The sequence below is a fragment of the Rutidosis leptorrhynchoides genome, chromosome 9, assembly GCF_046630445.1.
Source record: "Rutidosis leptorrhynchoides isolate AG116_Rl617_1_P2 chromosome 9, CSIRO_AGI_Rlap_v1, whole genome shotgun sequence".
NCBI classification, from domain to species: Eukaryota; Viridiplantae; Streptophyta; class Magnoliopsida; order Asterales; family Asteraceae; genus Rutidosis; species Rutidosis leptorrhynchoides.
Window position 1 is genome coordinate 221,034,400 of NC_092341.1, and position 72,089 is coordinate 221,106,488.

Below are 72,089 nucleotides of genomic sequence, written 5' to 3' on the forward strand. Positions count from 1 at the left end.
GCATAAAACACATATTTACCTAAGGATCGTTTCGGCGGACTTAGAAGATTCATAATGTGCATGATGCACGCGCATACAGGTTGTTTCGCATAAAGTAATTGCTTATTATGTGCACAATAATAAGTAATGAAATTACAAAGGGCAACGTTAGTAATTGTGAATATTAATAAAGTACTTAAGCGTTATAAAAGTAAACAGTTGCAACTGATATAAAAAAATTTCTATTGATAAAACCGCGTAAGAGTGCGGTTATGTGTTACAAAATAAAATACAAACTTAATTGCGGAATGACTACAAATTTACAGTTTCAATTCTGCAACATCCTTAAAGCTGATATTTTCTTGTTGTCTAAACGCGATAAGATCCGGAATGTCAATATGTTCTATTGCTTTGCTGGTTTCTGTGCAAACGTCATTGGCAATCTCTATGTCGCATACCTCCTTTTCAATAACTTCTGGGTATGGGGCGCCAATACCATAAGCAGTTGAGATTAACGTTAAAAACTCACAGCGTTCGCGGAGTCTAACCGCGTTAAGATATGCTTGGAACTTTTCAGAAACTAGTTTGGAGTCCATAATCTTATGGTCAAGGTCAGGCAGATATGCAATAAGTTGCTTGAATTGATCGCCTGTGGTTGCGAGTTGCTGTTGAGACTCTGCGGTGATAATAAGCGTAGTTACTTGAGCTTCGGCTGATTTAAGCGCGGTTTTCGCAGTTTCAAGCTCTTTCTTTAGCTTCGCATTCTCTTTTTCAAGACGAGAGGTTTTCTTCTTAGCTTGTTCGGCCGCGTTAGTTTGACTTTCAAGTTCAGCAACTAAGCTATCTCTGCGTTGAATATCATCGACTAAGAAGCAAACTGCAGAGTATAAGTTCTGCACCCTAGCACTCTCCATTGTTTCATCATCAACTTTCTGCAGCTCAGCACGAATATCTTCAGGAACCGCGTGACCAAGCTGTTTAATCTGGTATGCGGCTGTCTCTCGATCGATATTCACGTGTTCGAGGAGATGATCAAATTTAACAGATGTAATTGGACTCGCTGGGGCAAAATTTTTGTCAAAAATGCCCTCAGGTATGTCTTGCTAAATGTTGAAATGTGGACCCTCTTGAGAACTCTTGGTGAGATCGATAGGCTCTGCATGCAAATATTTGATAAAATTATTATTAAGAAAACGCAGTATGAATGCGAAGAATACACAACAAAGTATGTATAAATAGTTCGCATACCTTCTTCAGACTCTTCATGAGTAGATCGTTTAGCGCGTTTCTTTGATGTTGTTGCTGGAATAGGTGCAGTGCTTTTGCGTTTCGCTTTATCATGAATCCCAGGAATTATGTTCTCATTTATTAATGGCTCTTCAATGTCGGTGGCTTCATTACCATCTTCTAGCGAGCGACGGTATGAAGTGAATCCTCTAATATCCTTCTCGCGCATAAGATTTGCAAGAGAAATCTCTGCGAAAATAAAAACAAGTGTTAACAGTAATGAATATGTGTAAATACGTGTTAATTGTAAGTAAATTGTAAAGCAATAAATGCATACCATCACCATCTGCATCTTTGAAGATGCCTATTTGGTTGGACCATGGCCAATGCGTGAAAATCCTGCCTACATGAAGAGGCACAATCCCATACGGGCGAATCTGTAGGCGTGCGTTTGTGATTAACTACAATGTTTCTGTTTGATACTCATCAAGATCAACACGGTTTTTGCTGTTTTTTGAGTATGCGGTAACCCAGGTATCAACATTGCGATACTTGCGAAGGGCGGTAGTTTTAACAAAGAAGAAAGATTGTTGCCAATTGCCAACGTTTTCTTTGGGAGTATCCATTACTCCATTGCGGCATTTGAGCTTGAACCAGCTGGCGTCATGTGTCAGAATGGTAGAAAACTTGCGGAAGACATCTAGTGAGACGGGCCTGTTGAGCGCGTTGCAGTACATCTCAAACAGAATGAGTTTCGCAACCGCATTAGGGTGAAATTGGCTGGGGCTCACTGCGTAGAATTGACACGCACTTAAAAAGAAATCAGTAAAAGGGAACCTAAGGTTGCCTAAATATATTGAAGTTTCGTATACAACAAAATAATCCTTTGGTGGTAGGGGTGTTCATCGGTTCGGTTTTCGGTTTGTTCGGTGTATTCGGTTCGGTGTACTCGGTTTTGAATTTTTTTTGGGCAAAACCGAAAATCGAACCGAAAACCGAATTCAAAGTTGAAACCGAACCGAACCGAAAACCGAATTCGAATTCGGATTCGGTTCGGTTTCCGGTTAAAACCAAATATTATGAAAAATTTAAGAACGATGGTAGTTTAATTTTGGCATTACTAATGTCTTAGTTATTTACAACCTAAAACAATGACATACTAATAAATTATCAAGAATTCGATGATTTATTAAAATTTACAGCTTAATTATGACATTTAATGCTTCTGTTATTAAGAAGAACATAATAATTTGAGTAACATAATTATAATATGAGTTACCACATCGTCATATTGGTGAGAAACTATTTTATTAATTGGATCCCAAATTATAATGACATAAAAACATAAATATACAAATTAAATATATAAAAATTTTGAATTCGGTTTTCGGTTAAACCGAATTTAGAATTTTCAAAACCGAAAACCGAACCGAAAACCGAATTCAAATTCGGTTTCGGTTTTGACTCGATCCGAAAACCGTTTTTCAAATTCGGTTTGGTTTTTTCCGGTTTGGTTTCGGTTTGGTGTTTGGGTTAAACGGTTTCAAACCAAATACTGACCACCCCTATTTGGTGGATTATTTGCAGTGGTGCCCGCTGTAGGTGCAATAGGCTCAAATAACTCAAGCATTGGGTAGTTGAGTTTGATTTGTGTAAGCCTTTCATCCGTAATAAGCGACTCAAAGTCGTTAACTGATGGACCAGCAGCAGAGGGAGAAGGTGTCGCAGACATATTGAAGGTATAAGATAAAGGCTTTTGTGTAAGCACGCAAAGTAGCGTAAACGCAGGAAGTTAGAAAATTATGTTGAAGATTATAAGTGTAAGTTTTTGAGAGAGAAAATGGCAAGGGTAAGTGAACTTTCAAATATGCGGTTATATCTTCTATTTATACTATCAAGATCGCAAAGTGCCGTTTAAATGAAATCATCACAAAGCAACGGCTATTAAAATGCGAAGGGATTTCAACGGATGGAAATATAGCCGTTGGAATAAATAATACGATGCAGATGGATCATTTGAAAGATGTGCGGTGCTGCATATCAAAATATACCTATGCGAATATTTTTTTAAAAAGGATCATGTACACTACAATTTTTATTTTTAAGAGTTTATTGTATTGCATTTTCTGCGAAAATGTAACACAATAAACTGGGGGACTTGATCATATACATACATATGTATATGTATAATTTTAAGTGCGAAATGTTGCTTAAAGGCAAAGACGCGAAACTGATGAACCTCGGTGAATGTTAATGTATGCAGTGAGATTACGCGGAATATTAGAGTGCGTAGGATTCTCGCACTACTTGTGCGGAATGCCTAAGTGCGCGCACATCTTACTTCCGCGCAGATCTCAAACCTATAAATAGGGAGCTTGGCCTCTCATTTTAGGTTGTTGATTCTGGAAGAATTGTTTTAGCCATATTGATCTCTCTCGTGAGTTTGCCCGAGACTTGATCTTTGTTGATTAAAGTAATTTACGAAGATCGATTGTTGATCGTTTAGCACTTAACGAAATATGACAATAAGGTCCCAAAATCCTAATCGACATCCATTATATCCCTCATTGCACTCGAACCTTGATTAGCCTTTATAGGATAATGTAGGATTGATCACACACTACCTCTCTAGTATTCTCTTTGTAAACCAAGAGTCCGCACTTCTACATTTATTTACATCAAGCTTAATAGATTGAGCTGTTAATGCAACTTGTTCCTCTACAACCTTTAAATGAGTAAAAAATGGCTTCACTAAACCCGATGCAAGCTTCTCGCTATTTCCATTAATGGAAACAAACAATTCACATCTATAGAAAAAATTATTATATTAAATCAAAATCATTATGTGCAACATATGCAATATTAAGTACATTGGCTCGATAGTAACATTAGAAAAGTCCTCAAACAGAATCTTTCCAAATGAAAGTCTTCAAACAGAATCTTTCCAAATGAAGAGAACATTTTAATCTAAGCAGCCCTGTTAATAATAAAAGTCGCAAGATGAGCTGGTTTAGGTGTGTTAGTTAACAGGTCAAAATGGGTGGGTTGAAATGGGCCATTTTATGAATGAGTCTGCATGGTTCCCATAGAATTATTATTGTATCATAATGTGTTGAATTGTTGATTAGGATCACAAAAACAATATGATCATAAGAACAATAATCTAAATTTGTGAATACAGATCATGAGGTTACACATTTGTATGATTTGAAAATTAAAATAGACTTTGGGTGACTTTTAGACTGGTTACCCCATTCATCCTGTTCCGTTATAGCCAGGGTTTTGATTTGACAAGCTTAAGATAAAACATAGCACAAATCAGTGAATTCATATCTACATGTGCAGAAATTGGCATCTGTGGAGTTTCGATAAAGGTTGCTACGGAAGGGTATGTCTTTGCTTACTCCGTTATTCTCTATTCAAGGTTACCAACATAGAGTCGACTTTCACTATTTTCATCCAAATTGGCATTGTTATCTTTGTCCTGCATTAGTTAAATACATTAGTTCAATAGTAACATTAGGAAAAAAGAAAAGATGTTACCTTGAATGTCTAGGTGAGAGCTGAAATCCTGCATAATCAATAGGTGTATCTAATTCCATATTTCACCAGTCCACCTTAAAGATCCCTAAAAACGCCCAAAATCACAATGTCAATAATTGATATATGTATGACAAAAACAATACAAAGTATAGCACAATACATTATTAGTTCACCATTATGTGATTATAAAGATCCCAGTGAGCTAATCAACCTAAAATCAAATAATCTGTCCTAATTTAAGCTAACTAAAAGACGATAGTTCTAGCACGAAGAAATCTGCCCTAATTTAAGCTAACTAAAAGACGATAGTTCTAGCACGAAGACAACGATGATCCATATTTTGAGATAAGTTTTTCAGTTGAAGAATATAAAAATTGGTTACAAAAGCATAACCTACAAAAAATGAAACAAAAACTATCTGATGCTTAAAAAACAAAACAAACGTAAACCCTAAAATTTCAAGTCACAAAATAATCAAAATCAATTTGGGTAGCTTCTATTTATACCTGCGTTTTTGTTCCCATAAATGTTGCCGGAATTCCAACTCCCTAAACGGCTGAAGCTCATGGCCTTTTCATCGAAAATCAACACTAAACAACAACAAAAAGTCAGTAAATTAGTGACTTTGAACACAGACACGGTAAATTCAATCATGTATTTACCTGTATTTTTTAATGGAAAAAAAAAACCTACTAATCGATCGTCTTCTTCGGAAAAGCTTACCCCCAGAAGTTTCCCTTGCCATTGTTACTATTGACCTCATATCAGCTTCAAGTATAGAAAACTGTGAATATCATCTCTTATTATTGTTTTAAAAAAATATTCGTGATTCAAATCTAATTACCATAAATACTTTTGTAACCATGTAAGACTATATTATTGTTTCAATTTGTTGTTCGTTACATTTTCCCAAAAACACTGCTTGACCAAAAATCTAAGGTTCTATTATAATAAAAGATGAGTACTAAGGTTATTAAACGAAAAGGATCAAAATAATACAAAAGATTGCCATACCATGAATTACAAAGCGTTGACGAAATTCTACAAGTTATTTTATTTTATTTTTTTCTGAAAGTTGGGAAAAAATACAGAGCTGATTTGTGGAGACATTAAAAATTAAAAATGCAGAATCAAAAATAGCAATCCTTATTAAACCTAAAGACATTTACAAACCCAAAACTTAGGGTTTATACAAAGAACTCTAAGCATCAAATTAAGATCTTTAAGTATGCAGATCGCTTATACAAAAGAAAATAAAGTATATTATTATTGCTACTCATTAAATACAAACATTATCATTAGACATTTTAACCTGCAGATCCAAGATTACTAATTTCACATGGATCGAAGAACAATAGTTAATTCAATAAAAACAAACAAATAGGAACATTTCCCATGTGGGTTTTCTAAGAGATCAGCTAAAAAATAATCTAAACATAACAAATATAATAAAGATTAAAACTTTCGAATCTGGGAATAAAATCAAATGCATACCCTTGAACATTTCTGAGTGTTTGATTAAATCTTGAATCAAGGGTGGTTGTTGAGTTGTTTATTGGAGATGCTTCAGATCTTCTTCTTGTTATTTGCTATAATTATGAGTGTTGTTCTCTTCATATTTTGATGCCAACAACAATGACCATGGTGGTGATTCCTTTCTTACTTAGGCCTTTTTAGATCGAAAGATACCAAAAAACAATTCAAGTTCATCATGTTCTATTATATTTAAACCTTGAAACAAACTAATAATTGAAATGCAAAACAAAACATAAATGAGATGTATTAAAAGAGTTGTGATAAAATAAAGTGAGAAGGAAACATTACTTACAGATTTTGATGTAAGAAATCAATTGATGAAGAATCTGATCAGATCGGAGATGGATAACACAAGCAATAATCTGGAAAAAATTATTACAAAAATTGATTAACATCAAGCATAAAGTCTCGATTATTCACCCTGTATATATGGAGTACCATCATTAAAGTTTTAAATCGTCGATTCAAACGAATTGAAGAACATATTTGGTAAAAGTAAATAAATGAAAGAAATCGTATATATCCTTCTTGAAAGCTAATAGTCTATTACACAAAATAAATATATTAACAAAGCAATTTTGACTTTACCATCTTGAAAGCTTTTCATGGAGATATAACGAAACTCAAATACAAACATAAGGAAACTCAAACTGAAAGATAAAGAAACTGAAATTGAAATCTAAACCCACCCAAATATGGAGCCATGAAGGCGAATGGTGTTGATGATGTTTTTCAACAGAATATTATTTGGATGGAATATGATTTAAGCAATCAACATGAATTAAAACCTAAAATTACCTGGTAAAAAAAAAAAAAAAATATGGTGGTGGCACAAACTGAAACATAAAGGAAAAGACAATCAGCCAGTTAAACAGACAAATTAAAAGAAAAATATAAACCCTAACCTCTTTAATCACAACAAATTGGCTACTTAGAAATCGACGATTGTATGAAGATGTGAACGATTTTGATTTTGGGGAAGAACAAAAAGTATTAATGTTTTTTTTTTGAAAAGCAGCAAGTTTTATTCATCACAAAATCACAAATACAGATCGTTCTCGAGCAACATATTACACGAAAAATATAATACAATCAAGCTTGGCTATGATGACAAGGTGGCATCTTAACCATACAACACACTAAATCTATAAGAAAGTATGTGGATGATGTATCCCATTGTGCCACTGGATAGTTTTGTCTTTGCTCCTCTTCGCGATCCACTCAAAGCTTTTAACTTGAATCTCGTTTAAGGCAACCGGTGCATTCCAAGTTTTATTAGCAAAAACCTTTTGATTGCGGTTTTTTCATATTAAGTAGCAACTTGACCATAACACCGCTTGCCATATAAGCTTCCCAAGATCCGAGCTTGCATTTCCCACATCTTTTAGAAGCTCATTTATGTTATGCAAATTGAAGTTCCCACGTCCCCACCAATCAAACACCTTTCTCCACACAACAATGGCATGATTGCAAAAAAGAAGAGAATGCTCAACCGATTCAATGTCGTCATCACATAGAGGGCATCGCACCGAGTTGAAATCAATCCCTCCTTTATCCAATTCTACCATTGTAGGAAGTCTTTTCCTTCTCGCACGCCACACAAATACCTCTATCTTTTTTGGAACCAAAATGTTACGAAGAGTCTCGCCGTTGTTATTACCTCTAGGAATTATCCTCTCCACAAGAAGATCCGTTAATGACTTTGATGAAAAACACCCATTGTTGCCGCCTCTCCATCTCCAAGAGTCTTGATTAAGAGGGTCCATAACCGCGCCTACAAGTAGCTCATTAAGGTCATGAAGTTCGCTACTTGTACGCCCGGAAGGACTTCTTACCCAAGACCAATTACCCGTGCAATTAATACCATCCCAAACAAGCCGATCTTTAACCGTAGCATTAGAGTCGATTTCGAGCCTCGCCAATCTCTTGAATCTTTTGCTAAGTGTCTCTTCTCCAAGCCAAATGTCGTTCCAAAAGGATGTAGAGACACCATCACCTATAATCTTGACAAAAAGTTTCCTAAAAGGAATATTAGAACCTTCAATTTCAAAACCGCATTTAATGATGTCATTCCAAATTGATTTAAAAGAATCAAGATGTGATGAATCATCAACTGAAAGCCCCCCCGAAGACCCGTATATGTTCGATATAACTTTGACCCACAAAGAGTTAGTTTCGGTTTTGAACCTCCACCACCATTTGCCAATCAAAGCCATATTCTTACATTTAAGAGAACCCACATTTAACCCGCCCTCACAATATGGTAAGACAGTATCTTCCCATTTCACCCACGAAATTTTTGATTTATTACCCAATCCCCCCCAAAAAAAAGAACGCCTTACACTCTCAAGTTGTTTGATCACACATGGCGGAGCACGAAAGAGCGAGAAGAAGTACAACGGGAGACTATTAAGCACCGATTTCACAAGTGTCAAACGCCCACCAAACGACACCGAACGCGCCCTCCACTCCGAGAGCCTTTTTTCAAATTTCTCCACCACCGGCTTCCAAGATTCGGATCTCTTCATATTCCCCCCACCCGGTAACCCAAGATACATGAACAGAATCGTACCAACTTTACACCCGAAAAGTCTAGCCATGTTCTCGACTTCAACTTTATCAATCCCCACCCCGATTAGACTACTTTTATGGTAATTAACCTTAAGACCCGAAGTAAGCTCAAAGCACTTAAGAAGTTTCATTAGGCATCGTATGTTCTCCATATTCCAAGTACCCAAAAAAATGGTGTCGTCCGCGTATTGAATGTGAGAGACGGTAACCTTGTCCTCTCCTACCTCAACCCCGGAAAGAACCTTCGTCTCAATTGCATTTTTTGCTAATACATTCAAACCTTCCGTAGCCAAGATAAAAAGAAAGGGTGAGAGCGGATCTCCTTGTCTAACCCCTCTTTCAAGCCTAAACTCTTTAGTTGGTGACCCGTTAAAAAGTATTAATGTTGATATTTGGATTCTTTTACAATCGCATCTTTTGATATATATGAAGGTGTGGTATGGAAAGGGTTGAAAAATATGATCTGACAGAGGCATGGAGGGTATGGGTGGAGGTGACGAGGTGTCTCATGTTTGTACATCTCTTTTACAGGAGTTATACGCTACCTTTTGGAAGAAAAAACAAAAAAAGAGCCGACCAAAAACGTGAATAGTTTGATTTTGAATCAATGGGAAGCAAGCAAATAGAGCGGTAAATACAAGATAGATAATCAGTATAATTAATATATGGTTTATATAATAAATACATATTTTAAGATATTTAATACTCTCTCAGTTCCAAATATATTGTCCATTATTCTATTTTGATATGTCCCAAATTAATTGTCCGGATTCTTTTTTAACCAATCAAAAGAGAAGATATATTATTGGTGTAAAATGAAGTTAGTGGGACGGAGAGAGTAATTTTTAATTTTTATCTTATGTACGGGATACACACAACATAAATTAATTTGGTAATATGTCGACTAAAAAATAGGTTGGCCACCAAAGAGTTAATGACTTGGCGATATCAAGGTCACTCTTACAACCTTAAGGTTAGAGTGTTCGAGTCTTGCTTAGGATATTTCGTGGTGTATATATTCGTGTTAGAGTAGGTGTTGTAGGAGTCTCCCATTTACTAATGGCTTCGATTTTCGATGGATCGACTTTAATACCTTGGTCACTTACAACATGACCAAGAAATTGAACTTCCTTCAACCAAAATTCACACTTGGAGAATTTGGCATAGAGTCGTTCTTGTCTTAAAAGTTCGAGCACAAGTCGGAGATGTTGTTCGTGCTCTTCTTCGCTCTTAGAATAGACCAAGATGTCATCGATGAACACAATAACGAATTTATCGAGATACGGTTTGCACACGCGGTTCATAAGATCCATGAACACCGCCGGTGCGTTAGTGAGACCAAATGGCATGACAAGGAATTCATAACTACCATAACGAGTTCGGAAAGCGGTTTTAGAGACATCTTCTCCCTTAACCCTTAATTGATGATAACCCGAGCGGAGATCGATTTTCGAATATACACAAGACCCTTGTAACTGATCAAAGAGGTCATCGATGCGAGGAAGAGGATATCGGTTCTTAACTGTCAATTTGTTTAGTTCACGATAATCAATGCACATTCGTAGGGATCCATCTTTCTTCTTAACGAACAAAATCGGAGCGCCCCATGGTGAATGGCTAGGTTGGATAAAACCACGATCAAGTAGTTCTTAGATTTGACTTTGCAATTCTTACATTTCGGATGGAGCGAGTCTATATGGTGCACGTGCTACGGGTGCGGCTCCCGGAATAAGATCGATTTGGAATTCAACTGGTCGATGAGGTGGAAGACCCGGCAATTCGTCGGAAAATACATCGGAATAGTCACTAACAATTGGCACATCATCGATGTGCTTCTCATCGGACTCGACTTTCTTAACGTGAGCAAGGATCGCAAAACAACCCTTACGGAGTAGTTTTCTAACTTTAAGGCACGAAACGAGGTTGAGTCCGGTGCAACTCTTATCGCCATAAACAATCAAAGGTTCACCATTCTCGATAGGAATTCGGATTGCCTTAAGATCACAAAGGATGTGAGATTTCGTTTTGGCTAACCAATTCATACCGATTATTACATCAAAGCTTCCTAGTTCCATGGAAATCAAGTCAATTTCAAACTCATTACCCAAAATGTTTAATGTGCACCCCCGGTAATATGTGTCGGCACTCAATAGTTTCCCGTTGGCCACTTCAATGGTATAAGTGGTATCTAGTGGGAGTGGTGGAGTGCTAAAAGAATGAATCAAAGTCTTGGATACAAAGCATTTATCGGCACCCGAATCGAATAAACAAGTAACATAAGTTTTGTTGAGAAGAAACGTACCCGTGACTAATTCATTGTCATCTCGGGTTTCCTTGGTGTTGATGTTGAAAGCTCGGCCGCGCGTATTGGGGTTATCTTTCCTCTTCGGGCATGCATTTCTATAATGGCCAGTTTGGCCACATTCATAACAAGTGCCCGTTTTTGGTGCATTGGGCCCCTTTCGAGCGATGGGGGCAACACTTTTACACTCATTGGCCTTATGACCAACTCCTTGGCACCGGTGGCAAATTAACTTGCCACATTCACCAAAGTGATGTTTGTTGCATTTGTTGCAAAGAGGTAGGTTCCCGGCATAACCCTTCTTGCCGTCGGAGGTGTAAGGCTTCTTAGCAAAGTTGTTGTTGCTTGTTTGGGGGGCTTCCCACTTTCTTTTGTTGTTACCCGACTTATCCTCGGCTTTAGGTGCCAGCACTATAATTTCGTCCACCGTTTCTATCAATTTGCGGGCCATGTTCAAAGCTTCTTGATGATTAGTGGGTGTGGATGACATTACTCCGTGTTTGATGCTCTTTGGAAGACCATCCATGTAAAGTTCAACCCTTAAAGCTTCGGGGTTCACAAGATTTGGTCACATCAAGGCTAGTTCGGAAAATCGTTGATTATAAGCCTTGAGATCATTTCCGACCGCCTTTAAAGTTCTTAGCTCTTGTTCGAGCCTTCGGGTTTCTTCACGAGGGAAATATTCGACAATCATCTTTTCCCTCAAGTCGGCCCAAGAGAGGGCGTGAGCTTCATCGGTACCCACCGATTGTACATAGGTGTTCCACCATGTGAGGGCGATACCGGCAAAGGTGTGGGTGGAATATTTGACTTTATCTTGGTCTCGACAACCGCTTATGCTAAAAACGGCTTCCGTTTGTTAAAACCATCGAGTGAGTACAACCGGTCCCCCGGTTCCATCAAAAGTGTGAGGTTTGCACCCCATGAAGGCTTTGTAGGAGCACCATTCGCTTGAGTTACCGGCCCCTTGATTGTTGTTGTTGTGGTTGTTATTATTGTTGGAGGAGTGATCCGCCATGGCCGCTTCCACGGCGGTGGCTATCATTCGTTGTAGAGCTTGTCCGGGAGTCTCATGGCGTGGCACACGACGAGGAGGCATTGTTCCTTCAAAACACGAGAATACCGTTGATTAGTATTTTCAATAATACTAATCATGATATCGAAATAGGATAGAGAGAAAAAATTTCCTTGACTCGCCTTAAATTCTTTGTGTCATAATGTCGGAACGTTCATATGAGTCACCGTAATATAATCCCGGAAATTATATTACCCTAATTCATATGTGCATTCGACATTACTTCACTAAGTCAAGGTGGCGCGTCAATCAAATTAAACAACGTGAGATTAAGATGAAATAAAAGTAGATATGAGTAGAAACGTTCGAGTATAATGCACAAGTAGTCAAGTAATTCCTACTTCAAGTCTATATGCCGGTTGTAGTCTAGACTCACTAATGTACCCTATGACTCGGGGTTGACACCAATGAACTCTAAATCCCTACAACCAACGCTCTGATACCATCTGTAGCGACCCGACAAAATCGTCATTGACGGCGCCGTCTACTTAGGTCCCGTTACGTGGTCATAAGTCTTTAAAACAACGTTTGACCAAAAGTATGTCGCATTCATTTCAAAAGTAAAGATGTTTAAAGGTTTGCAAGGTAGTTTGACAACTAGTTACATAACAAAGTTTAAAGTACAATTTAAACATATGCGACACAAATGAAAGTAGCCAAAAGACGCTCTATGTATGCATGTTTACTCGACATCCAAGTAAGTATCAAAAGTAATGAGCGGAAGCATGTATCACACAAATGTTCAAGGACATGAGAAAAACATAGAAATCTGTCAACGAAAACGTTGGTGAAATCATAGGTTTGAGTAAGTAAGTACAAGTGAACCACAAGATTTGCAACAATGATATAATAGTAATACATTTCAAAAGTTTGTTTCACGAGCACCCAATTATCAATGCTTAACATTCCTTCCATAGAACCCCATCACAATAGTGTTAGAACATACAATGTTTCTCAAAAATATATTTCATTCGTAAACGGTAGCGAACCATTTGAATGAGGGTTTGTCAAACCCATATGGCCATATAACATAAGTTCTCGCTTACACCCGGCAAGTGTAACTAATGATAATCGAATTGAGGATTTTTGTTCAAACTCGTATGTAGAATGTTTGTTTTCTTGTACTTGTGTTCACTTAGTAAAAAGAAACGTTTATGTTTTCTCATCCCAAAAGTAAGTGCAAAAGAGTAAAAGTGGGACTATGATCTCACCTTGAGCGCAAGGGCAAATAAGTACTTCGACAAGTAACGTGTGCAAAGAACAATGCTAGTCTTGACCTAAACAAATAGGTTGTATCAATAACGATAGTCACGATTGGTCAAAGATGTTCAATTAGTCCTATGGCTCAATACGACTCAAATAGTATAGCATGTGAATCACGTTGTCAAGTTTCATACAAGAATCAAGTATAAAGGCATGTTAAAACGATTGCATAAACGTTTGGTTAAGTTTGACTAAAAGTCAAACTTGGTCAAAGTCAAAGTCAACGGGGTCAGGTCAGGTACCCGACAATTTTTCTAAGTTTTATAATCATATATGAGCATGTTGGTCAAGTTTCATGTCAATCGGAGGTGCGTAGCATAGCAAACATTTTTCGTGAGACGACCAAGCAAAACAGAATCTGATAGTGTATCTGGACGGCGTCCAAAATGGCTGGACGGCGTCCAGAATTAAGTTTTGGACGGTGTCCAAGGTTTGGGACGGTGTCCAGAATTAAGTTTTGGACGGTGTCCAAGGTTTGGGACGGTGTCCAGAATTAAGTTTTGGACGGTGTCCCAATTGGTACTCAGACCCTGTTTGCAGAAAACACAAGTGCACGAACCAAACTTCAATCAATCCTAGTTTATGATCCGCAAGCAATCAAGACATGTATCTTATATCATCGGAAAGCTCTTTTGACAAGGAACACAACTAGATACATTTCCTAAATCAAGTTCATCATTTAAGACAACAAAAACCTCGTCGAATGGTCTTTAAACGTTCAAAATCAATGTTTCAAGTTCATCAAATGCATTTTAAGTTTCGGGAAACCAATTCACACATATGATATGCCGTTTTGAAGGTAATCAAACACACATTGCAACCAAACACTTATCAACAACATTTCATAGCATTTGATGCATCAAAAGTTCATATTAAGCCTATCAAACCCTAACCAAAATCTCAAAACCAATAATCATGTTAATGTAAGGTTTTCATGTCAATCAACACACCAAAACGAAGCTAATGAAGTAACTAACACTTTGAACATACAAACATTAACATCTAAACACATTTCATCATCCAAAATCAAAGATTTAACAAACACTTTTTCAAGTTCATGCTAGTTATGTCAAATCACAAGATCGAGCATACAAATTACATATACGACATCACAATGAGCCATAGACACTAATTAACACACTTTTAAGTCAAGAACACTAAGATTATGAAATTTAGAGTTTTTAGAAAGTTACCCAATCGAGATGAAGTTAGTATCAAAACGTAGAGAATGAAGAGAGAATTCCAAATATGTAATTTGTTTTGATGTTAGCCTCCAAAATCGGATTTAGATGATGAATTAAGGATTGAATGTTGAGAGGATTTGGAAGTAGTAAAAGATGAGGATGAAAATGAATGGATGAAAGGGGTTTGACCCTTTGACCTAGTCAAGGGTTGATCCCTTGTCAAGTTTAGTCCCTCAACTTTCGTTCGGGTGCGTGAATTACCTAAACGAGATAATTTAAAACGCGTATTAACGGGAGATGTTATAAGCATATAACGGAGTTTAAAATGTATAACGGAAAAGTAAACGGAAAAAGGCGGGATGTTACATTACCTACTCCTTAAAAGAAATTTCGTCCCGAAATTTAAGTAGGCGTAGTAGTCGTTGTTTCTTCCTCGAAATCTTGCGTTTCCGGAATCGGGAATAAGTGAGGGTATTTCTTTTGCATTTGATCTTGCCTTTCCCATGTAAACTCGGGTCCCCTTTTGGCGTTCCAACGGACTTTAACAATCGGAATTCAGCTTTGTTTCAATGTCTTGACGGAGTGTCCACAATTTCAACCGGTTCCTCCACAAAATGTAGTTTGTCATCAATAGTAAGTTCCTCGAGAGGAATGACAATATCGGGTTCGGAAAGGCACTTTTTCAAGTTAGATACATGGAAATTAGGATGAACGGAGTTCAATTGAGGCGGAAGATCTAAACGATAAGCAACCGTTCCAATACGCTCCAAGATTTCGAAAGGACCAATATACCGCGGATTTAATTTCCCACGTTTTCCAAAACGAATTACACCTTTCCAAGGTGCGACTTTTAACATTACTCGGTCGCCGACTTGAAATTCGAGGTCGTTGCGTTGTTTGTCGGTATAGCTCTTTTGATGACTCCGGGCCGTCTGAAGCCTATCTCGGATTTGTACGATCTTCTCGGTGGTTTCGTGAATGAGTTCGGGTCAGGTGGTTTGCACGTCGCCTACCTCAGCCCAACAAAGAGGTGAACGACATTTTCGGCCATATAGCGCTTCAAAAGGTGCGGCTTTAATACTCGCGTGATAACTATTGTTGTAAGAGAACTCGGCGAGAGGTAAGTGCTTGTCCCAAGCTTTTCCAAAATCAACCACGCAAGCTCGTAACATGTCCTCCAAGGTTTGAATGGTGCGTTCGCTTTGCCCATCGGTTTGGGGATGATATGCGGTGCTCATGTCTAAACGCGTTCCCAACGCTTCTTGCAAGGTACGCCAAAACCTAGAAACAAAACGGCCATCTCGGTCGGAGATGATTGATAAAGGTACACCGTGTCGGGCTACGATTTCCTTGATGTAAAGTTGTGCAAGTTTCTCCATTTTGTCGGTCTCCTTCATGGCGAGAAAGTGTGCGGATTTGGTGAGACGGTCAACAATAACCCAAATGGTATCATAACCGCCCGTCGTTTTTGGTAGTTTGGTGACAAAATCCATCGTTATCCTTTCCCACTTCCATTGCGGGATCTCGGGTTGTTGAAGTAGTTCGGACGGTCTTTGGTGTTCGGCTTTGACTTTGGAACAGGTCAAATACTTGGAAACATAAGTAGCTACGTCCCTTTTGATGTTCGGCCACCAATATTGTTGTTTAAGGTCGTGGTACATCTTATTGGCACCGGGGTGAATTGAGTATCGTGACTTATGGGCTTCATCTAAAATAAGGCTTCGTAGGTCCCCATATCTAGGCACCCAAATCCTTCCGGCGAAATATCGGAGTCCGGTTTCCTTAGTTTCGAATCGAGAGACGAGAATGTTCAAGAGCTCGTGTGAAACGTTTTCATCCTTGAGAGCCTCATCTTGGGCTACCCGAATTTGGCTATTAAGGTTGGTGTGGATGGTGATGTTTAAGGCTCGGACACGAAGAGGCACCGCTCTTTCTTTTCGACTTAAGGCATCGGCTACTACGTTTGCCTTCCCGGGATGGTAACGAAGTTCGCAATCGTAATCGTTTAAGGTTTCAATCCACCTTCGTTGTCTCATGTTTAGTTGCTTTTGATCGAAGATGTGTTGGAGACTTTTGTGATCGGTAAAGATAGTACTCTTGGTTCCATAAAGATAGTGTCTCCACATTTTAAGTGCAAAGACAACGGCTCCGAGTTCGAGATCATGTGTCGTGTAGTTTCGTTCATGAATTTTGAGTTGTCGAGAAGCATAAGAAATGACTTTCGTTCGTTGCATCAACACACACCCAAAACCATGTTTCGAGGCGTCGCAATACACAAAAAATCGTCATTACCTTCGGGAAGTGACAAGATAGGAGCGGTGGTTAGCTTTGTTTTCAAGATTTGAAATGCGGATTCTTGTTCGGTCACCCAAATGAATTTCTTTCCCTTGTGAGTTAATGCGGTTAGAGGACGAGCAACCAAAGAGAAATCCTTGATGAATCCACGGTAGTATCCGGCGTGACCCAAGAATTGACGAATGTGAGTAGGTGTTGTAGGAGTCTCCCATTTACTAATGGCTTCGATTTTCGATGGATCGACTTTAATACCTTGGTCACTTACAACATGACCAAGAAATTGAACTTCCTTCAACCAAAATTCACACTTGGAGAATTTGGCATAGAGTCGTTCTTGTCTTAAAAGTTCGAGCACAAGTTGGAGATGTTGTTCGTGCTCTTCTTCGCTCTTAGAATAGACCAAGATGTCATCGATGAACACAATAACGAATTTATCAAGATACGGTTTGCACACGCGGTTCATAAGATCCATGAACACCGCCGGTGCGTTAGTGAGACCAAATGGCATGACAAGGAATTCATAACTACCATAACGAGTTCGGAAAGCGGTTTTAGAGACATCTTCTCCCTTAACCCTTAATTGATGATAACCCGAGCGGAGATCGATTTTCGAATATACACAAGACCCTTGTAATTGATCAAAGAGGTCATCGATGCGAGGAAGAGGATATCGGTTCTTAACCGTCAATTTGTTTAGTTCACGATAATCAATGCACATTCGTAGGGATCCATCTTTCTTCTTAATGAACAAAATCGGAGTGCCCCATGGTGAATGGCTAGGTTGGATAAAACCACGATCAAGTAGTTCTTGAATTTGACTTTGCAATTCTTGCAATTCGGATGGAGCGAGTCTATATGGTGCACGTGCTACGGGTGCGGCTCCCGGAATAAGATCGAAATGGAATTCAACAGGTCGATGAGGTGGAAGACCCGGCAATTCGTCGGGAAATACATCGGAATAGTCACTAACAATTGGCACATCATCGATGTGCTTCTCATCAGACTCGACTTTCTTAACGTGAGCAAGGATCGCAAAACAACCCTTACGGAGTAGTTTTCTAACTTTAAGGCACGAAACGAGGTTGAGTCCGGTGCAACTCTTATCGCCATAAACAATCAAATGTTCACCATTCTCGATAGGAATTTGGATTGCGTTAAGATCATAAAGGATGTGAGATTTCATTTTGGCTAACCAATTCATACCGATTATTACATCAAAGCTTCCTAGTTCCATGGGTATCAAGTCAATTTCAAACTCATTACCCAAAATGTTTAATGTGCACCCCCGGTAATATGTGTCGGCACTCAATAGTTTCCCGTTGGCCACTTCAATGGTATAAGTGGTATCTAGTGGGAGTGGTGGAGTGCTAAAAGAATGAATCAAAGTCTTGGATACAAAGCATTTATCGGCACCCGAATCGAATAAACAAGTAACATAAGTTTTGTTGAGAAGAAACGTACCCGTGACTAATTCATTGTCATCTCGGGCTTCCTCGGTGTTGATGTTGAAAGCTCGGCCGCACGTATTTGGGTTATCTTTCCTCTTCGGGCATGCATTTCTATAATGGCCCGTTTGGCCACATTCATAACAAGTGCCCGTTTTTGGTGCATTGGGCCCCTTTCGAGCGATGAGGGCAACACTTTTACACTCATTGGCCTTATGACCAACTCCTTGACACCGGTGGCAAATTAACTTGCCACATTCACCAAAGTGATGTTTGTTGCATTTGTTACAAAGAGGTAGGTTCCCGGCATAACCCTTCTTGCCGTCGGAGGTGTAAGGCTTCTTAGCAAATTTGTTGTTGCTTGTTTGGGGGGCTTCCCACTTTCTTTTGTTGTTACCCGACTTATCCTTGGCTTTAGGTGCCGGCACTATAATTTCGTCCACTGTTTCTATCAATTTGCGGGCCATGTTCAAAGCTTCTTGATGATTAGTGGGTTTGGATGACATTACTCTGTGTTTGATGCTCTTTGGAAGACCATCCATGTAAAGTTCAACCCTTAAAGCTTCGGGGTTCACAAGATTTGGGCACATCAAGGCTAGTTCGGAAAATCATTGATTATAAGCCTTGAGATCATTTCCGACCGCCTTTAAAGTTCTTAGCTCTTGTTCGAGCCTTCGGGTTTCTTCACGAGGGAAATATTCGACAATCATCTTTTCCCTCAAGTCGGCCCAAGAGAGGGCGTGAGATTCATCGGTACCCACTGATTGTACATAGGTGTTCCACCATGTGAGGGCGATACCGGTAAAGGTGTGGGTGGAATATTTGACTTTATCTTGGTCTCGACAACTGCTTATGCTAAAAACGGCTTCCGTTTGTTCGAACCATCGAGTGAGTACAACCGGTCCCCCGGTTCCATCAAAAGTGTGAGGTTTGCACCCCATGAAGGCTTTGTAGGAGCACCCTTCGCTTGAGTTACCGGCCCCTTGATTGTTGTTGTTGTGGTTGTTGTTATTGTTGGAGGAGTGATCCGCCATGGCCGCTTCCACGGCGGTGGCTATCATTCGTTGTAGAGCTTGTTCGGGAGTCTCATGGCGTGGCACACGACGAGGAGGCATTGTTCCTTCAAAACACGAGAATACCGTTGATTAGTATTTTCAATAATACTAATCATGATATGGAAATAGGATAGAGAGAAAAATTTTCCTTGACTCGCCTTAAATTCTTTCTGTCATAATGTCGGAACGTTCATATGAGTCACCGTAATATAATCCCGGAAATTATATTACCCTAATTCATATGTGCATTCGACATTACTTCACTAAGTCAAGGTGGCGCGTCAATCAAATTAAACAACGTGAGATTAAGATGAAATAAAAGTAGATATGAGTAGAAACGTTCGAGTATAATGCACAAGTAGTCAAGTAATTCCTACTTCAAGTCTATATGCCGGTTGTAGTCTAGACTCACTAATGTACCCTATGACTCGGAGTTGACACCAATGAACTCTAAATCCCTACAACCAACGCTCTGATACCATCTGTAGCGACCCGACAAAATCGTCATTGACGGCGCCGTCTACTTAGGTCCCGTTACGTGGTCATAAGTCTTTAAAACAACGTTTGACCAAAAGTATGTCGCATTCATTTCAAAAGTAAAGATGTTTCAAGGTTTACAAGGTAGTTTGACAACTAGTTACATAACAAAGTTTAAAGTACAATTTAAACATATGCGACACAAATGAAAGTAGCCAAAAGACGCTCCACGTATGCATGTTTACTCGACATCCAAGTAAGTATCAAAAGTAATGAGCGGAAGCATGTATCACACAAATGTTCAAGGACCTGAGAAAAACATAGAAATCTGTCAACGAAAACGTTGGTGAAATCATAGGTTTGAGTAAGTAAGTACAAGTGAACCACAAGATTTGCAACAATGATATAATAGTAATACATTCCAAAAGTTTGTTTCACGAGCACCCAATTATCAATGCTTAACATTCCTTCCATAGAACCCCATCACAATAGTGTTAGAACATACACAGTTTCTCGAAAATATATTTCATTCGTAAACGGTAGCGAACCGTTTGAATGAGGGTTTGTTAAACCCATATGGCCATATAACATAAGTTCTCGCTTACACCCGGCAAGTGTAACTAATGATAATCGAATTGAGGATTTTTGTTCAAACTCGTATGTAGAATGTTTGTTTTCTTGTACTTGTGTTCACTTAGTAAAAAGAAACGTTTATGTTTTCTCATCCCAAATGTAAGTACAAAAGAGTAAAAGTGGGACTATGATCTCACCTTGAGCGCAAGGGCAAATAAGTACTTCAACAAGTAACGTGTGCAAAGAACAATGCTAGTCTTGACCTAAACAAATAGGTTGTATCAATAACGATAGTCACGATTGGTCAAAGATGTTCAATTAGTCCTATGGCTCAATACGACTCAAATAGTATAGCATGTGAATCACGTTGTCAAGTTTCATACAAGAATCAAGTATAAAGGCATGTTAAAACGATTGCATAAACGTTTGGTTAAGTTTGACTAAAAGTCAAACTTGGTCAAAGTCAAAGTCAACGGGGTCAGGTCGGGTACCCGACAATTTTTCTAAGTTTTATAATCATATATGAGCATGTTGGTCAAGTTTCATGTCAATCGGAGGTGCGTAGCATAGCAAACATTTTTCGTGAGACGACCAAGCAAAACAGAATCTGAAAGTGTATCTGGACGGCGTCCAAAATGGCTGGACGGCGTCCAGAATTAAGTTTTGGACGGTGTCCAAGGTTTGGGACGGTGTCCAGAATTAATTTTTGGATGGTGTCCAAGGTTTGGGACGGTGTCCCAATTGGTACTCAGACCCTGTTTGCAGAAAACACAAGTGCACGAACCAAACTTCAATCAATCCTAGTTTATGATCCGCAAGCAATCAAGACATGTATCTTATATCATCGGAAAGCTCTTTTGACAAGGAACACAACTAGATACATTTCCTAAATCAAGTTCATCATTTAAGACAACAAAAACCTCGTCGAATGATCGTTAAACGTTCAAAATCAATGTTTCAAGTTCATCAAATGCATTTTAAGTTTCGGGAAACCAATTCACACATATGATATGCCGTTTTGAAGGTAATCAAACACACATTGCAACCAAACACTTATCAACAACATTTCATAGCATTTGATGCATCAAAAGTTCATATTAAGCCTATCAAACCCTAACCAAAATCTCAAAACCAATAATCATGTTAATGTAAGGTTTTCATGTCAATCAACACACCAAAACGAAGCTAATGAAGTAACTAACACTTTGAACATACAAACATTAACATCTAAACATATTTCATCATCCAAAATCAAAGATTTAACAAACACTTTTTTAAGTTCAGGCTAGTTATGTCAAATCACAAGATCGAGCATACAAATTACATATACGACATCACAATGAGCCATAGACACTAATTAACACACTTTTAAGTCAAGAACACTAAGATTATGAAATTTAGAGTTTTTAGAAAGTTACCCAATCGAGATGAAGTTAGTATCAAAACGTAGAGAATGAAGAGAGGATTCCAAATATGTAATTTGTTTTGATGTTAGCCTCCAAAATCGGATTTAGATGATGAATTAAGGATTGAATGTTGAGAGGATTTGGAAGTAGTAAAAGATGAGGATGAAAATGAATGGATGAAAGGGGTTTGACCCTTTGACCTAGTCAAGGGTTGATCTCTTGTCAAGTTTAGTCCCTCAACTTTCGTTCGGGTGCGTGAATTACCTAAACGAGATAATTTAAAACGCGTATTAACGGGAGATGTTATAAGCATATAACGGAGTTTAAAATAGTATAACGAAAAAGTAAACGGAAAAAGGCGGGATGTTACAGAAGGCCATTATTTACCAACTCGACCATCATCTTCACTTGATCAATAAGTTTTTCAAAGCCCCAACAGGCATGCCCATGGTACCTGTGGAATCAACTGTATGCGTTTGGGTGAAAGCTCGTGGGTTTGGTATAGTGAAAGAGAACAAGTAGCTTCAGTTACTGAACAGGGCAAGTATACTTAGGAAATCGAGATTGGGATCCCATTGATCCAGCGAAAGCAACGGCTAGGGCATGGACAATAACAGATTCGGAGGTAGACTTGATAGATGAAGAGACTAGTGACCTACGTTTTTGAATCTTGTTAATTGGAGGGACAATTACATGACCCGAATTACCATACATTTAAATGTTCACTAATAGGTGTGACCACCACAATTCACTTTATTATAACTAATACTAATAGTGGGTGAGCCTGCCACTGTAGTGGTGAGCCTGCCACTGTTCACAGTGGCAGGGCTGTAATTTTGAACCCCTCCGGGGGTAAATTGGTCATTTGTTTTTTTTTTAGAAAACCTTTATTTTATCATTCTTTTTAAAACATTTTTCTCATTTTCTTTTTTCACTTTCTTTATTTTTAAAACATTCAAATAATCGATAACTATCCGACCAAAATCACAAACGTTAACCGATCAACACCACCCCGCAGCGAAGCGCGGATCCGTTTTCCTCGTTCATACTATTACCATCACCTACCAGTCAAGTTATAAAAAATTAGTATAAGCTTGATGGATCATTTACGAAATCTAGTAAAAAAAACACCTACAGGTTTGTAAAGTTTACCTCTCGGCAATTGGCAACCTAAATTTGTAAAGTCACGAATATTTTAGGGGTAAATATTGTAACATTAATTCAATTCATTTCCATCCCCAAAATCAATCTTTACTCCGGTCCGGTGGTGGAAGATGGCGTGCCACATCACTACCTCCTTCTCCGTCGCCACTTCCTTACCAACCACCACTCTCCGCCACCGTGTCATCCCAACCCCCTTCCCAAATCCCACCTCCAAACACCACCGATTATCATCACTCAAAATCTCCCCAACATCTCACTCTCACATCAAATCCAAAGCTTCTGATTCAGACACAACTACTACCCAATCATCGGAACTCGATTGCGTTGGAACCGGAACCGATGTCGAATGCGTTTATGTTCCTTCAGACGGAAACGGAGGAGATTACGAAATTATTGAACCCGAAACGACGTCGTCGTCGTCATCGTTGGTGGAGTTAATTTGGGATTGGGCGTTATTGGTTTCCCCTTTCTTCTTTTGGGGTACGGCAATGGTGGCTATGAAGGAGATATTACCTAGAACTGGACCACTTTTTGTTTCGTCGTTTCGTTTGATTCCTTCTGGATTGCTTTTAGTTGCTTTTGCATTCTCTCGTGGTAAAAAGATTCCATCTGGGTTTAATGCTTGGTTCTCTATTGCTTTATTTGCACTTGTTGATGCTACTTGTTTTCAGGTTATTTTTTTTATACATTTCTTCTTCTTATATCATCATCATTTGATTTGATAATGCTTTGTTTAATATTATTACAAAAAATTAGTTAGTTTTTAAGTGCATAACAAGTTGATGTAATTTTAAGCTTATAAGCTCATAAGTTGACGAAGTGAGCTTATTATCGACTTTTTAAATATCGTCGAATGATTTAGTTAAGAACTAGGTTATTGTAATGACATGTTTGAAAAATCACTTTCTAAACGTGCACCGAAACAAGTACTAAGCTTTAATGTTGGTCGAAATTAGAATTGCATTAAATGGTAGACTGTAATTTTTTATTTACATCCAAAGTGGGAATTGTGGAGAATGTTATGGAGATGAGGGAATATCAATATCTGTTTCAGGATTTGTGTAATATATAAATAAACGGCTGATTACTTTTCAAAAAGTTTATTAACATTAAAACAAAAGTTAATGGAGTTTGATCATGTATGGTGATGCATTGCAGGGTTTTTTAGCAAAAGGATTGGAAAAGACATCAGCTGGTCTTGGCAGTGTATGTTCGCTACAACTAACGTTTTCTTTATATTTAAATCATTAAGATGAGACTAGTGTATGCCTCTTAATGGAATGATTCAGTGCTGAATGTTGAACCATTCAGCATTCAGTACGTTTGTTTCTGGCCTCTGAATGACATATGGTGCTGAATGGTTCAGAATTCAATGCTGAACCATTCAGAGCTAAGCCTAAAACACACTCTTAACCATTAAAAGTCTAAATTTTTAGTAATATTCTCCTCAAATCATAGCCAGAACACTTAACTAACATGAATATTGAATTTTTTATTCATGTAACACGTTATTAAGGTAATTTTAGTCAATTAATATCGTTCATTCAAAATGAGTATCAAACAACTTATTTTCATTAAGAACAAACTTTATTCAGAGGCTTTGAATCATTCAGATTCTGAACTATTTAGCGCTAAATCATTCAGTTTTATCAAACGCACCCTAAGTCTCAGTTAGCTGCAGTAAGCTTTAGTTTAAATTCTAAGCAACTATATCATGTTGAAATTCTGGTCAAATCAATGATGGTTGGAACCTAATGATATGACCATATACTAGCCTGCTATAGTTAATTTGACATACTGCTAGAGTTATTCAATCGGACTTCCGTTTTACTATTTTATTGAGCCCATTGTGTTTACAAGCATCATGTGTCTGTCTTGTTTTGGTTTCCTTTCGGAGTTTCAAACAAAAGCTTAAAAGAGGGTGATAAAAACAGTCTAGCAAACAAAAAGGAGTTCCATTTTTTATTAGAAAGTAGGTACCCTTTTTATGTGAATCTTGTTGACTTACAAGGAGGGTTATGAAAACAATCATGTTATTTTGGTTGATTTTTGACCAAATATTAAAATCATGTTAAGATAAGTTAAATTTCATATCTAAAATAATATGTGATCTAATATTCTAATGGAAACTCCAATATCATGTGATTCATGATAAGATCGAAACTTAACCCAACAAGGCAACAACATGCCCAACATATAAGCCCAATTGGGTTATGAATGTATGATTTATAACCAATTGGCGATAGAGGGAGTATTCCATGAACTTATATATATTAAATTATTTTCGTTCATATTCCACTGTGGAATACTGGTTTGCACCCAATAATTTTATTTAAAAAATGGAATAAAATGTAAGGCATAATAGTGTAGTAATTTAAGAGAGAGTGTAAAAATACACCACAAATCAGTGGCTTTTAGGTTTGACAGTACTTTTAAGCAATATAGCCGGTGTTATGGATTGCCACGTTATCTTACATTTTAGTTGACTTGTCCTAGGTTTCCTAGCACCTTGTGGGACTAGAAGTTATGACCGTTTAAGTTTGTTTGTTTTCACGCATTCTCTTTTGCTCCACACGTGATTCTTGATCTTTCACTACTATCATGCCTACCTTGTTTTGTCGAAATACTTCATTGTTAAGGTATTTGGTAGATGAATTCAAACTGCTTATCCAGGCCTTAAGCTTGATCAGATATGTTCATATGCTATTGCAGGTTATAATTGACTCGCAACCTTTGACGGTTGCTGTCCTTGCTTCCTTGTTGTTTGGTGAATCAATTGGTTTGATTGGGATTGCAGGCCTTGTTCTTGGCGTTGTAGGCCTTGCACTTCTTGAGGTATATTTCTATAAAACTTCTTTATCTCTATGCACCCCTTTGTATGTCCTTTTTAAATGTAAAATTACTAAACAATTCTTCACTTTAGGCAGCTGATTATTTGATGATGTGATTGTCTAATTCTATTTTTTTAGTTGTAATACTTGATCTTGATTAAAGCATATAAAAAAACCCACATTTATCTTATAAATGTTGACTGTATTTTGCTGTTCAAGCCTTGTGATAAATTGTTGGGTGCAGCTACCCGCTTTTTCATTTGATGAGAACAATTTTTCGTTATGGGGAAGTGGAGAATGGTGGATGCTTTTAGCTGCTCAAAGCATGGCGGTTGGTACCGTCATGGTTCGATGGGTTTCCAAATATTCGGATCCTGTTATGGCTACCGGATGGGTACGTAACCTCTTTCAACATGCTCTATATTTTCTTTTAAACGTCTAACTAATTGATACAGTGATGTCCTTAAGGAGTTTAAATTTATAACTTAGAGGGTTTCAATACTACTAAAGTGCTACACGCCACTTAGTAACCTGTTCATTATCGGTTTTCAACATTAGTGTATACTCAAGATTAAAGCAATAAACCCAAGTGAACTCGCTCATAAAAGCCAGCTTGTAGGAGGAGGGGCCTAGACTTATAAGCCACCAACCAAGCTTACATTTGGCGTATGCGAGATTGTAACAAAACCCGCCCTTTCAAGATCCAACATCCTCGTTGGTCATGGTTGGCACCCTCTCTTTTTGAGTCCTATCCAACACTCCATAGGCTACCACTCCGAGGTTTTAGGACCTCGAAAGATGGGTCTAGTTTTGATACATTTATTTCACACTAAACCTGTATCAAGCTATAAATCTACATCTAAAACTCACTCTCTAACACCAACATGCCACCAACTAAACTTACGTTTGGCCGATGTGAGATCATAACATATTCTATATCCAATTAAAAGACATCATATTGACTCATAGGACAGATGCATAAGTTTAGTGTAAAAGTAAGTTATATAGGGCAAATTTCAATTTAACAGCCCATCCAATACTGCACCGTGTTGCAATTTTTCATGTAACAGGCACTTTGTAATTATCTATATCTATATACATATAATTACGTTCATATTATGTTCTCCGTATTTAATAATAGTTGACTAAATGGTTACTACAAAACTCTCACTTAACATGACTGAAAAAATTAGCAAGTGTTTCCTTACCGTCTATTTTCCTGTTATGTTTATATAAAAATGGCTATAAAAAAAAATTAAAGTTTGATTGAACGCTTCTTAACCACAAATCCAATATAGCAATATCTGAATTCATATATGCTTATTGTTTGAAAATAATGAATTCGAATCTAATTCTTTTTTTTAAAGGCAAGTTGTTGGCATCGAATACTCTCATTTGCCACGCACACACTCGCTTTCGGGCAGGAAACCCGAACCGCATTACAGGGATCCGAACCTTATACCATCCCGAGGGGCAGGCGGTCGGACCTGAGTCCTGAATACGGGTCGGTAAAACCTTCCCCGGGGCAATTCGGCTTTCAGGAAATAAATCCCACGAATATTTTTAAGGGGAGGGACTCGAACTTGAGATTTAACCATTTAACCATTATTTTTCCTTAAATTCATCAGTGTTTGCTTGTGAATTTCTCCGTACATACTTTGATAGACTGCTTTAAAACATGTCGCAATATAGAATACTCCGAAAACAGTTGTTGTTTACTCCTTTTGTATTTAGTTCAACTGGTTTGTTGTTCGATGTTGCAAGCAAGAGCTTTCTTCCCAGTTGTACTTGTTGATTCACCAATTTTTAAAAGTTGAACTCCATTAAACTATCGTTGCAGCACATGGTTCTTGGTGGGATTCCGTTAGCAGCAGCGTCAATTCTTGCTCATGATCCTGCTCTCAATGGAGGATTGAACGAGCTCACAACAAATGACCTTTTCGCCCTTTTGTATACCTCCGTTTTTGGCAGCGCCATCAGCTACGGTTTATACTTCTTCAATGCTACTAGAGGTCATCTTCAGTTTATTATTACACTTTCATCTTGCTTGTATTAGCATTAGCATTTTATACTATACCAATATATGTTACATTCTTGATCCAACCAGGTAGCTTGACAAAGCTTAGCTCTCTTACCTTTTTAACTCCAATGTTTGCTTCGGTTTTTGGGTAAGTCCATAGTCTGTGAATAATTTAATCTTTTTCAATAATTTTTTTTAAGAAAATGCAATTTTTTTTTTATTTTTTTGGTATATATATGTCGGGTTTATTTCCTTCTTTTCATCATGATTTACAGTTTTCTCTATCTTGGGGAGACGTTCTCGCCGACTCAACTATCAGGAGCCCTTGTTACTATAGCTGCCATATACATGGTCAATTACAAGGATGCTATTGAATGAACCAAAATGTGAAGGTTAGCCCTTTCAACATCATTGGATCGCTCACGTTTGCCCGTTGACATCCTGAAGATATAAGCAACTAAGTGCGAGTAGCATACAAACTCTAGAGAGTTTCATTGAGCACATAGAAACAAAATTGTAGATACACATTTCACTGTAAATATTACAGTACTAGTTAGCAGTTAGCACCCTGATCAGGTTGTTTGTACAACAATAATTTAATTGCCGAAGAATTACAGAAATGTTTTACAAATTTATAAACACATAAAATAATCGTACAATGATCAATACAATTTATCTTAAATCGCTATTACTCCCTGGGGATTCAGACTCTATGATAGCAGCAACAGAAATGTCACTAACCGCATTTCCAGATTCTGCAGATCTTTCTTTCTTGATCGGTGTGGCGTTTCTCCATCTGTCATCTGAACATAACGAGCTCGTACTGGAATTTAGGTCAGCCACAGCCTCCATAATCGTGCATGCCTTGCTAACACATTCCGGAAGTACAAAAACAGGGGATACTGTAGTCCCACCACTTGCATTCTTTTGGTGAAACTTGTTAATATCTTCAAGTAACAAACTTGCATATGACGGTGGACCTGGATCACGATTCAAGTCAAGGTCCCTCGATAACTTCCGTGTTCTTTTTGCATGCGTAGATGTAGCAGTATTGTTATCAATCTCGGCCAGTGATCTTCGTCGCGTCAGCCGCTTGTGTATTATAATACTCTTGACTTTGTTCATCACTAAAACGCTGAAGGTTAGTTTTAGCAGGAGATACATTTCGCTTTACGTGAATCCGCTTCACAACTTCATCACCACCAACAACATTGCTCTTATTAGTAGCTGGAACCGAAACCATCTTTGCAGGCGGACTATTGTTATTAGTATTACTACTACCACCACCACCGGTAATAGTGGCGGCATTTAAATTACAAAATGGGGACTGAGATCTTTTACTAGGAGATATACTTATTCTCCTTTCTTTACTACTGCACCTACTGTTTCGTCTCGAAACCGGAGACATTGAAACCCTAACTTCACGGTGCCGGTGTCGTAATCCATTAATTTCATTATCGTCAATTTCATCATCAAAATTGTTTGCGTGTTTAAAACGAGAATGCCTTCGTCTTCTTCGGAGGTTAGCAGAATTACTGCTGCTAAGTCGGGCACATTGTATCAGAATCACATCAACTTCATCTTTACTACAACTTGATGTTCGCGTTGTATTGCCTGAAACTTTTCCGGCGACTTTGGGGCTAGGGTTTTGGTCGATGTTGTCTTTGTTTGAGTGCCGGTCAATTTCGTGACTGATTCGGTGTTTAATCACGAATACCTCCTTCTTGAAAACATGTTGTTGTTGAGGGTCCGATTTAAAGTCGGGTTTGAATTCGGGTTGTAGGGGAAGAGATGTAGTGTTTCTGTTAGTCTTCTTGCTGAAACACCCGCCCATCTATGTATGTGGATTTGGAAAAGAGATACAGAAGAAGAAAAGTAGTGAGGGAATAGGTTTGTTTTTTAAAAATTTGAAATTCTACCGAGGTGCAAATGCATGCTCCAAAAGTCAAAATATTTATGTTTATTTACTTAATAAAATATAATGTATAAAAAATAATTTTAGCGACACTTTTAATGGTAAAGTTTTTGATAGTGTAGACTTTCTTTATCTTTATCGATATTGCTTATATGCCAATATACACACCATTCTTGATAGAGGATACGGAATATGTGGCTGTTATATGTATTAGTTGAGTGTATAACTAACATTTTATTGATTAAAAAATAAAATAAGTTAATTACATATCTTTTAAAGTTTTAAACTTTTCATAATAATATGTACCAATCATTTATAGGTTCTACACCCAATTAGGTGTATGACAGCCACATATTTACTTTACTCTTCTTGATAATACTTTCAATTTCAATTTTTAACGACAGTCAAACTCTTCCCTTGGCACTTTTGAGACCGTCGATAGCCATGTTTTTAGAATCTTAGTGAAGGCCTCAATATTAGAATCACCGTGTCACCGTCATCCACTGCCCTCACCATCCCACCTTCGCCTGCGCCCTGTGTACCACGTGCTACCACTAAGATGTTGTTACCACTAAAAATGTTGTTTAGTCTGCTATACGTTGAGTTTTTAGCCATATGTTACCTTTTTAGAATTAGACTTAATGTTGGTCTTTTTTTCTAGAACGGCAAAGCCAAAAGTTGTAGGCTATTGGCACGGGCGAAATTAAGATTTTATATGTTGGTGGCACAAAATAATAGCTAAACATATCGGACTCGTTAAAAATTCTTTGTCACAAGCTATGATCCAGTATAAACATGAAAAAGACAACTAACAATTTAACAAAAATGTCTCTTACTATCTTCCTTTTATTTGAAATGACTTATAACTATCTCACCTTTTATTTGAAATGACTCGGAACTCTCTCATTCGTAACAGCAAGTAAGAGTACTTGCACTTCTCAAGTATAACAAGTAAAACCTATATTTACCCGTTTACATGAGTCATCAACCATATCTCATTAGATTATTCCTAACCTTGACTGTGATGTTATGTTAGAGTCGGATTGTGCACTTTTCAGTGAAAAAGTGAATTTTTGACTGTGACTGTATTTGACATTCGTTAACCCAAAATGTGAGTTTTTGTGTCAAATATTTGAAGAGTGATGTGGTAAAATCTGATTGGAAATTAAGTATGAAAAAATAAATTAAATAAATATATTAAAAAGGTCTTAAATTTTGATTGGTCAAAACCAATCTCGCGCTCCAAAACCATTCCGTCAACATTTTAACTCACGCCCCACTCTGTCAATTTTTTACGCCCGGTTAGGGGCGTCACTTTCCGTCAAATGGCGATACATCATCTCACGCCCTCGATTTCACGCACGACGGGTTAGGATGAGTCTTATTGAAAATACTTAACTTATAATACTCATGGTATTAAAATAAAGGAGTTAAAATAAAAAATAAAGATGATATAATAATAAACTTAAATGATTTGAGATCGATAATAACTACGGAGTACTCCATCAGATAGTTCGGTATGAGATGATAAAAATATATTTATTGTATTACATGTTGAGAAGGTACATTTATTAGAAAAACAAGGTTGAAAAAGACGCGAGACTGGGTCGAGACGGTAGAACCTTAAAACGTCGCAATGGAAAAAACAGAGTCGAGACGGATGTTGACCAACATTGATTTTATTATATATATTTCAAACATAAATATTTCAAAGTAAACATAGATATTTGTTTTTAGTTTGACATGTTTATTTTTGAAATTTATTTTAAAAGTCAACGTTGGTAAATATCCGTCTTTGTTGACCGTGTTGGTATAATGAAAGAAAATATAGTATAATGAAAGAAAACTTGATATCGAACACGGGACGAAGCGTATAAAATTCTTGATCCTTTTCAACTGAGCTGAACATGCCATTTGTATATTTCATCATTAGATCATATATATTTAATAGCAACTTGACGGGTGGCATGTGTCACCACTACGCCACTGGCTCTTGGGATTTAATTTGAGTCTACATTAGATATTCTCGAGTCTCAACCAACAAACTACCTCTTGAAGTGAACTTATAGTACGTATATTTATTAGAAAGGGCAAGTTATAGTCTTTTTAAAAACGAAAATGAACTTATTGGTATCTATATTTAAACCTTTGTTGGACTTTTATTACCCTTTTTCCGGAACTAAACATTTCGTACACATTTCGAACAATGGTTTTGTTTGTTTCAGTAAACGTTAAAAGCATGGCTGGTCCCGAGAATTTAAGGGCTTAGAACGAGGTAAAAAAAAGCTTTTAGACTCTAATGAATTATATTATATAAACAATTTAAAAAAAAGCCCTTTCGACGTTGCTAGGATGCTATCATACTAGTAGACTTTGGATCCACCATTCCACCCATTTCCACAACCCGTGAACACCTTACTGGACTTTGGATCATAGGCAATGTCCTCAATTCCAATTAACTGACCCGACCCTATGCCATTTTATACTGTTTAGTACTGGCTCAAGTTTGACCTTATGGATTAATGTCCCAACACATTAATTGGCCTCTATAAATCAATCTAACGGCCAATTGGTTGCTCATTTTATTACCATTGATTCGAACCATGCATCGAATCAGGACCACGCCAGATGATGCCAGTCCATGGCTGTCATGGTCACCACATAGTCAGCCCAAAGTGTTGCTCTAAGGAAGATGATAGTTCTTTCACTAATGGGTCAAAACAAGTTTAAATACCACAAACTGAATTTCAAACATATCTAGAAGAAAACAAATGACACACTGACAAGTTCCACAGTACTTACATTTTACTCTTTTAGTTGCTTAATAAACTGTTTTAAACTATACCTGTAAACTATTTATGAACTTAAGAAAGAGTCAACTCTGATATTAGTCGATCTCGAAAGAAACTTCATGCAAATTGGAGGATTAACACCAGCCAAAGCAAGTATAGAACTCGGTAAAGTCCAAATTCCATCACCACAAATCAAACCCGAAGCAACCGCAGGCCCAAAAGCAGCTGCTTTCGCTTTATTAATCTTCGACCAAATGAACAAGATCAAACTTCCAACGCACATATCAATAGCGAAATAACCACCTATGTAAAAAGGTATCGCCATTGCCATAGGAATCGGAATGAATCTCGCTCGGTTTTTACCAACCGCATCCCTAATCCCGTTCACAAAAATCGCAAACGCAAAGAATATGTAACAAAGCATAAGGCATTTATCGGGTAATGCCGAAAAGCCTTCGACCCCTAAAATGGCCATGTTTCGGTACACGAGCGCGTACGGTGCGGGGTATTCCGAACCCGGGACACCAAGATCGTTAAACGCTTTGTAAAAAAGCCAGAAAACGCAAGGTGAGATGACGCAGCCCATTGCGGTCCCAATCACTTGGCTAACAAACATGGACCGAGGTGAAGCTAAAGTCATGTAACCGGTTTTGAAATCTTGCATTAAGTCGGAAGCGGTCGAGACTATATTCATCATGACCCCACAAGCGGCTAGCCCGGCTAGAACACCCCCGTTTGAACCACTGGCCCACGCACCGATAATAAAGATGGCTAGCTTTCCATATGTTGATGCTAAAGACCAGTCGGTGAGCCCACACCCGTATGCATTACAAAAGGCTAACGCAGGGGCAAAAACGTAAATAGCAGCTATGTAGTACCATTTGAGTTGATGGAAGATGTGGGGAAGAGTAGCGGCGGATATAATAGCAATGGTTAGGTAACCGACGATTGCGATCCACATAGGGATTTGATCCTTGAGAAATAGGCGAGTGCGTTTTTGTTCATCGTACGATAGTGATGGTAGATCAGGTGATGAATTACTGGTAACGGGGATATCTTTTTGGATTTTTTGATTATTAAATTGGTGATATAAGCCGAATAATGTGATACCAAGGACTTTTATGAAGTTGTAGAGTCCGTCACCTAAAATCATTGCGATACCGATGAATACCTGCAATTACATTAAGTTAGACAAATTTGTAACTCGGTATACAGATTTTTTTTTTAAAAAAAAAAAAAAAAAAAACAAACTTGGTATACAGATGTAAGTAGAAACACAGAAAATTACCCTGTAGCCTTGCAAGCCATGAAGACTACTTGATTTGAGATTTGCAGGATACCAATCACCTTTTTTTTCGTTTATGAGTGGCCACATTATACCCCATGAAAGAATTGCGCCCACGAGTAATGAGACATTGATCAGATACGGACAGATCATGCCAACACCGACGTATGTTGCTGAGAAGTCGAAATAAAACCTGGTATCGGACAGAGAAACAATGCTAATTGATAAGAAACAAATTATATATACAACTATATTGAATTAATGGTAATGCAAAAGTACATGAAATTTATCAAGACAACATCGATTCATATCCGAGTATAGTTACACGGTACGATCAGCCCAGATACATCACTTATGACTTGAAGATTTACAATATAAAATAAAATAAAATATAATTTTTCTAACGACAGCCTTTAAGGTTGTTGTTAAGGTGCATTTATTTAATGTGTTGTTTAAAGTAGTTAATGTTGACTTTTACATGACCGTATTAAAAGATACAATTGTTTTTTGCACCTTAACGACAGCCACCTGGCTGTTCTAAAAAAAAAAAAAAATCCAAAAATAAAATAAATAAGTAATCAGCAAGCTTACTTATTTTCAAAAGCCTTAAGACCGAGAGTCGGGAAGCTAGCAAATCCACAGTCATCTCCACCCGTAAAGAACCACTGAAAGAACCCCCATAAGAAACTGAAGGAGAAGAATTTTCCTAAAGCTCTTACTTGTTTTCTGTAAAACGACAATGATCGATAAATTAGACGATGAAGTTGTAGGCGAAATATTTATTCGACTTATAATAACGACGGTTATAGTGGGTTTACTTGGCTAGTTTGGCTCCTTGGGGAGTATGAAAACTGTTTATCAGGTGAGCAGTTGCTGTGCCGCTTGGATATATCAGTTTGAAGTCGATAATCATAATCTGCAACACAATATCATAAAAATTAATAAAGAAGAGAAAAAGAAAGACGATAAACTTAAATATGGAGATTTATATACATACCTTACGAAGAGGAACGACGGAAAAGAGTCCAAGGAAACTAACAACGAAAAGAAAAGCAATCATCCAACTCAAAGACGGGTTCTTCGTGTTCAATGCTGAGTTTTCTTCGTTTGATTGTTTCGCAATCACTTCACTCATACCAAATAAGTAACTACCAAACCCTCCTGAAAAAGGCACAATATTTAATTTGGTCATATTTCATCAACAGCTTTGAAGTCCAAGTTTCAACGAAATCATCATTGCAAGGTCGATATACCCAAAAATCAGAACATAAAAGAACAGAATTAGCTTTCACAAGTAGTACATTTTGCTAGCTGTAGAAGAATTATAAGATTGGTGTGAGTGTTGTTGGGGTGACCTTCACCCCTTTCCCACATCGGTTGGAGAGGCAAAAACAAAGGCCCTTATATGTGGCTTGATACCTCTTCCTCACAGGACGCGTTTTAAACCCGTGAGGGCAGTTGAGTCGCTGGTGGCTCGCTGTTCCCAAAGCGGACAATATTCTGTGGTGGTCCTGGCTTCTGTCTCCGTTGCCATCAACTGGTATCAGAGTCGGGGTTACCACACCGATGTTGGGGGGGGATTGTTGGGGTGACCTTCACCCCTTTCCCACATCGGTTGGAGAGGCAAAAACAAAGGCCCTTATATGTGGCTTGATACCTCTTCCTCACAGGACGCGTTTTAAACCCGTGAGGGCAGTTGAGTCGCTGGTGGCTCGCTGTTCCCAAAGCATATTGCTTTTCTTCACGGTGATTTGGATAAGGAAATCTACATGATGCAACCTGAAGGTTTTCGGGTTAAGGGTAAAGAAAATTATGTTTGTAGACTTCAGAAAAGTTTATATGGGTTGAAGCAAGCACCGAGACAGTGGTATAAGAAGTTTGAGTCGGTTATAGGAAAGCAAGGCTACCGAAAGACAACTTCAGATCATTGTGTTTTCTTTTAGAGGTTTGGTGATGATGATTTCATCATATTGTTGTTATACGTTGATGATATGTTGATTGTTGGTAAAAATATTAAAAGAATTGCGCAGTTGAAGCGAGAATTGAGCAAGTCTTTTGCTATGAAAGACTTGGGGCCAGCAAAACAGATTCTTGGCATTCGGATTTCTAGAGATAGAGGTGCTAAGACGTTACATATATCACAAGAGCAATACATTGAAAAGGTGCTTAGTAGGTTCAACATGAAGAATGCTAAAGTGGTTAGTTCCCCTCTTACTACAAACTTTAAGCTAACAGAAAGAGATTGTCCTACTTCAAAGGAGGATGTTGAGGAGATGGATAAAGTTCCATATGCTTCGGCGGTTGGTAGCTTGATGTATGCTATGGTGTGTACTAGGCCTGATATAGCTCATGCGGTAAGTGTTGTTAGTCGGTTTATGTCAAATCCGAGTAAGAAGCATTGGGAAGCGGTTAAATGGATTATGAGATACTTACGAGGTACTTCAAAGTTAGGTATCACATTCGGAAATGGAGAGCCGGTGCTTGTTGGTTATACAGACTCAGATATGGCAGGAAACAAAGATAACATGAAATCCACTTATGGATATTTGATGACTTTCGCAGGGGGAGCAGTTTCATGGCAATCAAGGTTACAAAAGTGTGTTGCATGGTCTACAACCGAGGCTGAGTATATGGCAGCAACAGAAGCGTGCAAAGAACTATTGTGGATGAAAAGGTTTCTACAAGATCTTGGGTTTAAGCAATCACGATATGTGGTTCTTTGTGATAATGAGAGTGCGATTCATTTGGCTAGAAATTCTATGTATCATAAGCGGACAAAACATATAGATGTGCGGTATCATTGGATTAGAGAACGTCTTGAAGATGGTTCGTTTGAACTTGATAAAGTTCATACCGATGATAATGGTTCCGACATGTTCACAAAGGCTTTAGCAAGTGAGAAGCTCAAGGTATGTTGCTCGATCGCTGGGATGGCGATTCCTTCCTCATAATTGGAAAGGGGGAGATTTGTTGGGTTATTGGTTTCCAATTAATGTGAAAGGCCCAAGCCCAACAAAATAGGCCCAAGATGAAGTTTGACTTGGTCAACATCTGGGTGCATTATTTGAATCAGTTGTGTGCAGCTGTTCTTTGATCTATCAAGAGGGAGAGAGATCAAAAAGTAATCAAAAAAAGGAGAGAAACCTCAAATTCCCGTTTTTATGTACAGCAGCTCAGAAAAGAGACGATCCCCAGAGATCCGACCGTTGAATCTTCTCCAATTTTGGACTGTGTCTTCTTGACATCAGTGCCAAGGTTTTCAACCGTTGAATTCGTCTAAAAAGGTCTGTAGCTCGTATTTTCGCTGCTGGAACAGTAGCAGTTTTTGGGGTAGTGTTGTTCATCTTTTGTCTTTAATTTCTTCATATACTTGTTGATTATTGTTGTTCAAGAGTATGATGATGTTGTATACCTCTAGTTGAGCTAGAGAAGGATTATTGTATTGCTCTCTTGTTGATGATAGTGGAACATTAAGTGGCTTACGAGTCCCGTGGTTTTTACTCTCGATTTTGAGAGGTTTTCCACGTAAAAAGTCTCGTGTGTATTGTGTGTGCTCAATTATTTTGTATTTGCTGATTTGGGACAGAATTGGGGCTGATTTGTGGTGATTGTGGTATACCTTATTTGTTAGTTTTCTCACAGGTTCATATGGGTCGGGAAATGCTTGTCAAACGGATGTTTGTGTAACACCCGAATATTTCATATGCGAGAATATATATATATGTACATATGTATGTATATACAGTGGAGATATTTAGATATACATGTGTATATGGTTCGGGTTGCGTATGAATTCATGTATATATATAGTTGGAACGAGAGATACGCGGTGTACGATAGTGTACGTTGCATGTACGCGTGGGAATATGCGTATATAAGGTGGTGGTTACGCATGCATGCAAGATTATTGGTAAGGGTTCGTTCTAGGGTCTTCTAGAAGGGTTTGCTTGCATAAATAAGTCGGGATTGGAGCGTACGAGTGGAATTATGAGACGGGGACTTGGTTAGACGAAAATGGAAGAAAATGTGTTGTGGGTCGCGCCGCGAAGGCTGTGGTCGCGCCGCGATGATTAAGAGCAAAACTGGATCAGAACACTAGTAATTTGAAGCACCAGCTGCAGCACGTTGTCGCGCCGCGACAAGTAGGGTCGTGCCGCGACCAGCCTGGTTCCAGACCCGATTTTCAGCTTTAAATGGGGTGTGTTCAGGGGTAAAACCGTCATTTCGCATATGGATCAGTTTGTGGGATAAATCTCAGCCACCCATCTCATTCATTTCATTTCCTTTTTCATTTTTCTTCCATTTATTCTCTCAAAACATAAATCCTCTTTGGATTCAAGTGAAGATTTGGGGTTCAAGACTTGTGATTCGATCTTTGGCGTAGTTGGAAAGTGTGTTCTCCTCGTTCTGGGCTACGTGGTGATACTAGTGGTAAGCTCTAACTCCGAAATTCGTTTTTGTGTTCATCATTCAAATTTAGGGCTTTTGATTGTATGATTCTTAGATGGAACCCATTTAGTTGTTAATTGGAGATTAACACCAATATTCGGGTTTATGGTTGTTATTGGCGGTTTTGTGTTTAGTGTGCAAGTTTATGCTTGTAAAACTTGTAAATGGTGAGATTTTGACTTAATTGGTTAAAATTAGGGTTTTGGTGTCAAAATGGGTGAGACATGTGTTTAACACTTGTGTTTGGGTTTACTTGGCATATTAGGACCATTTTCACCCGTGTTAGTAATTATTGGTTAGTTTGGGCGCGTTTTGTGCTTGGAAGTGCATTTGGGTCAAAATGGCACTAAGTGTCGAATTGGGTTGGTTTGTAAGTCAACTCTAATTGTGTATTGTTGTATTTGTGATAATGGAATAGGTACTTTCCATTGACGAGTCGCGGATTACTTGGAAGCATTCATCAAGGCGACAATGTGAGTGTTAATATCCTATATGCATATGTATGTGTAGGATGGGTGCGGGTCGGGTGAAGGGGTTCGCGGTTATAGAGCTCACTTCTCATATAGGTGGAATTGTTGGACTTGTGTATAGGTCCAATTGGCACGGTTGTGCGTTTTGGTTGACTACCTTTGACGAGGTGCACACTTTGGGTGTACGTTATCACATGGGCGTGTGATGTGGATTATATAACCCCAATGGCGAAGGGTTAATTTTGTGAGTGGAATAATTATGCGTGAACGTATATAATGTATTTATTTGTGTGGTATGAATGTGGAAGTGTCGCGGTGTTCAAGACACCACATTCTAGGTAACGAGTAGTATTGTCGCGGTGCTTAAGACACTACTCCTTGTGTAATTGACTTGTGGGATTGTCGCGGTGTTTAAGACACCACAATGTCGTGAGAGTGGAAGTGTCGCGGTGTTCAAGACACCACTCATTGTATTGAATGAAGTGTGGATTCGTCGCGGTGTTTAAGACGCCACATTGTTGTAAGGGTGAGTTAGTCGCGGTGTTTAAGACATCACCCGGGGGACTAGTGATTACGCGGTGTATAAGTAACACTAGTGGATGTTATGAACTCCAACGGACTTACATGTACCGTTCTCTTGTATACTTGGTTAACCATGGTTATTGTGTTGTAAGCGTAAGCAAATTATGTTATTCGAGATATATATACATATGTATATTGTATACATATAATGTTGTATTGTCGTGTTGTAGCTAACCCTCCGGGTGTAGCTTATTGGCATTGTTCACATCGTTGTTGGCAAACTTATATTTTGTTGATGTATCTTTAGCTCATTGCTTAGTGATCTTACGGTATGCTTAGACTAGCTTGCCTTTATGTTTGGATGCTCCGGTATGCGGTATTTGCTATTTTGTGGCGTGTCCATTTTATGCATATATATGTATGTAGTATATTCTCACTCACTAAGCGTTAGCTTACCCTCTCGTTGTTGATATTTTTATAGGTTCGCATGCTTGGCGGCTCGGGTAAGCTTGGGGATTAGAGATCTCGGCTAGGTTGCTTTAGAAGATCTTGCTTTTGGACTCGATTAGGATTTGGGTAGCGTAGTCCCAAATCACCATGCTCGGTTTGGTGTAAACGTAACTAGTCGGGTCATAATGATTATAACCGGTTTACGATTTAATTAATGAACCATTGTATTAAGGAGTTTAAATTATTAATGTATGTTTTAAGTTCGATGAACTTACCTTGATAACAAATACGTTTTGGAATATGTGTAATGGGACCTAAAGTATTATTTAACGCGTATTAAAAGGAAAAATTTTTATGGGCCGGTTTTAATACGGGTTGGGTTGTTTCAAGTGGTATCAGAGCATGGTCTAAGGGATTTAGGTGACTTGAGATAGGTGCCTAGACTTAGACTTTTGTGTGTGCTTAATTTGTTGCGGGACTTGTAGGAGTACGGGTCGGAATAGGTTATAGTTAGTGCCTTGTTTGTAGGTGGACTAACGTTTATATTAGTAATGCGGATATTATTAATATATTATTGTGTTGTGATAATAATTCTTGCGGGTGCTTATATCGCGTAGAATTTGCGTTGTGTTGGTTTATATCATCGAGCGAAGCGGTCGTTGTACTAACGAGTCGATACGGCGTGTGTGCGTAATAAGGACTTGCAAACCTTATTACGGGTGCAAATCGTGTCAAACAAGTGATGTACGACGGGTGTTGAGCAAGATGGGGCGGTGTTGTGCGTATGGTGTTATACGTTCGTGGACTAATCATTTTGCATTCTTTAGAATGGCGACGCGAAACGAGATCGAGACGAATGACGAAGAGTTTAATACTAGAGTTGCGGCCGCCGTTGCGGAGCAAATGAGTGCGTTGGATGAAAGAATGGATAGGAGGTATTCCAAATTTCGGGGTAGTAGTGAAATGGAGCGTTGTCTTAAGGGCTTCATGAGGACTAAACCCCCGATGTACGATGGAAAACCGGATCCTTTGGTAAGCACAACTTGGATCTCGGATGTCGAAGGGTGTTTTCGTACTATTGAATGCCCTCCTGAGAAGAGGACAAGACTCGCTACTAGTTTGTTGCGGGATAGGGCAAAGGATTGGTTGGATGGTAAGATTGATCTTATCGGAGGTGAACCGTTTATGGCGTTATCGTAGGACGAGTTTAAGAAGGAATTCTTTGAGGAATTCCGAACTTCAGCCGATTTATCGGAAATGCGTAATGAGTTGCGAAATTTGCAACAGGGTTCTATGGATTTGAATACTCTCAAGACGACCTTTATGGCGAAGGCTCATTTTTGCCCGGAGTATTTGGGGAATGATAATTTGTTGATGCAAGATTTCTATCGAACCTTGAATGATGACTTGAAGAATAAGATTAGCCGGGGTTACGCGAAATCGTTTGCGGAATTATTCGCCGTGGCTAGAGGTTTCGAGTCGTATACGCGATCAAAGATTGGTGAACCTTCAAGTGAGAGAAGGGTTGTTTCGTATGGTGCTCCTAGTAAGAGGACTAAGTGTAGCGACCCCGACAAATCGTCAAGTGACGGCGTCGGCTACGTGGGTCCCATTACCTGATTATAAGTCTTTAAGATAACGTTTGACCAAAATATATCGCCTTCATTTCAAAATAAAGATTGTTTCAAAGTATACAAGAATTGTTCAACCAAAAGTTAAGTTACAACGTTATAAGTACGATTGAAATCTAGGCGACACGGTTTAAAGTAAAGTCAAAAGACGCTCCATGAAATGCATGTATACTCGACATCGGATGCAAGTATCAAATAGTAAGCGGAAGCATGTTTCACATATCGTGCAAGACCTGAGAAAAACATAGAAATCTGTCAACGAAAACGTTGGTGAAATCATAGGTTTAAGTAAGTAAGTACAAGTGAACCACAAGATTTGCATCAATGAAATAATAGTAATACATTCCAAAAGTTTGTTTCACGAGCACCCAATTATCAAAGCTTAACATTCCTTCCATTGTATACCCCATCACTTAGTGCTAGAACAAACACTGATTCTCGAAAATATATTTCATCCGTAAACGGTAGCGAACCGTTTGAATGAGGGTTTGTCAAACCCATATGGATCCATACAACATAAGTTCTCGCTTACACCCGGCAAGTGTAACTAATGATAATCGAATTGAGGATTTTGTTCTAAACTCGTATGTAGAATGTTTGTTTTCCTGTACTTGTGTTCACTTAGTAAAGAAATGTTTATGTTTTCTCATCCCAAATGTAAGTTCAAAAAGAGTAAAAGTGGGACTATGATCTCACCTTGAGTGCAAGAGTTAATAAAGTTCTTCAACAAGTAGACGCGTGCAAAGACAAAGCTAGTCTTGACCTAAACATATAGGTTGTATCAATAACGGTAAACACAAACGGTCAAAGATGTTCAATTAGTCCTATGGCTCGTTACGACTCGATTATATTAGCATGTGAATCAAATTGTCAAGTTTCATGCAAGATACAAGTACAGAAACAAGTTAGGAAGGTTGCATAATCATTTGGTTAAGTTTGACAAAAAGTCAAACTTTGGTCGGTCAAAGTCAGCGAAAGTCAACACGTTCGGGTCGGGTCTCGGACAAATTTTCTATGCTAGTTATTCATATATAAGCATGTTAGAACAAGTTGCATGCGAATTGGAAGTCTAAAACATGGCAAACATTTCACGTGAAACGGACATTGGAGACAGAAGCTGGGCACGGCTTATGCCGCGCCGCGGCCAGGCCTGTCGCGCCGCGACAATGGCCGTGGCCTGGTCCCAGGCCTGTTTCACTTGTTCAAGACTTGGTCAATTTTCAAACAAACGCAAAACTCAAACCGTAAACAACTAGAAGACGTATCTTATACCGTTGGAAAGCTCTTTTGACAAGGAACACAACTAAACATGTTTCACCAAACAAAAACATCATTTATAATAGCCGAAAACTCATCAAGTGATCATTAAACGTTCATTTTTAAGGTTTCAAGTTCTTCAAATGCAATTTGAGTTTCGGGAAACCAATTCACACATATAATATGCCGTTTTGAAGGTAATGAAACATACATTACAACTAAACACTAATAATTAACATTCCATGGCATTCAAGCATCCAAAAATTCATGTCAAGAACTATCAAACCCTAGTCAAACATCTCAAAATCAATAATCATGTTTTTGGAGTTTCCTTAATCAACCTATACATCAAAATGAAGCTAATGATACTAGTAACACTTTTAAAACATGCACTTTAACAATTGAACAACTTTTAATCATCCAAAATCAAAGATTAAGCTAACCCACTTCAAAAGTTCAAACTAGTTACTCAAATCAACCAATCGAGCAAACAAAACATATATTCATGCTAGACACGAGCCATAGACACTAACTAACACAATTTCAAGTCAAAAACACGAATTTATAGAAATCTAGAGTTTTTAGAAAGTTACCCAAACTCGGTGTAGTTAGTATCAAATCGTAGAGAATGATGAGAGGATCAAGAATATGTAGTCGGATTTGTTGTGAGCTTCCAAGATTGAATTTAGATGATGAATGAATGGAATGGGTTTATGTGTGTGTTCTTGAGATGGAGAGAAAAGGGATGAGGGAGATGATGGAATGAATGAATGGTGGAAAAATGGGTTGACTAGTTGACCTAGTCAACTAGTTTGCCCATTTGGCAATCTCGGTCCCTCGAGTTTCAAAACGGGTGCGGGAATTAACCCAACGAATATTTTAAAAACGTTCGAGTAACGGATGACTTTATAATTAGATAACGAGAATATTATGAACGTTAGTTAACGAAAGATACAAATTTGAATAACGAAAGATATTATATAAAAAAAAAGACGGTGTTAAAATAAATTTAACGGAAAAACGCGGGATGTTACACTAAGGGTCCGAGTGTGAGCACGAGTGGTACGCAGACGAGTATAACGGATTCTAGTGCGTCTAGGTGTTACAATTGTGGCGTGAGGGGTCACAAGTCTTGGGAATGTTCGGTACCAAAGGGTGATGGCATGGTGTGCTTCAATTGCCAAGAAGAAGGACATCGTAAGTCGGAATGTCCCAAGTTAGTGGGGACGGGTGTGGCAAGGAGACGTTAGGGTACGTTTCGTTTTAATAAATATGCCTTTTGATTATTTATTAAGTGCCGTTTGAAGTTGAGTTTATTAAATGCATTGTGTTGTGCATGTTATTGATATGGGTGACGTTCCTAATGGAAGTACCCTATGACGACGTTTTGATTGACGGGCGAAGGGCGTAAGACTTGGTGTAACCAAGCATTCCTTGATATTTGTAAAATGTTTCTACCAAGCCATGGAAATGGGTTGGTGTTCGGTTGTTAAGCGCGTGTTCGCTTTTGTGTTGAGGTCGATGAACCGTGAGGTTCGACGGGTGGGCTGAAACCCTTGAGATCGAGTGTTTTGAATCTCGATGTATGTTGGTAATGGAGTCTTTATGACGCGACATTAGGTGCCTCTTTTATACCTACTAGCGTGGTGTTCGACTCCGATTATGTTGCGGTTACATTGTACTTAGGGTACCGAAGTGAAATCCTTAGGTACATGAGTGACTAGGTGGAATTTGACAAACTAAAGCAATTGGATGATTGCGAAGGTATGGTTTGTGAAATCGTGGTACACTTTTTGCTCGAGGTGTTTAAGGATTGATTGAAATCCTTTGTGTGCTCAAGGCTGGAGCAAGATATGGTGACGGGTCGTGTGAGCCCAATCTTTGTAAAGTCTACCTTAGGTAGCATTGTACGGTTGTACGAGTTGTGGATATGGGACGTAGTTCCAAATGGGGGAGTTACACTCCCGCACGAGGAAGTTTTAGTGTGAGATTTCGGATGATGCTTTTGGTAGATCCGGAAAATGTTGTCGAGACCTGATTTTGGTCGATTTGTGGTAGATTACAATTTCGGATAAATTGTATTTATGGTTTGGATTTGAATTATCACCGAGGTGGTAATGTGGTAAATCTCGATTGAGAGATAATGGACGTGTTTGGCGAGCAAGGTGAAATCCTTCGGTTAAGGGAGGTGTGTGTCGGATTCTCTTCTAGAGAATAATTGTTTTGTGCCTATGTTTGATATAGGTGGTTCTTGCTCGTGTATGTGAATGGTTAGTGGTATCCGTTAGGATTCAATATGGCGTAGCAGAGCGCGATGTTACGCTACTCGTCGTTCGAGGCCAAAAGGGCGTTGATTGATGAAGCATGACTTTCGGGTCCGCTGACTTCATCATGGTATTGGTGATTGATGAAGCATGACCTTTAGGGTCCGCTGACTTCATCATGGGAGTATGCGATTGGTGGAGCATGACCTTCGGGGTCCGCTGATTTCATCATGAGCGAGGTGTTATATCGGTGAAGCATGACTTTCGGAGTCCGCTGACTTCATCCGGTGTTGAGATTGGTGAAGCATGACCTTCGGGGTCCGCTGACTTCATCATGGGATTATTGATTGGTGAAGCATGATATTCGGGTTCGCTGACTTCATCATGGTAGTGAATCGCGTGTAGTTCGGATTCACTAAGGCGCGTGTGTTTTCGACCAGCCTTCGTGTTGTGTGATCTGTCGGTTGTTTTATACACCGATGGTGGGGTCGTAAGGACCATGATGTTGATCTGTTGGTTGTTTTATACACCAATGGTGGGGTCGTAAGGACCGTGTTGTGTGATCGATCGGGTGTTTTTATACGCCGATGGTGGGGTCGCGAGGACCATGTGGTATGATTAGTGATGCGATAGCCGTGTTTCGCTCACGTGTTGTTACGGGTGTGACGATAGTCGATTTTGTACACCTTTGGATTTGACGTTTTCATAGTCGTTTTGGGCGCTATCGGTTTTAGCCTTTTGATTATGATGTTACGGTAGTTGCGTATTGATCGTATTGCGCACTACAAGGGATGTTTAGTGATTGGTGTTATCCGTCAGGATTCGTTGGTTCGGTCTTCATCGTTTCGGATTGTTGACCTTAGGTTTGAGACTTGGTTGCTTTTAGCATTGTACTTGGTAATGGTACGTTAGAGGGTTGATATCTCGGTTCGAGATTTGGTTATTGTGTTGTAAGCGTAAGCAAATTATGTTATAAGTAACACTAGTGGATGTTATGAACTCCAACGGACTTACATGTACCGTTCTCTTGTATACTTGGTTAATCATGGTTATTGTGTTGTAAGCGTAAGCAAATTATGTTATTCGAGATATATATACATATGTATATTGTATACATATAATGTTGTATTGTCGTGTTGTAGCTAACCCTCCGGGTGTAGCTTATTGGCATTGTTCACATCGTTGTTGGCAAACTTATATTTTGTTGATGTATCTTTAGCTCATTGCTTAGTGATCTTACGGTATGCTTAGACTAGCTTGCCTTTATGTTTGGATGCTCCAGTGTGCGGTATTTGCTATTTTGTGGCGTGTCCATTTTATGCATATATATGTATGTAGTATATTCTCACTCACTAAGCGTTAGCTTACCCTCTCGTTGTTGATATTTTTATAGGTTCGCATGCTTGGCGGCTCGGGTAAGCTTGGGGATTAGAGATCTCGGCTAGGTTGCTTTAGAAGATCTTGCTTTTGGACTCGATTAGGATTTGGGTAACGTAGTCCCAAATCACCATGCTCGGTTTGGTGTAAACGTAACTAGTCGGGTCATAATGATTATAACCGGTTTACGATTTAATTAATGAACCATTGTATTAAGGAGTTTAAATCATTAATGTATGTTTTAAGTTCGATGAACTTACCTTGATAACAAATACGTTTTGGAATATGTGTAATGGGACCTAAAGTATTATTTAACGCGTATTAAAAGGAAAAATTTTTATGGGCCGGTTTTAATACGGGTTGGGTTGTTTCAGTTTGTTTCCGTTTTGTAGATTGCCCGTTGTGACCATTTTCCCATCAAATTGGTATCAGAGCTAGGTTATTTGATTTGACTTGTGTGAAAGATGGAAGCTAATACAAGTAAAATGATTAGTTTAAATGGTTCAAATTATCATGTTTGGAAAGGTAAAATGGAGGATCTTCTTTATGTGAAAGATTATTATTTGCCTGTTTTTACTGAGGATAAACCTGAGGAAAAATCTGATGCTCAATGGAAAATTTTGCATAGACAAGTATGTGGGTATATTCGGCAGTGGGTTGATGATAATGTTGTGAATCATATTACTGGGGAGACTGATGCTAAAGCCTTATGGAAAAAGCTTGAGCAGTTATATGAACGAAAGACTGGGAATAACAAGTTGTTCTTAATTAAGCAGATGATGGCTTTGAAGTATCATGATGAGACTCCTATTACAGATCACCTAAATGCATATCAGGGTATTATAAATCAGCTTGCAGGTATGGGTATCAAGTTTGAGGATGAGATTCAGGGTCTCTGGTTACTTGGTACATTACCGGACTCTTGGGAGACTTTTAGGACATCTTTGTCCAACTCTGCACCGAATGGTACTATCACCATGGAATTGGCTAAGGGTAGTATTTTGAATGAAGAGATGAGAAGAAAGTCACAAGGTTCCTCTTCACAGTCAGATATCTTGGTCACAGAAACGCGGGGGAGAAGTCATAGTAGAGGTCAGGGTAAAAGAGGCAATCATCGTAGCAGCTCAAGCAAGGGCAAATTTGCTAACGTTGAGTGTTATAATTGTCATGAAAAGGGGCACACAAAGTGGTATTGTCCAAAGTTGAAGAATGAGAAGAAAAAGGCATATGACAAGAATAAACAAAAGAAAAGTGATGGTGGTGATGATGATAAGGTTGAAGTTAACGCTATCACAGATGAGTTCTTTGTTTGTATTGATTATGATATGATCAATCTTACTCATGATGACACGAGTTGGATTGTTGATAGTGGTGCTACATGTCATGTTGCAATTTGTAGAGATCGCTTCTCATCTTACACTCCAGGTGACTATGGATTTGCTAGGATGGGTAATGCCGGGTTATCAAAGATCGTTGGTATTGGAGATGTTTGTTTGAAATTTGACACGGGAATGGAGTTAGTTTTGCATAATGTAAAACATGTTCCGGATATGAGACTTAATGTTATTTCAACAGGCATTCTTGATGATGATGGTTATTATAACGGTTTTGGTAATGGTATTTGGAAACTAACTCTTGGTTCTATGATAGTGGGAAGAGGCAAGAAAGACTCAAGATTATACATCACGCGTCCGAAGATCATCCAGAACATTGTTAACGCAGTGTACAATGTTGATTCTACTGAGTTGTGGCATAAAAGACTTGGCCACATGAGTGAAAAGGGGATGTCTATCTTGTTCAAGAAGAATGTGTTGTCGGGTGTTAGTGGTATTGATTTGAGTAAGTGTTCTCACTGTTTGGCAGGGAAACAGACCAGAGTTGCGTTTAAGAGTCATTCTCCTTTTCGAATGGAGAACATACTTGGTGGATTGTTAGGTGCAAACCCAATCCCACATTGGTTGGGGATAAATGTCAAGATCAACATATAAGCTCATGAGTGTCTCTCTCTACTACCAATTGGTTTTAGAGTAATTTGAGAGCTCATGGCTTTATATGTTTGGTGCTTGTTGGGCTATAACCGGTCCTTTCAGTGGTATCAGAGCGGGTTAGCCCAAAATTATGATGTGGATTAATCGCCCTAGTTCGCCAACGATAATGGATCATTGTGTGTGCCTTATATCAAAAGATCTCCCTGATTTGGCCTTGGTCAGGTTGAGAGTTGCGGGTAATGGCCGGCGATATAAGATGAATGGATCCTGTGCGGAATATCGTTGAAGGGGAGGCCTGGTGATGTGGTCTTCGGTTTGAGGGGAGGATTGTTGGGTGCAAACCCAATCCCACATTGGTTGGGGATAAATGTCAAGATCAACATATAAGCTCATGAGTGTCTCTCTCTACTACTAATTGGTTTTAGAGTAATTTGAGAGCTCATGGCTTATATGTTTGGTGCTTGTTGGGCTATAACCGGTCCTTTCAAGTGTTCATTTTCCATGTTGCATTGTTTTGTTTCAAGATGATCTTGTATGTCGATAATGCACGTTTGGTAGTATTAGATGGTATTCAATTTAATTAGTACAAGTAGATCGTCAAATCTACTCAAACTCAAACAGATCGTTCGGATGATAATTATATCTATGTTAGTTTTATATAATTTTTTTGCTAAAAAAACAAAACTTAGGTTTTCGATAAATGATAACATTTTGATGATTGATAATTGTTTTCTGATAAATGATAACTGTTTTCTTGTTAATGATAACTGTTTGATGAATGATTATATTTAGATGACTGATAACTGCATTTGTCATATATCATCTACGTCTTTGAAGTCAGTTTTAAAGAATTCTTGGAAGGTTGATATATCCCTAAAAACCAAAACATATAAGACCATTTTAACTCCGCGTGATAAGGTCAAAAACATCACGATCATGCTACCATGCCGTCACAATGCGGCGTGATGGGTTGAATATTTGGGTGGCGCGATGGCAGCATCACGGGAAAGAAATGTTGCGTGATGGGTGACGTGATGGGTTCTGATTTGCCAATATCTTTTTCATCCATTGATAAAAAAAATTGAAACTTTTTTAAAATAACAACGGTCATATGGTTTCAAAAATTTTAATTTTTATAATAAAATCTATCTATAAGTACCACACAACTCAACCATTTTTACACTTTAACAATTTTTCAACATCTTTTTTACATTTTATCAAACATTTCATCCACTTTTACTCCATGGATCCAATTAAGGATTCGAAGGAACGTACATATCGGGAGTAAAGTAGCGTCTGACTAGAAGTCATACGGTGGCGATGAAAAAAAATCATTTGATGATTTCGATGTATTCGTTTTAAATTTTTAGGACGTTTTAATATTTTATAGATAGATGTGCTTAGTTTTATTAAAAAAATGAAACTAATAATAAATAATTCAAACAAGAAATGAAAAAGGAAATAAAAACGACGAGACCTATTCTCTATCACTCTCTATCACCCCATCATTATCACAAACTCTATCACATCATCACACCATCTCTGCGTCAAACTGAGTTCAGTCTGTGGTAGTCTTAGTGTGTACAGACTGAACTCAGTCTACCGTCGCTCCTGTATTCTTTGGGTTTCTCTCCTATTAGGAGTTCTCCATTGATACTCTCTCTCTCTCTCTCTATATATATATATATATATATATATATATATATATATATATATATATATATATATATATATATATATATTTTGAAAAATGTGACATTTACTTTATTGTTACTTTTTCAATTTTACGTCTTACTTTTTAATTATTATTTTGTCTTATATACATACATTAAATTTTTTATGTGTATAATACTCTTTCCGTCTCAATTAAAAGTTTAGAAATATTCCTTTATCAACTTTGACTTAAAATATTTTTTTTTTCTATTATGTATTATTTGATAAAATTCATATAAATTTCATCAAATAATATATAATACTAAAAAAATTTAAATCAAAGTTAGTAAAGAAAAACTTAACAAGTTAAACAAAGACTATTAATTTGAAATGAATAGAGAAGAACTTTACCTAATACGGAGTATTATATGTGATATGAACTAGTCCGGATCCGGCACGCACAATGCGGCGGGGGCTTTCGGCCTGCATGTTCATATTTAACGTAGCTTTATGTATTTACATAAGGGAAAACGACCCATGTGTTAAGCGCTGTTGTAGGTGTCGTCGTCTTTAGTGTTTTTTAAAAAACTGTTCGGTTCGAAAGTAGTTAGTTTCGTTTTGTTGATAAAATTATTTCGAATCTAACGGTTTTGTCGAAAAAATTTAACTCGTAGGAAGATACGGGTTGTCGATGTGTTTAGCATTTTCTAAAAATTGTCCGTTTCGAACGTACCTATTTTCCTTTTGTTCATAAAATTATTTCGAGTATGACGCTTTTGTCGAAAAAATTTAACTCGCGGCGAGCGGGAAGATACGGGCTGTCGTTGTGTTTAGCGTTTTTTAAAAAGTGTCCGTTTCGAATGTAGTTAGTTTCGTTGTGTTCATAAAAATTTTCCGAGTTTAACGGTGTGGTCGGTGAAATTTAACTCGGGGCGAGGAGGAAGATACGGGCTGTCGAAGTGTTTGGATGGAGTTTTTATTTTAATTGAGAGAATTATGTTTTACCCCCTAGAGTTCAGGGTAGCTTTTGTGAGTTGATTATAGTTGAGGGGGTATTTTGCATTATTTGGGTTGGGTTTTGGGCCTTTATCGTTTTGACCCGGTTTGTATGTGTGGTGGGTGTCAAACGACACGTTTCCCCCCACAATTAGTAATGTAGGGATTAATTAATAATTAATGTGACCAATTAATTTTGGATATTTTATTAAAAATTAATATTGAACAATAAATTAGAAAAGGAGTAAGGAATGGTCCACCACTATTTAACAATCTTTTGAATTTGAACTCTTTATTTAGTTACAAGTGATAAGTTGACAACAATTTCAAACTTATTGACGCGTTTTACGTAAAACTCACAAAAGAGAGATTGAGTGTGAATAAACGATATATTTTATTTTATATAGAGTTACCACACAAGTTTTATGTAGGTTTCAAGCAAGTGGAAGTGTGCACGTTCGCATATTCCAATTGCCAGCACAACCATGCGGTTCAAGTCAATGATTAGGCCACTATACGTGATTCTCTAGTTATTTTTTGATTTTTATGAGACTATTTGTAGTGATTGGTGGTGTGAGTTGATTTTTGATTATTAGGACGTGTGAGTTGTTTGTGTAAAGTAATGTTGGTGTGGGTTAAGAGTATTGTTATGATGTGTTAAAATATAATTGAGTTAAGTATTAAAAGGGGATAAAAATATGATTTAAAAAAAAAAAAAAAGGGGGAAAACCACCCCGTTGCTGGATCCGTTGCCAAGCCACGACCAGGTCCAATTTTGCGATCTCCCACGCATCGATACCCCAAGAGTGGGGGTGTGGCCCCTTGCCACCTCATCTGCGACGACGTGAGATATAAACTGCTACAAGCGGTCTGAATGTGACATCACAATATCATGTTGCTTATCTTAATCGAGTTTACTTAAATAAATGTTTTCCCACTTTAAAAATTATCTTGAAATTTTATTTATTTTTATATGTAAAAGAGCTCAAACGATAAGATTTTTCAAAGGGAATTGATATGTACACAAACATTTTTTATATGTACACAACCAAACATGCTTTACTGTGTTGTACAGTACAACATTCAAAGCAATTTGGTTGTGTACATATCAAAATTTGGTTGCATACATATCATCACCCTTTTTCAAATTCATTATATCCAAGTGATTGATTTTGACTTATCACGTGATTGATTTTGACCATTTTGCGTCAACTCAATATATATTACTAGTAATGTTTCAATTTAAAAAAAAAAAAAAAAAGTTTATTGAAGAATTTTTAAAAAAATATTCCAATCTAGCTTTAATCAAAAATTCAACATCAATCACAATGTCACAACCTCACAACCTCACATCGGATTAAGGACTTAAGGTGCACACTAGCTTAGAGTGTTTTTTCCTCTTTTAAGACTTTAAGAGTGCATTATACACTCTTGGACTTGTGGCTTAATATGAGCCTTGTATTTAGTTAACTTTTATAAGTAAATAAATTGGGAAATAATAAAGCGTAGACTGGATACTAATTACTCGTAACAATTATCAAAGTGGACCCAATAAAATAAAGTCGGACTGGATGATGAAAATTTAGACCACAAGACCCATATCCCACATCCACGCCTATATTGGTGCCACACACAATTTCAATTTTAAACCGTATGTGGCTGCTTCCAATTTCAAATACTTGTGAATAACAACAAGAAAGATTCAATTGGAGAGTATGTTTACATTGTGCAATTAAAAGTAGACGACTCTTGACAACTCTAATCTAATAAATTGAATTGAATATTGAACCTCAATTATTATTTTGTTTGGCAAAAATCATTAATATAAATAAATGGATTCGAAAATCAAACACGGTACAAAACCGATACAACAGACACAAATATTAACCATAGTCTAACATCAGCAACAAAAGAGAAAAGCAACAAACAAGTAAACCAATCCAAATCAAAAAACATCAATAGCGTGGAACTAAAAATACAAGGTAAACGAAACAAACAAACAAAGTAACATTTAAGACGTTCGAAGAATCTGTAGAACCAAGGCATTCCACGAGAACTACAAAACGTTGGGAGAACGCTGACGTACGCCGAATTCAACGAGAACGCTTCACAAGAGATCTGTAATCGTAAACCAGTCACAACACCTAGCTAAAATCCAGATGTCCAAACAGGAAGATTGTCGCCTGGTTCAACTCGACAAACAAGATCTCGGAAAAAGAGACTGACAAATTAAACCACAACAACGAGCCCAAAAACCGGTTAACAAAAGTCCACAAAAAGCCACACAACCCCAAAAATAAGAGCATGACCACTACCTACACGGTGGTGAAACCAACACAATCAATAACAACTCATTCTCACGAGATGAAAGTCGGCCACCACCAATGGGTGGTGAACTGCACACCACCGGTGAGAGGAAGCCAGATACCACCATCAAGATAAACCGAATTCAATCCTTAATGAAGATGTGCTTGGGAATGTTCGAATGTTATTGCATCTATGGATCTCTCACAGGAGCTCAACTCTTGTCAAGGATATCAACACTTGGAACACAAATCCAAAGGAGGCGGTGGTGTTAAACCAAGAGGAGTGATCAATTTTCTCTTCTGTATTGTAATGTATTCTATGGTGTAAGTCATAGGTGGTTATGATATGTTTTGGTGTATGTAGCGCACTCCTGGTGAGCATGGTGTTGAGCTTGGTGTTCTTGTAAAATCAATTTTGAATGAAACGAGTATAAAAAGCCCGTGCTTTGCTGCGGGTAGTTTTCGTCGGTTAACGTCCGGTTAATTGAACGTTTAAAACAAAAGGGTTAACGTTCAAAAATAAAGGAATGAGAAATGAAGGAAAAAAAGAAATTAAAAAAAGTTTTAAAAAATAACTTTGTTGCGAGTTTTTTTCGGTCAACGGTTCGTTAATTTTTCATTAAAAAAAGTTGTTAATGGTCGGTTTACTAAACCTTTAAAAATGAAGGAATGTAAAAGGAAAAAGGAAAAAGCGGGTTGGGTCAACCGGGCCGGGTTGACCCAACCGGGTAGTTTTACATTAAAAAAAACTGTTAATAGTTGGTTAACTAAACATTTAAAAATGAAGGAATGAAAAAGAAAAAGAAAAAGGGAAAAAGTAAACTCATGAAAAAGCGGGTTGGATCGGGTCAACCGGGCGGAGTTGGCCCAAACGGGTCGGGTCGACCTGGTACTATTCACAGGCTAATGAACTTTAGTATAGTTGATGATAATGATAATGATAATAATAATAATAATAATAATAATAATAATAATGATAATGATAATTGATAATGATAATGATAATAATATCTGATAGCAACTCAAAAAAAACCAACGACAAACCAACCCACACAAGACAGATGGCGGTCACCATGGTGAACCGCCACACCAATTGCGATATGAGGCCGTAAAACCACCAATAAACGCAAACGGACGAGAGGAAGGTCAAAGAGAGACAAGAACCTAGATCAAGCATACAAACCAGCGAGAATGGGAGAGACCAACCACCCAGACCTGAGAGGCCACCACGAGAGCACTGGCGTAGAGGGGGCTAGCTCGCCGGATCCGGCCCGAAGTGCCGAGAAATGGATCAAATAGCGACCAAAAATAGAAACAGAAAAAGAAAGAAAATCAAAACAACAATAACCAAGATAAAATCATTAAGAAATTAAAATTATTATTATTATTATTATTATACAATAATAATAATTAAATTGTGGTATTTATTATTAGACAATGAAAATTCATGGTACAACATTTATTACGTATCGGTTAGAAAGTGATCACCTAATGGTACTATTTACGGGAAAGATTCGCGGAAATTTTTTCACATAAATAAATTGGCATGAGGTGATTCATGTGATTATTTTTAAGAGATACGGAGTATTAAAAAGGAGAAAATAAATAAAAAAAACTCACTAGATTAACATGGTGTTAGTTTCTTTATAAAAAAGATAAGTGAATCAAATATCTCAATTTTGAAAGAAATGGATAAAGAAAAATTAAATATAATTATTCTTTCGGTTATTTCCACTTATCTCTAAAAAAAACTTATGAAAAGAAAAACTTTATATATTTCTTTGAAAATTAACGCTACTAATTCACGAAAAATAATCAAAATTCTCCAATGTTAAACTAACGGGGAGTGATATGTACACAACCAAACATGTTTTAATTGTGTATGTGTAAAAATTGGTTGTGTAAAAAGCATATTTAATTGTGTATGTGTAAAAATTGGTTGGGTACATATCAACACCCTAAACTAAATGATAAGACCTCGAAGTTGGGTTGGTTGTAGGTAAATCACTTAAGTTTTAGTACTGTATGTCAGGACCTGTCTTTACATAATTTGTTGTTTAGCCATGTTATGTTTTTTCTTGTAAAATTTCACCAGTTGAACTAAAAAAACAAAATGTTATATATTCATGATGTTATTATGTGAATATATGACAAATTTGAAAAGCAAACAAATGTGAATTTGCTTATTTTAACTGTTTTATAGTTAAATAAATAAAATTTTTATAACAACCACTTTATTACTATTGTGTATATAATCCTTCCTAAATTAGTGAGTAGACTTTATAACATCGTTATCAAAAATCTTCTAACTTTATAAAGAATCTCAATCTCATCTCACTTTTAAAAAAGCTATTGTGACCATCTACAAATATAGTGTATTGTTCAAATCTATACTCTGTAAGAATTTATTATGTAATATAGATACCATGTATAGTAGTAGAGATCTGAACCGTAAATAATAAAGATCATGTTAAAATTGTGAGTCATTGTCTTTCAAAAATTATGAATCCACTAGCATAGCAAGTTAATCATAATTTAGTTTCAAAAAATTGGTAATGCCCAATTCAAAAAGAAAAACACAATTATAATACTACTACCCACACCGTCCAAAATAAACATTTTAGCGTTCAGTTTTATGTTAAATATAAAAATTCAAGAGTTAAATGTCACTTGCTTTACCTTACTCATAAACTTTCTTAAAAATGTATAAAATTGTAAAATTAATTGTCTACCTATAAAACAAGACACTTATATTTATAAGTAATAATTAGACAAAGTAAATAAAATTGTAGACATTAATTTAGGACGGGATGAATATTATTTTATAAATGCATATTTTAAATTCAAATACCACTAGTAGTTACGAGTATCAATTTAAACACAAACAAACAAATAAATTAACAAGTAGACTTACCAGCAAACGTTTATCATTTTCCTAAATAAATTAGTACTAACAAATTAGGGCAGATAAAATTGTAAAATTTCAATTTCAGTTTCAATGCTAATTAATGCACAAAATATTTAAATTTCAGAAAAAAAAATTAAAATTGAAATGAAACTTACCGGAAAAAGCGATGCCGGAAGTGGCAACAACACAAGTCTGAATAACAGTATTCTCTTGTCTAGTAAAAGGTTGTTTCAACATCCCTGATTTATCAAGAAATTTAGTCCACGTCTTCACAAAGAAAAACCCCAATAGTCCGGCAGATACATTCAACGACGGAATTATTCCGGTTGTAAGGTTGAGTTTCATGACGATAAACGTAAACAAAATCCCCAGGATAAAACTAACAACGAATGCACGAACTGTTAGCTGTTGTTGCCACGCTGGCACTTTCTTGCTTTCGAATATTCTTTCGATTGAATCCATTTTTTCAGCTTTTTCGTCTTCGCTGTGTTGTTCTTGAATGTTTGACGATGTTCGTTCCATCGCCATTATTTATTTTATTAGCTGGGATTAATTTAATTTAATACGGAGTAATGGATGGATTGGAAGGGCAGGGGAATGTGGTTATCTGTGTTGGCCTCGATGTAATAAATAACTAAAGAGATTTTTTTTTTTTTTTTTTTTTTTTTTTAAATATTGTGAAGGTATGAGGATTATTTATAGAGGGTGGAGTCGAATTGATATGGAAATGAGTAGAGCATTTATTTATCTATCGATGATAGCAATTCAACCTTCAAAATTGATATTGATATATTTATCACATAGGGTCTCTTCAAAATTTAATTAATTTTGATCAATTTTCATAAAATCTAATCAATTTTGATGTTAAAAATATCAATATCAATTATTTTTATTTGTAAGATTCTTTTTTTTAAAGACACAAATAGATTATAAGGTAAACGTGTAATCAAAATGGTGAAACTAACAACCTGAGTGGTAGTTCACTTATTAGTGGTATGTCTTTTGTAGCGACGACTCCGCTGAACTGTAACATTGTATTCAATGTTATCTCTGACCTGAGGTATCCACCTAAGTCGCATTTCGCTTAGTGCGGTGACAGCTAGGGGTGTGCATGGTACGGGAAAAAACCGAAAAAATCGAAAAAACCGAGGACCGGTTGGGAACTGAACCGGACCGAGGAGTTTCGGTACGGTCCCTGGTCCTTAAATTTCATATTTTTCGGTTCTCAGTACGGGACAGACCGAACTGAAAAAAAGGGAAACGAACCGAACCGAACCGAAATATTTACATTTTACTTATCTATAATTTAACAAATAGTCTCTAGTATTTGAAAGGACCCGTTCATATACATTATAAACGATTCACAATAGTTGATTACATTGCGAGGTATTTGACCTCTATATGATACATTTTACAAACATTGCATTTGTTTTTAAAAGACAAACTTTCTTTACATCGAAAATTGACAGGCATGCATACCATTTCATAATATCCACTATCCAACTATAAATTGATTTAATAATAATCTTTGATGAACTCAATGACTCGAATGCAACGTTCTTCGAAATATGCTATGAAACTCCAAATAATATCTTTAAAATGAGCAAATGCACAGCGGAAGATTTCTTTAACACCTGAGAATAAACATGCTTTAAAGTGTCAACCAAAAGGTTGGTGAGTTCATTAGTTTATCATAATCATTTATTTCCATCATTTTAATAGACCACAAAAATTTCATTTCCAGTTCTCATAAATATACGTCTCATGCATAGAGACAAAAATAATCATTCATATGGTGAACACATGGTAACCGACATTAACTAGATACATATAAGAATATCCCCTATCATTCCGGGATCCTCCTTCGGACATGATATAAATTTCGAAGTACTAAAGCATTCGGTACTTTGGATGGGGTTTGTTAGGCCCAATAGATCTATCATTAGGATTCGCGTCAATTAGGATGTCTGTTCCCTAATTCTTAGATTACCAGACTTTAATAAAAAGGGGCATATTCGATTTCGATAATTCAACCATAGAATGTAGTTTCAATTACTTGTGTCTATTTCGTCAAACATTTATAAAAGCGCATGTATTCTCAGTCCCAAAAATATAAAGGGTAAAAAGGCAAATGAAACTCACCATACTGTATTTCGTAGTAAAAATACATATAACGTCATCGAACAAGTGCAAGATTGACCTCGGATTCACGAACCTAAATTAATTATATATATTTATGTGTTGGTCAATATTTGTCTAACAAATTAGGTCAAGTCATAGTGTACCACAATCCTAATGCTCGAGACTAATATGCAAAAGTCAACAAAAGTAAATTTGACTCAAAATAATTTCCAAAAATCTATACATGATTAATATATAGTTTAAATATCGTCGTTTTATATTTTTAAATATTTTTAAAAGATTTATTAGAGTAAATAATATAATTTATTTATTAATAAATAAAATTTTATATTAAATTTATATAATAAAATATACTTTTATATATATTAAGTAATAAAATTTATAGGGTTCATTTAATATCATAAAGATAATATGATAGGTATTATTAAAGTAAGTTATTATACGTAGTAAAATATGTTTGTATCACATATTTATTTGATAAAATAATAACTATAATGATAGTAAGTAAAAGTTGTATTATGTTGTAATAATAATTATTATTATAAAAATATCAATATTTATAATTACTAAGATGACATTATGATAAAACGATAATTCTAATTATGATAACTTTAATATTTACGATAATTTTTAATATTATCTTTAAAATAATAATTCTATTTAAATAATAATAATAATAATGATATTTTTTAGTAACAATGATATTTCTATTAAAATGATAATTTTTATTAAAATGATAGTTTTACTACTAACGATACTTTTAATAATAATAGTAATGATAAAAATAATAAGAACGATAATTTTATCTAAATCAATATCTTATAATATTTTAATTTCATCATGATACTCTTACTCATTATTTCCTAATCGTTTCATTTAACAGCTTTTAATCGTCTTTTATATCGTGTTCATTATAATGATAATAATAGTAATCAAAATAATTAGGTGTTACAAATATTTGTTTTAATTACACTAATATTAATAATGATAGTTACTATAACATTATTAACGATAATACTAATAATTATCTTAATGATAATATAGTAATAATAATAATAACAATAACAATAACCATTTTTAAATAATGATATATATATTAATAATGATAATAATAATAATAATAATAATAATAATAATAATAATAATAATAATAATAATAATAATAATAATAATAATAATTGGATAATAATAATAATACTAATTATAACTTTAACGATAATAACGATAGTAATAATAAAAAAATAACAATTTTTAATGATAAATCCCTTTTATTGATAAAGATAATAATAATGATAATAATAAGATAAAACTAGAACGACGATAAAAAAGACGATAATAATAATCATTTTTAATAAAAATATCGAAAATTCAATTGATTATAACTTCTAATCCGTTCATCGAAACCATTCGATATCTAAAGGAAAAGTTCTTAATTTTTCGCTAGCTTTCCAAGGACATGCATATCTTATACCTTATCTCAACCGCAAGTGTAACTAATTCAAGATTAAACCTAACCTGTCTAAGGGCAATATCAAAAGTACAAGCATGCATAATCCTAAATACTCGAGCACTAGTCAGGGATACACTATTAGCATGTAAAAGTTAAATTATGAGTACTCACGTATCAATATTGAGATTCAATATTGCAGGAAAGGTACGTAGACGCAACGGAAATGATAAACACTATATTGACCTCACGAGCATACCCATGAACCATACTCAATCACCTCCATCGCTATAACCCATAATTTCCTTAATCCTATCCTACTCGAAAAAGAATTTCGAAATCACTCGGACAGCACTCCGTCGTAATATTTTATGTATACTAATAATATCTTAAAATAATACGGAGTAAATATATATATGTAAATCGATTGAGAGAGTTTAGAGAAAAATATTTTCAAGTTTCTATGAAATAATGAAACATATTGAATTCTATTTATAATAGATTTTTGAATTATTAAAGTGAATTATTAAAGTATGAATTATTAAAGTGAATTATTAAAGTATGAATTATTAAAGTGAATTATTAAAGTATGAATTATTAAAGTGAATTATTAAAGTTAAAGTAAAGTAAAAATAAAGTAAAGGTAAAGTTTAAGTATAGTAAAAGTATAAAACTATGTACGTATAATACGCGTATAAATATATATAATATTAATTTAAATCGTTATATATATTTAATAAAATAAAATATAAATATCGTTATCTTTATCATACTAGTTAAGTAATGAGTTGTCAAAAGTGGTTCTAGATATTTATAAAAGTTATATACGTTTTAATAATAAAGTTCTTTTTAAACTAAAAACGTTTTTGTACGTTTGAAACTAAATAGATCAATCGAGTCTTTATGAGATTCAATCTTCCACTATCCTTTGTTTAGTTCTCAATAATTGACAATTTGTTCTTATTTATAAATCACTTTACCATTTTCCGAATATTGTTAAAATGGAAAGATTTCTCAAATCGACGTGGTTTTTCAACAGAGACTTGTAATCATAATTCAATATATCTGATAATTCAATCATTTGATCTTATCTTCTAATTCCATTGATAAACATTTTAAAACAGATACAATCATATAAAGTATTTAATCTAATATTTTGTTTACGTTTCAAGCTATAATATATATACACATATACATATATAATCATATTCGTTTAATGGTTCGTGAATCGTTGGAACTTGGTCGAGGTTGAATGAATGTATGAACATAGTTTAAAATTCTTGAAATTTAACTTAACAAATATTGCTTATCGTGTCGGAAACATATAAAGATTAAAGTTTAAATTTGGTTGGAAATTTCCGGGTTGTCACAGTATTATTGTCTCATAATTGTATTTTTTTTTCATGTTTTGTTTGCTAAACCATCAAATAGAAATAGAAAGAGCACTTTAAAATAATGTTTTCATTTGTCTTTTTGTCTTTTTGTTTTGAGATCATTGCATACACTCTCTATTTCTCCCTCCATGTAGTTGTGTTTCATCGCGTACTCAGTTAATATTATTAATAAAATAATGAAGGTTTTTAAAAAAAAAAAAATATAGAATAATATATATCGCAGATCCTAAAATAATGTTATTTTAGACCAAAGAACTCATTTAAACAAAATCTTTCACCAAAAGTTGAGTGGGTTCACTTACACCTTCAAAGCTTCTTAATGGTTAAAAGATTGCTTCATCTTTGAATGGTTCACCACTAAATGCTGAACCATTCAGCACCATATGTCATTCAGAGGTTAGAAATAAACGCACTGAATGCTGAATGGTTCGGCATTCAGTTCTGAACTATTCTATTAAGAAGTAAACAAATGCACCCTTAGTTGAAACTAATTATTATATTATCCTAGCATTTCTTTTTAAAATACACGAGTATTTGTATACTTTTACAATTAGACATATGAATTTAAATACGAGTATCATACAAAATTGAATTTTATACGTACTTGAATATAATCATGTATTTCTTAATTATATTATTTATTATATTATTCTATTCTTTCTTTTATAATACACGAGTATTTGTATTCTTTTACATTTAAACATACGAATTTAAATATCATACAAAATTTAATTATATACTTGAATGTTCTCTGGAAGTATATATTCCATCCATTATCCATCCATCATATCCATTATATCTTTTAAAAAAACTTGAATGATTCTCCAGATATATATTCCATCCATTATCCATTATATCTTTAAAAAAACTTGTTATCTGGTTGCATTATTACTATTATAATTATAATTATAATTATGTAACTTGAATCTAAAAATTAATTAAAAAATTTGTTCGAATGGTTAAACAGGTTGAACCAAACATGATTCAATGGCTTTAGTTGGTTTTATTGACATATGAAATTGGACATTTTCATGTGAATAACACAAGTTTAGTCTAGATTGGATGTTAAATACCTTAATAAAGCGGTCAAATAACAGATTAAACATCCTTAAAATTGAGGGAATCAGTATGCGACTGGAATTAGAATTGGTGAGTCAATGACAGCATGTATGGGATGTTGGGATGTGTGAAACCGTTGAATATATGGCATGGCAATTGTTTGACTATCTTTTGTGTAAGGACAATGATAAATCCACCACCATTTTTGATTCATCCACCTAAAAATATGCATTGCATAGTTGTACAGTACATGTAAACAATGCACTGTGATGGTGGATATATCAAAAATAGTGGTGGATATATCATCTCCGAATGTAAACGACTAAACGAGTAAACGGTATCCTCCTATATCTGATTGCGGCTATTCCTTTTTAAATGAGAATATAGGATATACGATAGCTATAGATTGATTAAATTTCAGTTAAGTAAAAAATCATTAGCAGTTTAAATAAAAAAAATTTCTTTTTTTTTGGGGAAATTTTGTCTTTTTTTCTATTGGTTTTGCCTTTTAATCATGATTAATGATTAAAAATGATTTATGAATAACGATTAATGATGATATTTTCTACCATTAAATTGATATGATATATCCACCATCTTTTTACTTCATCCACCATAAAAGTTGTGATAATCGTTGTTAACATTAAATTAGATGTTTAAAGGATATTGAATATTCGACCCCCGATGGTAGTAATATATAGTAAACAAAGGTTGTTGAAACGACCCGTCATAATCCTCCTGGACGAAGTTTTCAACAGCTGGTCCCATTGCGAGGTACTGACCTAAATATGCCATGAATGACTCCAAGTAATATCTATCAATTGAGCAAATACACAGCGAAAGACTTAGTTCGTACCTGAGAATAAACATGCTTAAAAGTGTCAACCAAAAGGTTGGTGAGTTCATAGGTTTATCATAACAATCATTTCAATATATTAATAGACCACAAGATTTCCATTTATAAATATATGTACACTCGCAAGTGTATAAAAGTATTCTATAAGTTGTAGGCACCCGGTAACAAGCCTTAACGTTCATGTTTTACCCTCTGAAGTACACCAGATCAGGTGTGTTTAAAATAACCTCGAAGTACTAAAGCATCCCATAGTCAGGATGAGGTTCGTCAGGCCCAATAGATCTATCTTTAGGATTCGCGCCTACCGTACATAGACAAGTAGTTTAATGTTACCAAGCTAAGGGTATATTTCTGGTTTAAACCCACGTAGAATTAGTTTTAGTACTTGTGCCTATTTCGTAAAATATTTATAAAACAGCGCATGTATTCTCAGCCCAAAAATATATATAAAAAGGGAGTAATGAAACTCACCATACTGTATTTTGTAGTAAAAATACATATGACAACACTGAACAAAAGTAGGGTTGGCCTCAGATTCACGAACCTATATCAAGTATATATATTAACACGTAATATTAATTAACTAAGTTTATAATGTATTAAGATAAATTTTTACATATATAATCATGTTACTATCTACATTGTATAAGATATTTATATATTATGTATTACTTATCAGAAATAATATTTTGTTTAAAAATATAAAACTATGTAATATTAGTGTAGGTATGTAGTAAATATATTTTAGATAAATAATGTTTGTTGTACTAATAATAAGAATATTAATAGTGATATATAATAATAATGATAGTGTTAATGAAAATAAAATAATAAATTTAGTAAATATGATAATTTTACAAATAATGATATTTTTAACAATAAAAATACTTTTAATAATAAAAATAATAATAACAATAATAATAATAATAATCATAAAAATAACAATCATAATAATAACATTAAAAATGCTACCTTTAAAGGAAAGGCTTCAAAAAAAAATTTGACTGTCTCACTCCAAACTCGAACCAGGGACCTCTCGGTTACACATAAACGCCCCTAAACCATCCCTCTACTTCTGTTTTTCTGAGAATAATATCATCTCAATAGTATATAACCCGTTTATCTCTGTTTTCTTTGTAAAACCCATTTAATCAAACAAAAAGCTTGTCGATTATTAACAGTTTAAATACTTAATTCGTTAATATCATTCTATCCTCCTCTACACAGCACGTTGTAATCATCATCATTGAATTCTCTTTATTCCGATTCATCATCGCAATCAACACCAATATCTTCCTAATCTTCGTTGTTTCATCACTTAGTTGTAAACCTAAGCCTACTTTGAATTTTATGTCGTCGTAATCAATTGATCAATCGAATGTTTGAGTAATATAATAGTAAAAATAATAATAATTATTATATGCTTACTTCCAATCATGGAATTCCTGTAGGAATTGGGTGGACTTGTTGGCCTTTCAATTAAAAATTGTCCCACTAGCCTAAAAAAATATATGATAGTGTCGACACTTTATCTTTTGAGTGGTAGTAGGTTTTTGAAAAGTTAATCCACACAGCACTAGTTGGTTATGTATTAAACTATCATGTTCTAATTATCTTTATCTATATCAACTTTTCATCACTAACCCGTTGTTCAATGTCATGAATAACAAGGAAATCGCTACAGCAGTCACGATAGTTTAGGTGAGGATTTTTGGTTGCCTTCGATCAAAACAGACGCAATATTAGCAACTCGATGGGTCATGATTTTAAGATGGTAGTTTCTATCATAGGGATCGAATAGCACTAGCTGTAGGTATAAGCTCGAACAAATTAAAACAGTGGGGCGTCGATGGTACACAAAAACAAAGGTGGTTGTTTGGGTGGCTCAATGTAGTGACCCGAACTTTTTCATGTTTATATATATTAAATGAAATTGTTATTTACATGATTAAGTGTTTCCAATATGTTAAGCAATCAAACTTGTTAAGACTTGATTAATTGAAATAGGTTTCATATAGACAATTGACCACCCAAGTTGACCGGTGATTCACGAATGTTAAAACTTGTAAAAACTATATGATGGCATATATATGGATATATATATATATAGTTAACATGATATTATGATCAGTAAACATATCATTAAGTATATTAACAATGAACTACATATGTAAAAGCAAGACTACTAACTTAATGATTTTGAAACGAGACATATATGTAACGATTATCGTTGTAATGACATTTAATGTATATATATCATATTAAGAGATATTCATACTGTATCACCCCAGCTTAACATGACCACAATATTGTCCGCTTTGCCCGTAGGCGCACGACTTTTTCCTGGCGACCACACACGAGAAGCACTTTCCCAGGAGGTCACCCATCCTGGTAGTGCTCTCGCCCGAGCACGCTTAACCACAACGTACTCGCACTTCTACTCGGCCTGTGATCCCAAAACGCGTTGTGTCATTTAAGCGTGAGTATTACCTTATAATCCCATGATCACTCATGTTCGTGGGCGATGTGGGATTTTCCTAGGGTGTTACACATACATCATATTATCATGATAATATAATAATTTAAAATCTCATTTGATATTATAAACATTGGGTTAACAACATTCAACAAGATCGTTAACTTAAAGGTTTCAAAACAACACTTACATGTAACGACTAACGATGACTGAACGACTCAGTTAAAATGTATATACATGTAGTGTTTTAATATGTATTCATACACTTTTGAAAGACTTCAAGACACTTATCAAAATACTTCTACTTAACAAAAATGCTTACAATTACATCCTCGTTCAGTTTCATCAACAATTCTACTCGTATGCACCCGTATTCGTACTGGTATAATACACAGCTTTTAGATGTATGTACTATTGGTATATACACTCCAATGATCAGCTCTTAGCAGCCAATGTGAGTCACCTAACACATGTGGGAACTATCATTTGGCAACTAGCATGAAATATCTCATAAAATTACAAAAATATGAGTAATCATTCATGACTTATTTACATGAAAACAAAATTACATATCCTTTATATCTAATCCATACACCAACGACCAAAAATACCTACAAACACTTTCATTCTTCAATTTTCTTCATCTAATTGATCTCTCTCAAGTTCTATCTTCAAGTTCTAAGTGTTCTTCATAAATTCTACAAGTTCTTGTTTCATAAAATCAAGAATACTTCCAAGTTTGCTAGCTTACTTCCAATCTTGTAGAGTGATCATCCAACCTCAAGAAATCTTTCTTATTTACAGTAAGATAACTTTCTAATACAAGATAATACTCATATTCAAACTTTGATTCAATTTCTATAACTATAACAATCTTATTTCGAGTGGAAATCTTACTTGAACTTGTTTTTCGTGTCATGATTCTGCTTCAAGAACTTTCAAGCTATCCAAGAATCCTTTGAAGCTAGATCCATTTTTCTCATTTCCAGTAGCTTTATCCAGAAAACTTGAGGTAGTAATGATGTTCATAACATCATTCGATTCATACATATAAAGCTATCTTATTCGAAGGTTTAAACTTGTAATCAGTAGAACATAGTTTAGTTAATTCTAAACTTGTTCACAAATAAAAGTTAATCCTTCTAAATTGACTTTTAAAATCCACTAAACACATGTTATATATCTATATGATATGCTAACTTAATGATTTAAAACCTGGAAACACGAAGAACACTGTAAAACCGGACATACGCCGTCGTAGTAACACCGCGGGCTGTTTTGGGTTAGTTAATTAAAAACTATGATAAACTTTGATTTAAAAGTTGTTCTTCTGGAAAAATGATTTTTCTTATGAACATGAAACTATATCCAAAAATCATGCTTAAACTCAAAGTGAAAGTATGTTTTCTAAAATGGTCATCTAGACGTCGTTCTTTCGACTGAAATGACTACCTTTACAAAAACGACTTGTAACTTATATTTTTGACTATAAACCTATACTTTTTCTATTTAGATTCATAAAATAGAGTTCAATATAAAACCATAGCAATTTGATTCACTCAAAACGGATTTAAAATGAAGAAGTTATGGGTAAAACAAGATTGGATAATTTTTCTTGTTGTAGCAACGTGAAAATTGGTAACAAATTTATATTAATCATATCCTAGCTAACTTATATTGTATTATACATGTATTCTAATATATTATATAATTTTGGGATACCATAGACACCTATGTAAATGTTTTGACATATCATATCGACCCATGTGTATATATTTTTTGGAACAACCATAGACACTCTATATGCAGTAATGAGGGAGTTAGCTATACAGGGTTGAGGTTGATTCCAAAAATATATATACTTTGAGTTGTGATCTAGCTTGAGACGTGTATACACTGGGTCGTGGATTGATTCAAGATAATATATATCAATTTTTTTTCTGTACATCTAACGTTGGACAACTAGTTGTAGGTTACTAACGAGGACAGCTGACTTAATAAACTTAAAATATCAAAATGTATTAAAGTGTTGTAAATATATTTTGAATATACTTTGATATATATGTACATATTTGTTATAGGTTTGTGAATCGACCAGTGGCCAAGTCTTACTTCCCGACGAAGTAAAAATCTGTGAAAGTGAGTTATAGTCCCACTTTTAAAATCTAATATTTTTGGGATAAGAATACATGTAGGTTTTATAAATGATTTACAAAATAGACACAAGTACGTGAAACTACATTCTATGGTTGAATTATCTAAATCGAATATGCCCCTTTTTATTAAGTCTGGTAATCTAAGAATTAGGGAACAGACACCTTAATTGACGCGAATCCTAAAGATAGATCTATTGGGCCAAACAAACCCCATCCAAAGTACCGGATGCTTTAGTATTTCGAAATTTATATCATATCCGAAGGGTGTCTCAGAATGATGGGGATATTCTTATATATGCATCTTGTTAATGTCGGTTACCAGGTGTTCACCATATGAATGAATTTTATCTCTATGTATGGGATGTATATTGAAATATGAAATCTTGTGGTCTATTATTATGATTTGATAATATATAGGTTAAACCTATAACTCACTGATGATGTAGCGCGAGGGTACGAAATAGTATTATTTTTTTTACTAGGAAATACTACAAAATATGACACAAGTTTTATTAATTTACGGATGGGATATACCTAAACCTTGCTACAACACTATAGGCAGTGTACCTAATCGTAGAGTAGTGTAGTTTTTAGTAAGTCCGGTTCGTTCCACAGGGAGATGGTGAAGTTAACGCTATATTATTAAGTTTATTTGTAAAAATATATATATAAATAAGTAGTAGTATTATTATAAAATGGGGGTTTTACCGTTTAATGACCGGTTTGTCGATTTTAAGCGTAAAAATAAATGACAAAAATTAAAGTGCGTAAAATAAATTGCGATAAATAAAATGACAGAAAATAAAATTGCGAGTAATAAAATGACAGTAAATAAAGATACGATGAGAAATATAATAAAAGAATTATGCTTATTTAAACTTCCGTAATCATGATGTTTGACGTGTTGATTTTAATTTATTACCATGGGTTAATTGTCCTTTGTCCTGGTTTATTTGATATGTCTATCTGGTTTTTGTCCATAATAGTCCATCGGTCATAAATATAAAGTGCGAGTATCCTCGTCAAATTACCCTTATACCCGAAGTCAAATATTCCAACTGATTAAGGATTTAAACTGTGACGCAGTTATCACTTCTGTCAACAATTACACCAGTTATCACTGTATGTAATCCACCCCTGTTTTAATTAGTTTATGAATATTAATTCATCCACTTGATCAGAATGAATAATCAATTACCCAACCCAATTGATTAATTAAATGATTATAACAGATTCCATATGAACATCACTAAATAGGACAACCATAATCATTATTAATTATTAGGTTAATTAATTTGAAGATAGGTTCGACAGACTCCAATGAGTTGTCACTCAATTAGACAATACCCCCCATCTATTAATAGTCAATAGTCCAATTTCCACAAGTGTCGGTCTTTTGCCCAAACCTTAATTATGGTACAAAGCCCAATTACCCAATTTTAGTAATTAGCCCAACATCATGATTACTTCGTTTTAAATAAGCATAATAATGGCTTAGCTACGAGACATTAATGTAAAAAGGTTGAACATAACTTACAATGATTAAAAATAGCGTAGCGTTACACGGACAGAATTTCGACTTACACACTCAAATGATCTCTATCATAAATCTTATTATTATCATAATTTAAACTTAAAATTAAGATTATTGTTATATCTTATTACATTAACACTATGATAGAGATATAGAATATAGATATTGATAATTGATATTGATAATTGATCGAAGAAAAAAGATCGGAGAAAAATTCTTTTCCTACATCATCGAACGTATCGTTCCTTTTATAGGAAAATTAGAATTCAAATTTTCATTTACGACCCCTGAACTATGCTCAATTAACAACTTTTTATTATTTAATATTATTCTTATTATGAATTATTTAAATATTATATTTTATTCTTGTGCATAGTTGACTTGTAATTTTTACACCGTTGCGTCGAGCGTTGAGAGTTGGTTCATGTCCTGGTTCCGGATTTTCGAACGTCCTTTCGTACAATTTTATATCTTGTACTTTGCGTTTTGTAACTTGTACTCTTGTCATTTTTAGACGTTCTTCATCAATAAATTGAACCTTTTGAATTGTATCTTGTACATTTGAGCTTTTTGGACGTTTTGGTCTTTCAAATCTTCGTTTTTGTCTTTAAATCTTCATTTTCGAGCGATTTGCGTCTTTCGTCTTCGCACTTATTTATTTAACTATTACAACTAAAAATAAGGAAATTACATTTAAAAACTTTACATATTGGAACGATATTGCTACTAAATATATGTTCATTTGGAGCACTATCAAATATCCCCACACTTGAGCGTTGCTTGTCCTCAAGCAATACAGAACTTGAAATAAAAACATACATGAATCACTTTTTTATTCATCACATTTTGTACATCAGTGATTTTGATATAGCGGTATAAACAATGACAGTAATGATGGTTAAAGGTGGGTGTGTCATCCACAGTTGCCTCGGGTTTAGGTCAACGACACTTGCAATCAAATAGCCGATTTACTTTCGGTTTCCAAAGCAAAGTGCACATTTGAAAGGCGGTTTACAGTCCCACATGACTATAAAAATTTAGATCCTTTAAGGAAATTGGATCTTTATGAAAACATTTGATCTTTTGAAAATTCAAGCTAGATTTTACCCTAGATAAGTTTTCTGATTTGATCCACCATTGGTGTTGCAAAATATATTTGTGGATCAATATTTTGGCTAAAAACATTTAGGTTTGTGTAATCCACTGCTATCCCGGTATCGGAAAGCACACATCCAGTTTACGTGTTCCGTATATTACCTTTCGGCAAACTACCGTCCGGTTGTAAAGGAAAGCGATGAACAAGAAACTGTTAAGGCAATGTCCCGTGACATGCAGATGATTATGGTCTTTTTAACGTATCGGATGCTAGAACTATCCTTGGTAGGAGCGATAGTAAAGATCATCCTATAATTTTTCGGTCTGGCACAAGGTCCTGTCTCCGACCATGCTATGCAACCACCGTTCTTACGGTTGACACCCGATTTGGTTCAGGTGACCTAATGAATTCTGATGAATTCTCAGGATTTTACGTTCAATGGTAATGAACGCATTGAAAATGGGTTTTCAGAAAACAAATCGGTTTGTATTTTTGATCAAAATATTTTCTCGTTCAAGCTCGAGTTTAGATATCATTGAATTCCATGAGTTTGAATTCTCAATCTTTAAGGTCAATCTCTAGGATTGAGTAATATCAGTCTTAAAAGCTGATTTTTAATCTTTAAGGAGATTATCCTTTCTGGGGATCTGATTCATTAGTCTTATCAAGCTAATTTGCACGGTGCCCTCCCCATTTTACAAGACAGACCCTCTCATGGTTAGGATAAGTCTGACCACTTGGCGACCCTGTTTGATGCTGAGGTCCGTGGATTTCCTGCTGATTTTAGTGATGACTTTTCTAGGTTTTTCGTCAACCTACAGCTGGTCTGGACGACAACTTCATGACCTAAATCAAGAAGCGCGTGTCTTTTTCGGAAGACTTACTTCCTTTTAATGATGGAATTGATTCATCGTGTAGATCCATCTTTCTTTCAAATGTATTACAGTAAACCGGGTAAAACTGATTAGTATCGTCCAAAGCAAAAGTACCTGCAATAATCTTGTACAAAAATATGTGATATTTGTTTTAAATTGAATGACTTGGTACATTCTTCCCACACTTAGTTTCTTTCTTTGCCTTTTTATTTTCTTTTATTTCATTTTAAATGAATTCAAGCGTTTTAGGGTGTTTCTCAATTTATGTCCTTTCCGAGGTAACGATAATTTCGGTATTATCACCTAGTTTTCACCGTTCATAAATATGTATAAACATGATTTTGACTTCATTTAATTGAAAATTTTTCAAATTTTCACAAAATTTGGCAAATAAACCAAGTATAAACCTGAGAGAATTTATAACCCTTCCCCACACTTGAGATCATGCAATGCCCTCATTTGCATGAAATCAGACTATAATTATAAATTCATGAGGGTGATTAGTGTAGAAAAGTGATTAAAAATACCCAGTTTGTAAGCATATTATTTTACATCACATTTGATATTTTGCGCCTTGTCATCAAAATTAGTAGCTTTTTGTTGAACTTAATGTTAGTCTTTGAAAGTGCGTTGTTCTACCCTGTTTTGTACATAATATAAAATACAAACATATATATACATATTTTTGAAGTTGGGTATATTTCCCCACGTTCAAAAATTTATAAAATATAATATTTTTTTGGCATACTTTAGATCAATAAAATTAAAAATAATGATAACAAAATTTTTCGCCCCGCCCTCGGGTAAAGCAATTTCGGTTCAATGACCTAGTGTTCAACTTACGA

The 72,089-nt window shown here is 35.9% G+C and overlaps 2 protein-coding genes, 1 long non-coding RNA gene and 1 pseudogene across 4 annotated transcripts; 1 reads left to right on the forward strand and 3 right to left on the reverse strand.

The window, feature by feature from the left end:
* Window positions 1-4,330: 4,330 nt before the first annotated feature.
* LOC139865896 (uncharacterized) lies at window positions 4,331-7,447 on the reverse strand. 2 transcript variants are annotated; one of them, XR_011765153.1, is made up of 6 exons: window positions 7,191-7,447; window positions 6,975-7,083; window positions 6,578-6,647; window positions 5,256-6,418; window positions 4,750-4,834; window positions 4,331-4,690 (listed from the first exon to the last, which is right to left on the reverse strand). It is a non-coding gene; the product is annotated as an uncharacterized lncRNA (long non-coding RNA). The 2 variants fall into 2 exon arrangements; XR_011765154.1 differs by lacking the exon at window positions 6,975-7,083.
* Window positions 7,448-23,113: 15,666 nt separating this feature from the next.
* Window positions 23,114-28,623, forward strand: LOC139866401 (WAT1-related protein At3g02690, chloroplastic). The gene is made up of 7 exons (XM_071854635.1): window positions 23,114-23,766; window positions 24,254-24,301; window positions 25,808-25,930; window positions 26,171-26,320; window positions 27,767-27,938; window positions 28,034-28,094; window positions 28,222-28,623. The coding sequence occupies exons 1-7, from the start codon at window positions 23,206-23,208 to the stop codon at window positions 28,322-28,324; spliced, it is 1,218 nt and encodes a 405-aa protein (XP_071710736.1). The 5' UTR covers window positions 23,114-23,205; the 3' UTR covers window positions 28,325-28,623.
* Window positions 28,619-29,780, reverse strand: LOC139868535 (uncharacterized protein At1g65710-like; annotated as a pseudogene).
* Window positions 29,781-32,552: 2,772 nt separating this feature from the next.
* On the reverse strand, window positions 32,553-56,850 carry LOC139867158 (probable metal-nicotianamine transporter YSL7). The gene is made up of 6 exons (XM_071855488.1): window positions 56,365-56,850; window positions 34,936-35,099; window positions 34,757-34,854; window positions 34,530-34,664; window positions 33,942-34,131; window positions 32,553-33,824 (listed from the first exon to the last, which is right to left on the reverse strand). Exons 1-6 carry the CDS (start codon window positions 56,735-56,737, stop codon window positions 32,718-32,720), a joined length of 2,067 nt encoding a protein of 688 aa, XP_071711589.1. The 5' UTR covers window positions 56,738-56,850; the 3' UTR covers window positions 32,553-32,717.
* Window positions 56,851-72,089: the final 15,239 nt, after the last annotated feature.

Excerpts from the sequence above, each read along its gene's own strand:
- LOC139866401 (XM_071854635.1), top strand. The coding sequence starts at position 23,206 with ATGGCGTGCCACATCACTACCTCCTTCTCCGTCGCCACTTCCTTACCA. Across the intron at positions 23,767-24,253 it reads TTGATGCTACTTGTTTTCAG|GGTTTTTTAGCAAAAGGATT; the intron begins GTTATTTTTTTT and ends GATGCATTGCAG. Across the intron at positions 26,321-27,766 it reads CTGTTATGGCTACCGGATGG|CACATGGTTCTTGGTGGGAT; the intron begins GTACGTAACCTC and ends CTATCGTTGCAG.
- LOC139867158 (XM_071855488.1), bottom strand. The coding sequence starts at position 56,737 with ATGGCGATGGAACGAACATCGTCAAACATTCAAGAACAACACAGCGAA. Across the intron at positions 34,855-34,935 it reads CCGTCGTTCCTCTTCGTAAG|ATTATGATTATCGACTTCAA; the intron begins GTATGTATATAA and ends ATTGTGTTGCAG. Across the intron at positions 33,825-33,941 it reads ATGGCTTGCAAGGCTACAGG|GTATTCATCGGTATCGCAAT; the intron begins GTAATTTTCTGT and ends ATGTAATTGCAG.